This window comes from Pituophis catenifer, unplaced genomic scaffold, assembly GCF_029215685.1.
Source record: "Pituophis catenifer annectens isolate HBS135680 unplaced genomic scaffold, rPitCat1.0.hap2 SCAF_2, whole genome shotgun sequence".
In the NCBI taxonomy this organism is placed as follows: Eukaryota; Metazoa; Chordata; class Lepidosauria; order Squamata; family Colubridae; genus Pituophis; species Pituophis catenifer.
Window position 1 is genome coordinate 64,746,941 of NW_027256882.1, and position 72,089 is coordinate 64,819,029.

The 72,089-nt window shown below is 40.9% G+C and overlaps 1 protein-coding gene across 1 annotated transcript; it reads right to left on the bottom strand.

Annotated features, from left to right (window-relative positions):
• Positions 1 to 27,838: 27,838 nt before the first annotated feature.
• On the bottom strand, positions 27,839 to 42,472 carry OXTR (oxytocin receptor). Its single transcript, XM_070933584.1, has 3 exons — positions 42,338 to 42,472; positions 40,702 to 41,927; positions 27,839 to 28,190 (listed from the first exon to the last, which is right to left on the bottom strand). Exons 2-3 carry the CDS (start codon positions 41,600 to 41,602, stop codon positions 27,943 to 27,945), a joined length of 1,149 nt encoding a protein of 382 aa, XP_070789685.1. The 5' UTR covers positions 41,603 to 41,927; positions 42,338 to 42,472; the 3' UTR covers positions 27,839 to 27,942.
• Positions 42,473 to 72,089: the final 29,617 nt, after the last annotated feature.

Here is a 72,089-nt window from a genome sequence, read left to right on the forward strand (position 1 = left end):
TTGAGAGGCAGTGAGTGGCTCAAGGTCATCCAGCTGGATTTCATGGCTAAGGAAGGATTAGAACTCATAGTCTCCAGGTTTCTAGCCTGTTGCCTTAACCACTAGACTAAAGAGGCTCTTTTTGGATTCAGTTGGGCTTGTTGGGGGTTTGAAGATCTTGGTGTTTTCTTCTGCAGGAGAAAATGACTTCTGAGAAATTTGCTCTTCCACATTCATCGAACTTCAGTGACTTACTAGAATAACAAGGTCAGAAAGGACCTTGGAGGTCTTCTAGTCTGACCCCCTGCTCAAGGAGGAGACCCTATACCATTTCAGACAAGTGGTTGTCCGATCTCTTCTTAAAAACCTCCAGTGATGGAGCACGTGCAACTTCTGAAGACAAGTCATTTCACTGGTTAATTGTTCACACTGTCATGAAGTTTCTCCTGAATTCCAGATTGCTTCTCTCCTTGATTGGTTCCATCCATTGTTTCTTGCCTGCCCTCTGGTGCTTTGGAAAATAAGTTCACCCCACTTCTTCTTTGTGGCAACCCCTCAAATACTGAAACACTGCTATCAGGTCACCCCTAGTTCTTCTTTTCTCTAGACCAGCCAAACCCCTCCTCAAGGGGGCAACCCTATACCATTTCAGAGAAGTGTTTGTCCAACCTCTTCTTTAAAACCTCCAGTGATGGAGCGTGTGCAACTTCTGAAGGCAAATCGTTTCACTGATTAATTGTTCTGTCAGGAAATTTCTCCTTATTTCTAGGTTTACCACCTTCCCTCAAAAACTGAATTCTGCTAAGATCTCCCTCTCAACAGCATGCTTTTTAAGTTTTATCACCAGATGTATTAATCGTTAGAGAATCACAAGAAGCATCCATAAGGCTGGTTTCTTTCAGGATTGCCTTTTGCCATAATTGCCCAGCTTTGAAGTTGCTTTTAAATGCATTTGCATCACAAGGAAACAAAATTAATTCCAATTTGCAATGGATTTTGTTCCTAAAGACTCTATTTTATCTCCCCCACTCCTTGTTTTGCTTTTGTGGCTTTAATGCCCATGTATTCAGGTTTACAACATCAGAAATCAAAACAAAGGATGCCACTGAATGTCCTCCAAAGTTGTAAATTGAAATGTTTGAACTTGCTAATGCATTTGGTGTGGTTATACAGTATTCCAACTTAACTGAATTGCATCTATACACAAATATATCATAAAATGTGTTAAGAAATGTGTTAGGATGTAAAATCACAAGAACATCTATAAAACCAGCCCGGCAATTGGAATGTCTTAAAGGGAATCTGACTTAGTGGGACAAAAAAGTCAACATGGCAGCTACAGTGATAACCACACAATAAAATCCCTGTCCCTTTTTTATGTGCATTACACATATAATGCATGTAACAAAGAGCATGGTTTTGACTGTGCTGTATAATTCATCAGCTAGGAAGATTGAAATCACAATGGGAAGGATGCAAAGTTTTAATGAAGAAGATTGAGCATTTGATCACATCAATGGGATCCGCAATATTGAATTTCACTGCATTTATCACCAGAACCAACCTAATAGCCACAAAGATGTAAAAAAGAAAAAAAAAACTCCAAAGAAGGCAAAAATGAAATGGCCTCTGAACTGGGGGAAAGCATTCCCTACTTAAGATGGCATCTCCCCAGGTCATAGGCAAATGCTGGTAAGGAGTTTCTTTGGATCGTGTTGTATGGACAAAACATTCAGAAGTTCATTAAGCCTTGACAAATCTGGATCAGACATTCTGATCCAATTCAGGTACCTATTGGTTTGCATTACTGCTGTTTAGATTCCTTTAGGCAAATATTTTCTGGCTTAATGGGAAACTCCAAATATGTATTTTAACCTATAAACAGAGAAGAGTGATTTTGAATATGATTTATTTATTTCCTTCCTTCCTTCCTTCCTTCCTTCCTTCCTTCCTTCCTTCCTTCCTTCCTTCCTTCCTTCCTTCCTTCCTTCTTTTGAAATGTGATCTTCATGAAGACTGGAAGCACTGTGATTTCATGGATGTTGACTTCTTTGCCTACTTTCCCAGCAAATGATGGAAGCTTGAACTTTATCTCAGACTTTATCATGGCTCAGCTTATTTACATTTCCTTGGGGTTTAGCTGGGAGCTAATTTGGCACAGTACTATGATTTTTTTTAAAAAAATGATTTATATGCCGCCCTTCTCCGGAGACTCAGGGCGGCTTACAATGCGTTATGCAATAGCCTTCATACTTTTGTATATTTATACAAAGTCAGCTTATTGCCCCCACAAACTGGGTCCTCAAACTGATTAAATGTACTATTGCCCTGCAGCAGAACATAGCCACCGGATGGCTTTTTCCTCCTATAGAGCTCCTTCTGCCATCTCCAAGCAAATAACTTCTTCCATCTCCAAAGTTCTCTGCCTCTCCAACTCTTGTTCTGGCTTCTTTATGTCCATAACCACTGTGCTTTTCTCCCCACCTTAGGTTCAACTTTTTTTTTTAATTTGATTTATATGCCGCCCTTCTCCAGAGACTCAGGGCAGCTTACAGTGTGTTAAGCAATAGCCTTCATACTTTTGTATATTTATACAAAGTCAGCTTATTGCCCCCACAAACTGGGTCCTCAATTTACCTACCTTAGAAAGGATGGAAGGCTGAGTCAACCTTGAGCCTGGCGAGATTCGATCTTACTTTAATTGCAGACAGCTGGTGTTAAATTACAGTGCTTCTGTCTGTTGAGCTATCCAGGCTCCTTTCTTCATTGCATAGAGAGAACACTTTCTGCTCATCTCCATTTCTCCATGGCTTAGGGCAGGGGTGTCAAACTGGTGCCCTGTGGGCCGGATGTGTCACGTGCAGGCCATACCCACCCCAGCTCCGCAAAGAGGAGGAAAAATTGCGATACGTCATGTGACGGCAATGTGAGGCTGTGAGTTTGACACCCATGGCTTAGGGAAATGCCACTAACTTTTGGAGTGTTATATTGATAGCTGGGCCATGCTATCCAACTCCCCTATAACCAGTAAGGCTTAAATTGAGATTACGGTGGAGCAATTAGACTGCCTTATTCTCATACAAACATACCACCAGATTCCTAAACTCAAGGCCTTCTAAGAGGGCTTTATCTACATTTGTTGTTGGGGAATGCAGTTGTTGCCAATGAACCTACAATCAAGAGCATGAAGGATGGCCATGTCACTGTGATTCCATGTCAATTTTTCCCCAAAACTCTCACTCTTCTTTGATAGCAACCATTCTGGTACAGATAGCTCTGGACAGTAATTGAGCCTGGCAAGTATAGTCATAAATAATGATGGTCATAAAGCAGGTCACCATGTGAACAGACCTGTTTTTATGACATTTTGGTGATGGTTGTTAAGTAAACCCAATAGCTATTCGCTATGAGCCAGTTTTTGCCAGAAACTGGGAGTAAACATCAGTTTCTGGTAAAACCATTGTAAATTGTGATTATAGAACCATGGGGTGCTGCAAAAAAACCCCCCTAAATGTGGGTCAGTTGCAAAGCACCCAAAATATGACCCCGGGGTGGGCTGATGTCAGAACTTCAAAACCCGGTCCTTTTTCAGGGGTCTGTTGTAACATGAAAGAATTCTAAACAACTGGTCATAAATTGAGGATTATCTGTACAGAAAGAAACCGCCTTGAATCACAAAAAGTATAGGTAGGATTAAGAGGTGGGGTGTCTTCTCCTTCCCATTCAAGATAATTGATGGAGAGAAAGTCGTGCATCTTGAGACTTCAAAGTGAATGAACTAACCCTTAAATAAACATCTATAAGCAGCAATCCCCGTGGGTGTTTTTATAAAAAGGGAATATATTTCTTTGTACTCTATTTATAGTCATAACTTGATAAATAATGGTGCATCCCATGCATAAAATAGCAGGAAATGGCAAGTAATCGTCCTGAAATAACTGCATGGGAAGTTTGAAGTAATACAACAATTCAAAACTTTATTTTTGGCTATAATTTTCTGTCATATGAGCCCTTATAGTACGTCTTCTGCCAATGGTTTGATAGGGTGGCTTGTGTTATTTCCAATCTTGTATATTGTAGGGCTGTGCATTGAAAATTATTTGGAAGAACACAGCACTTTTCTGCCATTCATTCAAGCGGCCCCTCATTTTTCTGGCTCCTGTGTGTAACTGAAAAAAATATATGGTGTGACTGCTTTAAAGAATCAGGTTTTTTTAAATACTTACCTTTTAAAGAAAAAGCAGAGACATCTTTTTTCCCCCGACCCACAGTTGAGTTGTTTTGATGAGTAGTTGCCCTTGTGCCAAATCAATTTTGACTCTTGTTTTGTTTTTAGATGCACTTCCTGGTTGCAGGATATGTCCAAATGGGTTCACCAATTTTTAAAACTGAGCCAGTTTTCTCAATATGTGACCATGGAAATTACTTTGAGGAGGCTCAGGGGTTACATTCGCCAACATTGTCCTTGCCATGCTGCAAATCAACGTTCAGTCTTGGGTGCGTGCTTTCACTTATTTATTTATTTTACTGTATTTATATTCTACTTTCCTCTAAATGTAGTGCCAGAAGAGCTAACAATAACATGAGAATAAAATGACATTATAATTAAAACCATCAAACTTAGAAATGGGTTGAAAAAAGGACATCCATTAGAAATAAATAACTCTTTATTGGGTCAAATGCCAGGACTGCTCATCCTTTCTCTTTCCTTAAACTATATTCTTATTTCTGGTTGGTCCGATTTACCACTTTTTATTGAATTTGTCATCCTTTTGGGAATTGCTGCACATTGGCCTAGGCCAGGAGCAGATGATGAACACATTCAATTAAATAAATACTATGAGGCTATGGTAGGAAGGATAGAAGCAATGGTGGGATTCTGCCGGCTCTGACCAGTTTGGACTTACCAGTAGCTCTGATGGGCCCACCCACCCCTGCACTATACTTACCTTTATTTCCTTTTTTTTTGAAGCTAAACTGATCGGCGCGGCAGCACAGATTGCCGTGCCTCAGCTGTTTTAGTCACCGGAGCTGCAGTAGAAGGTGCTGTTTTCAAATGTACTACATGTGCATGGATCGCCCGTTTGCGCAAAGCACGTGCGAAGCGAACTGGTTGTTACACCGGTTGAATTCCACCACTGGATAGAAGTTCCTTTTCCATGAGAAAACAGTTATGTGATTGATGGCCACCTCTGATGAACAGTGTGGCAAGTTTCTATCTTTGCATGCTGTCACTTTAGAAAGATGGAAGATATGTTTCCATCCCTTTACCATCTAGGAAGCTGAGAAGAGAGGAAATATGGAAATGTGTTCTATATCTACCTCGTCCTCATTGCTGGTTAACCAAGCCTGGAGACTAAAACATATGTAGAATGGTTGCAGGAACTGGATATGGCTAATCCAGAGGTGAGCAACTATGGCTCTTTTATGACTTGTGGATTTAAATTCCCGGAATTCCTGAGTTAACATGGCTGGCTCAGGAATTCTGGGAGTTGAAGTCCACAAGTCATAAAAGGGCCATAGTTGCCCACCTCTGGGCTAGTCTAAAGAAAAGAAGGACTAGGGGTGACATGATAACAATGTTCCAGTATTTGAGAGGCTGCCCCAAAGAAGGGGGTGGGTTCAACTTATTTTCCATAGAACCAGAAGGCAAGACAAGAAACAATGGATGGAAACTAATCAAGGAGAGAAGCAATCTAGAATTAAGGAGAAACTTCCTAACAGTTAGAACAATTCATTAGCGGAATGACTTGCCTCCAGAGGTTGTAGGTGCTCCAACACTGGAGGCTGTTAAGAAGAGATTGGACAACCATTTGTCTGAAATGGTATACAGTTTTCTGCTTGAGCAGGAGGTTGGACTAGAAGACCTCCTAGTTCCCTTCCAACTCCGTTATTCTTCTAAAACAAACAATATTGCGTTATGAAGGAATATACCACACCTTTCTGATAATGATTCTTCTATGAATCTATTGTTTCCCCAATTCACTACTCTCTGTTAGATGGCATACATAGGGGATTGGACTAGAAGATCTGCAAAACCTCTTCCAACTCCATTCTGAACTAACTGGAATAAATTCCGTCTCCTTCCTGGCGTTTTAAAAATAAAATGAGGACCCATGCTCATCTTATAATGTTGTAAGCCAGCTGCACCTGCTTGTCTTACTTCCCTTTTATTTTTTACGCTGCAATCAACTTAGCAGGTGCTCACCATCATTCAGCAATTCCTTTTTTCCTTTAGGAAATGCTGGGGATTTTTAAGATCTTGAATACAAAGCTCTGGATTTCTACCTAGGAGCTTTATGCAATGCCTTGTAAAGGGAATCACTGGAGATAAGTGTTTGCGTGTTTCTAAGTATCTTAATACCTGGAGAGGTCTACTTGAGAACATACTGTTTTTCAAAAGCCTATATGGCTTTATAGACAAAAGCTGCTTTTTCAATTGTTCCTAGAAACGCACCACAAGAAGCTCTTGTAGTCAAAATGTTGCAATAAGCGAATTTCTTCATTAAATTTACAAGCCATCCAAGGCTCCATCATAAATCTGGATACAGCATGAAACAGTAAGGTGGAGTAATACAAAACTTTACAAGAACAAGTGTCTGGAAAAATAAGTTGACCAACTTTTTTACAATGAGAAGGAGGACACAAATAAATTGAAGAAAAAAAAAGAAGTGAGTCTAATGCGTGCGTGTGTGCCGTGTCGTGTTTCAGTAAGAAGTAAACAAAGCCACTTGCGCGCAGCACACTCTCTCAAAACAATTCTCCTATGCGGAGCACATGCATCTCATAATCGCGTCTCGCTGCACTGTACTGACCCTTGACATATCGTCATGTCAAATACAAATATGTCATATCACATGCGACGGATCGGATCGGCATTGATCGAATACGGAGATTTACAGATTAGTCTTCAAATATCAAAAAGGAGGACATGTAGGAGGACATGTAGGAGGACTTTTTGAGAGAGGACAGAACTTACAAAAGAAGGACTATCCTCCCTAAAGGAGGATGATTGGTCACCTTAGGAAAAATGAACCAGGAAGTACCAAATCAATTATCTCACAAGACATTTACATGCCCCTTTAAACATGCCCCTTTAAATCTACATGCCCCTTTAAATCTGGAGGGGGAACCAGATTTTAAGAGCTCATTTGAATAGGAACTAAGTGCGGAACCATATAACTCTGGGGAAGGGATATTACTCCAGAGCACGGGTGTCAAACTGGCAGCCTGTGGGCCGAATGCACTGTGTGCAGGCCACGCCCACCCCAGCTCCACAAAGAAGGAAAATGTCACGAAACGTCACGTGACGGCAACGTGACGCAGCGAGTTTGACACCCATGCTCCAGAGGGTGGGTGCCGCAATAGATGCAACTCACTTCCTGGGTCCCATCAAATGACACTATGCCACTATGTAACTATGGATCTGAAGCAGGGGTGAAATCCAGCAGGTTCTGACAGGTTCTGGAGAACTGGTAACGGAAATTTTGAGTAGTTCAGGGAACTGTCAAATACCACCTCTGGCTGGCCCCAGAGTAGGGTAAGAATGGGGATACTGAAGTATCCTTTCTCTGGAGTAGGGTGGGAATGGAGATTTTGCAGTATCCTTCCCCTGCCACATCCACCAAGCCAAGCCACGCCCACCAAGCCACACCCACAGAACCGGTAGTAAAAAAAATTGGATTTCACCACTGATCTGAAGCATGCAAGTTCTGCTGGATTGTATAAAATAGGAAAAACCTGGGGATAAATGGTCCATCAATAACCAGGGCCTGTACTATGAAGAACTATAATTTACTCCAGTTTATAGGCTGTTTGTGGTAAATGGAGTCTCATGAATATGTTAAATATCATAGACAATGAGATGAATCTCCCTCCTCCAATGCCATAAACCAGGACTGTCAAATTCAAGTCGTCATGGTGGCGTCACGTGACATACTGGCACTCCCCCCCCCTTTGCTAAACTAGGCGTGGGCATGGCCATCATGTGACGCATCCGGTCCACAGGCCAGGAGTTTGACAGCCCTACCATAAACTAATAGCTTTGGCATCAAGCATATGAATTCCCAGAACAACATCGTAAAAAATGATCATTGGGATTGACTGTCAACCATGCAGGAGGTCATGTTCCAATTCAATGGCCTTTTTCCAATATCAGATATGAATTGCAATAAAGATTCTGAAAACACCATAGGATTTCACCATCTCCTTTTCCCGCTGTCCAGGTTGCTAGTTCTCCTTAAGTGTCATGTGAATTTAACTCATTATAAAGGCTTCAGCCTCTGCTGGCCATTGTCTGGTCTTCTTATACTTAGCCATTGGATGTAGGTTTGCAATTTTAAATCCCCCACAAGGGATAATACATCTGGGATATTGCAAATAATGAAGATGTGGAGGAGGTTCATAGGTAATGCTGCTTCCATACAATCCTTGTCCCCTTCAAAAACACTCATTTTTAAGAGTGTTTTTTGTTTAATTTTCCCCCCCCATCCCATTCAAAACAGAAACATAGTGGCAAGTGTTAAGAGGATATGTATGCAAATAAAAAAACTTGCTACTTCTACTAGTCAAAGCTGAAGTGTTCTTGAGCTGCTGTATTTCCATATATTACAATTTCAATGGCTCTCAGTGCATTATTTGACAATGTGCTGTTTTGTTAAGATACGCAATGACAAGCAATTTTGGTAATTTTTATTCTTTTACTTCCCCTCACTTTACTACATAATAAACATCCAAGAATAAGAAAGTTTGTGATAAATAAGCCAGGAAATGCTCATTGCTTAGTCGGGGAATAGTAACTTTATAGGGTTTTTTTTTAAGAAGAATGTTTGTTGAAGGAATGTAGTTGGCTGTCTGTTAGGGCGTGTCAAATTTTTCAACTTTCCATTTCCAAACATTAGGGGTGCTCAAAAGTTGTGACATGCCTTGGGGATTGTAAAGATATTTTGGTTCCTTAAATATAATTTAGATGTGCTTGGCAAGTAACTACATAAATATCCTAACTTTTTCACATTTTGTTTGTTTCAGTCTGTATAGATAGAAATTAAGGAGTATACCCTACAGGTCTGCAAAATTAATAATTCCTAGAGCAGCAATAATAAAAAAAAAAATACAAAGTTCATTTTACTCAGTCATTCTGTATTTAATATTGACTAATATCAGCACTGATGATGTGACCTAGTTTGGATAATGAAACATCTGCAAGGAAACAATCAAGACCAGAGGACACCAAGGACTCCTCATTTAATGTCAACCCTGAGCTACAAATATTCTCCTTTATTGGTACCTTATAGCCTATGATTGTTGCCTTCCTTTGTTTACCCTATATTTCTCTTGTCTCAATAAAACTCTTTATTATATCCAAAGATTGAGCTTAATTGGTTTTATAAGGGTATCTCATTAGAATCTTCTCCACACCTCTCCACTCCAAGATTGCACTGTTACTATTTGCACTTCAAGATTAACAAAGGGTTGAACCCATTCATGGATGTCATGGAGATTAATGTATATTAGCTTTCATGGCAGTATAAAAGTCCAGTACTAGGAGGCTAGAGGGTCTCCTTGTGTTGGTCAATGTGAGAACAGACTGCTGGATTAGGTGGCTCAAGGGTCTCATCCAGCAGGGTACTGCTTATGTTCTTATGACATAAAACTTCAGTCTTGCATTTTTAGGCTTTGAAAACATCTTTGGACCTGCTGAAAATAACTCCTGGATAGAAAGGGTAAGAAATGTCCAGCTGGACAGATTGTGTCAAAAGGTTTAGGTTGGAGGTAGCAGCGTATCATAGCAATAGCACTTAGACTTATATATCGCTTCACAGTGCTTTTACAGCCCTCTCTAAGCAGTTTACAGAGTCAGCCTATTGCCCCCAACAATCTGGGTCCTCATTTTACTGACCTCGGAAGGATGAAAGGCTGAGTCAACCTGGAGCCTGGTGAGATCTGAACTGCCAAATTGCAGGCAGCGGGCAGGCAGCAGAAGTAGCCTGCAGTACTGCATTCTAACCACTGCACCACTACGGCATCATAATTATACTTTTATTGAGAAACTTTGGAAAAAGGAGTCTACTGGGATAGTTTTAAAAGTCCCCTTTTTGTTTTCTTCTTGTATAACACTTACTGGAATAAGTTTGCATCTCAGAATGACCTTACTAGGCAATTTCAGGTAGATGTTGAGTAACACAGGGATAAATCAAAGCCTTAGGGATACTAAATGTTGAAGCACCATAGGGATCATGGAGGAATCACAAGCCTTGGCTTCCTGTAATGGTGGTAATTAGTGGAACTAGTCTAAGACCATTTCACCTAATTTGGAGATTTGTTCCAGGAGGATACAGTGTTTAGTGATAGCAAAAGCCAATTATAGTCCAGGAGAATCAATAGGGGTTATGCTCTCCCTGTCTCTTTCCAGGCAACAGTGTGGCCCATATAGTTTTAGTGGCAGAACCAGGTCTAAGCCTGATTTAAATGGATATAGAAAAATCTGTTTCATACAAGTCTGGATCTGATCAGCCATTCCATGCTTGAGAACCTTGAGCATGAAAGGAATACAGTATTGGTCTTCCCCATATGTCTGGGACTAGGAATTGTGGGATTTGAATCCAATATACATGAAGGCCACAGAATAGAGACTATAGGTTTAGGATTTAATCAGTAGTGGGCTGCAACTGGTTTAACAACCGGTTCTGTGAGCATGCGCCTAATGCACTTGCGCGCAGCATTCAAAATACAGCAACTTGAAGCTCAGCTGTTTACCTTCTAAGGCAACCCCGGTAAGTAGAACAGTGGAGGCACGGAAATCAGCTATGCCACATGAATCAGCTGAGCCAGAAAGAAGGAAATATAGGACAGGATAGGGCTTGGGCATGGGTGCGTGGGAGGGGACAGCTGATTGTTGGAACTACCGGTTCACCCGAACCTGTCTGAACCCGCAGCAGCCCGCCACCCAATTTAATTCATTACTACATTGTTCTACATGTTTTCAAAAAAAAAGCTTTTCCAGAGGAAAGCACATATGAATTCTTGAGTTTTGTCCATCCTACTTGGTTTTTGAAATTTATTAAAATACATTCATTGAGCCAACAGATAACCTGTGGCCCATGTCCATCTTGGCCTTCTTCTAGCCTACTGTTCCTTATAGGAAAATTGAGAAGTGGCTTTTAGTGGCTATCATCTAGCAATGGGGATACATTGAGTCAGATAGGAACTGGAATATGGTGGACACTTCTTAAAGTCAAACTTCTTTCTTATTTGATTGATTGTTTTACACTGCTCATCTCACCTAAGTGACTAGGCACTGTGGGCAATTTACAGAGTACCTCTGAAACAAGAAAGCAAGGTAGAAAATGAAACAAAGTGAAATAACCTGAAACTAAGATTAAATGTAGGAATCGATTTCCTGGGCTTCTATTCAATATTCATAAGCTATGGACAGGTAAAGCAAGTGATAAGAATTTAAACGACAAATCATCAGATTGAAAAAGAGCTGGAACATACAAATGTAGGAAGCTTGAGTATATGTAGCAAACATAAAGAAGCAAAATGCTACACATAACATAACGCCACTTCTGAGGAAGTAAAATAGTAGGAAAAATGGACTTTGCTCGTTGTTTGGGGCAAAATTCATTATTTCCTGACATTCAAACAAAACACATATCGATCAATTATTATTATTATTATTATTATTATTATTATTATTATTATTATTATTATTATTATTATTATTATTATTACTATTTTGCATTGAGGCCAAAACTTGTTAAATCAAAGCTGATTAAATTAAGGGTTTGCTGGCTTTAAGGGAACAGAATGCTTGGCTAAACATGTTTTCGATCCAATCAGGCTCTTCTTAAATTCTTAATTTGGCCAAGTTAGGTATCAGATTAGATTCTATCCTTTTGCTTTGCTTCTAATTTCTTTCAGTCCAGGCTAGTTTTCACCCAGAGAGGTAGCTTCTGGGAAAGCATGATTACAGTAACTAAACAGGGAAGATTTGTATGGAATTTTGTCTAAGGGAATTGGCAGGCAAGGGTCCAAGCAATGAGCAAAGCATCATTATGACATGTAAAATTTGTGTAATGTTTCCTTTCCTGGCTGAAGAGTTCCCAAACTACATCTGCTGCAAGTCCAAACTTTTTGAAGAGAAAATAACTGGACTCCAAGAGAGAGTTTTTATACTGAAATGCATCAGTCTTTGTCCTTTCTAACGCACATTTTTGCAATGTTTTCTCTAATTTTGCTTCATTTCTGTAGTTTGTTTTCTCTCTCTTTTTTCTTTTGGTGCGTGCATTTTAACTTTCTAAATAAAATAAAAGATTAATTGTAAAGGAATGTATCAGGAAAGAGGAAAGGTTGCTAGATAGGACAGCTAAAGCTCTCCAGGAAGGACAGAGAATATCAAAGCACTGGAGGGAAAAAGTTTGCTGCTGCAGACATGTGCAAAGAACTGTTATCCAAAAAACCTTTGGGGGTCAGAAGTTCAAGAAGTACTTCATGCTAGTGGAACTCACTCTCTAGTGGATGATTGACAGCCAACTGAAGAAAACCTCGCCAAAGATTATTGTAGAAGACATTTGGTACACCTGGATTGAAGAAATGTGCTATGGAGTGGATGATTCCTCATTAACGGTCAGTGAAGTCACAGCAGTAAGTTGCTTACATCCGCCCCGCCTGGCAGGAGCCATTCCCAGCTGGCCACATTCCTTTGTGAGCTGCCCACATACCATGCTCTGCTCAGCAGAAACCATTTCTGGTTGTTCTTATGCTACATCACAAGGCCACTTGCACTCCCCCTTCCGGTAGCAGCCACTCCCAGCCACACAATGCTGCACCTCATGGGTCACCCACAAAACATCCAATGCCTGGCAGCAACTACCCCTCACTATCCTTTCATTGTGCTTGCAGATTACTTGCCACTCTCCCTGTCTGGCAGCATCCACACTGCACCTTACCGGCCTGCCACATGCTTATAACTGGCCTGTGATTTCCTTGACAACCCACAGTCCTCATTTACAGCAATGGAGAAGGGGATTGCTAGGATTGCTGACATTAAGAGATTCAGTCCTCTGACATTACACTTTACAACCATATTGCTTAGCCACAGAAATTCTAGTCTCAATTACCACTGTTAATTGAGGACTCCTTGAGTATAGGGCAGGGGTCTGCAACCTTAAATACTCAAAGAGCCATTTGGACCCTTTTCCCACAAAAAAGAAAACACCGGGAGCCACAAAACCCTTCCAGTGCATGACTATTTCTTGAGCGGCCACAAAACTAGTATATGTAGTTGAATTAAACATTCTGTTTTCTTCTGAAACTTTTTTTTCCTTGGGTTTATCCATGGTTGGGCTACCAGGGGTTGAAAAGCTCAATAAATCGTGTGCCAGCTGATGTCGCACATTGGTGTTGTGACTCATAGTTTTGGAAATCTAGTTATTGAACTTCGATATTGTTAAATTTTAAATGTCATATATCATATATTTTTAGACTGTTATTTCTGTAACTGTTTGTTTTATCTTTTTCTTTTCTTTTCTTTTCTTTTCTTTTCTTTTTTCTTTCTTTCTTTTTTTTTTTTTTGAAAAGGCCTTCGGGCTATTCAATAAAAGAAAGACAAAGACACATTGGTGTTGTGACTCGTATTTTGAGTGATAGGGAGCCGCAGCAGAGGGGTGAAAGAGCCACATGCATCTCCAGAGTCCCAGGTTGCTGACTCCTGGTATAGAGTAATGCTGGAGAATTTACCAGCACGTTTCAAATCCACTTACAATTATCCTTTTCTCTTGATCCACATGGGGACAAATGACATGGCCAATAGAGACCAATAGAATCTTTAGAGACTATAAGGCCTTGGTGAAAGATAGTAAAGGAAATGGAAAGTACAGTATTTTTTCATCAAGACTGTCAGCTGAGAAAATTTTGGACAACGATAGTGGCCTATGCTATCTTCATGAATGACTTCTGGATATATTTTACAAAAGCTGGAAAGGAAATGTTGGGCAAATATGTCTATGGAGATTCTCAGTCATCCAGGTCATGGTTGTCCCAAAAGTGCTTTTTCAAAAGGTAACTGAACCAGAAAGAGGAGGATGAACAAAAGCCCAGAACCAAATATTCAGACAGACTGGATCAAGAAACCAGGACACAAAAGAAGAAACTGGATACTAAAATGGGGACTCAGACAATTGCAGAACATCACAACATAAATGCCAGCAGATGGTATCCAAAATCTCTGATGTTTCTGTACTAGTGGCAGAATATGGGAAAGAAACAAGGGGATTCAGGAAAATAACTTTGATGTGATAGGCCTCACTGAAATTTCATAGGATGATATTCCTGACTGGCATCAGCATTAGAGGGCTACATTTCATATAAAGGAAATAGACCAAAGGGGTATTTATTTATTTATTGTGTGGCATCCAAAGAGGCCTTTTTGCATTATTTGAAAAGGAAAAAAATGTACTGGCAAGGAATCGGAACATTGGAATCTTGCCCAAATTATCTGTGTAACAATAAAAAGAGTATAATAAGTGAAAATGATACCATCATGGAAATTTAGCATAGACCACCTGGGCAGGTGAAAGATATTGATAATGTTTCATTCACTGATAAAGCATAAGATGACTAAAATTTCAAGCAAGCATGCAATTGTGATAACAGAGAATGAGAGCTGATGAATTCTTGTTCTATCTTGCTGATCACTTCAATTGTCAGAAAATGGAAGAAAGAACAATCCTAGATGCAATTTTCATCAGGATGGAGGAACTGTTTGATGAAGTGAAAGTAACTGACACACTCAGGGAAAATGAATGTGTTATCCTAGAATTTGTGAGATCCAGAGAAGGAAGAACTGAGAAGACTCAAATTGGCATATTGGACTTCAGAAAAGTGGGTTTTGATCAGGGGTGAAATGCTACCGGTTCGCTTCGGTTCGGGAGAATCCGTAGTGATAAAAACTACTGGCTCGGATGAATCGGTAGTAAAAAAAAAAGCTACCAGTTCCTCTGAACTGGTATTTCCGACGATCAGCTGTGGCGCTGGGTTTAGCTTTGCTTGAAAGCAGAAAATCCTGCTTTCTAGCAAAGCTAAATCCCGCGCCACAGCTGATCCCCCCTTCACTTCTACTTACCTTCCCAAGCCTCCTTTTGGCACACACTGTACATGCATACGTGCACAGCACGCACCAAAAGGAGGCTTGGGAAAGTAAGTAGAACAGCGGGGAGGGATCAACTGTGCAGCAAGGTTTAGCTTTGCTAGAAAGCAGGAAATCCTGCTTTCTAGCGAAACTAAATCGCATGCCACAGCTGATCCCTCCTCCTCATTTCTACTTACCTTCCCGAGCCTCCTTTTGGTGCATAATGTATATGCGTGCACATGCAGCGTGTGTTTGGTGCACATCACACATGCGCAGCCAGCAAACTGGTAGCAAACCGGTTCAGATTTCACCACTGGTTTTGATGAATTCCAAAGGTCAGATCCAGTGGCTTAAAATGTTGAAGGAGAAAAGTACCCAGAAAGAATGGAAATGTGACACTGAAAGTGAAATTGCAAACAATCTCCACAAGAAGGGGGGAAGAGGGGAGGAAAGACCAGGATAGATACATAGGCAGCTCTTTAAAATACTGAAAGGAAAAAGGGGTAGGAAATGGAAGGATGGGAACATAACCAAAGAAGACTATAAGATTGCATTTAAGAATAGTAGAACCTGTGACAGAAAAGCGAAAGGCTTCTGACAAAAAGAGCAGAGGACCTAGTGACTTCTAACCTGAGTGGACTAGACCTTCTCTACAGTCAATTCCATCTGTATCATCCCTTGATTCTGTTTAAAGAATATATGTGATAATCCATATCTCTCATTTATTAGCCTACATTGGAATGCCACAGTGGAGTTCTTTGTATTGCTAGCAATGATGCTGAACCGCAAATTTTCCAATATGACATCAGAAGCTTCCTTCTCCAATAAGCATGATCCAGATTGCAACCTCTTCAGCATCTCAGCTCACCTAAGAGGGATTTGCCCAAGCAAATCGTATCTAATGGACAAAATATAAAGAATGCAAGAATGCACTGAATAAACCATGGTGGCGGCATACTGAGTGCTAATTACTGCATGATCATTCTGTTTCCATCAACTGGCAAAAGGAAATATATACCCTAGCATCACACTAATTAAATGCCTAAACTATCTCTAGGTTAATTAAAAAGAATCCTGAAAATGAGCACATAAGACACTTGGGAGTATTTTCAAATAGGCAGGAAAATTAAGCCTGCTTGGCATGCTTGTGGACGCACAGGTTGCTGATACCTTCCTTCCAACCTGTTGCGGTGTAGAATCAGCCAATAAAAATGTTAAAAGGCTTCAAGCTAAATAAATGCAAATTAAATCCAAGTCACTGCATTCCAGGTTACGTGACTCATTCGCCAAGAATCCAGTACTGTTAAGCCTGTGCTGCAGATGCAGACTGTAAACAAAGGCACATATCTCAATAGCTAGATTTACACTTCTTTTTAAGCTATAATATAGTTATATAACAGGGGTGGGTTCTACTTACCTTTACTATCAGTTTGCAATGGGATCACGTGTGTGTGCTCGCTTCGCTTGTGCACACGCACACTCTTCTGATTAAGCGCAGAAGCATTTTGATGATGTCAGGGAGGCGGAACTTCCCACCGGTTTTACTACCAGTTCTATAGTTACTACCGGTGCGAACCAAGGGCAACCCACCACTGTTATATACTGTAAGACACACCTTTTTTCCCCCTAAACGGGGATGAAAATTTAGGTGCGTCTTATACACCGAGCCCTGTTCACACAGTGGCCCCCATCCTTTGGCCTCTGCCTCGCAGCAGTTACCTCCTTGCAAGCAAACAGCAAGAAAAAACACTCCTTTCAGCTTCAGCACAGGCTAATTAGCACAAGTTGATTGGAGCGGCCTCCCGACTCTCAGCTGATTTGCTCTCAGCTGTGTTGCCCAGGGCTGTGCTGCTTACTGCAAAGAGGTAAATTGCTGGAGCAGATTTTTTTTCCTCTTGTGCTAAGCAAGCTATGCTGAAAACGAAAATGAAAGTAAAGCAGGCTGTTTGCTGTACGGAGGCAAAATTGCTCAGAGGCAGAGGCAGAAGGAGATTTCTTTTTCTTTTTCCTCACCAAAAAAGGTAGGTGCAAACAATGGGAAATTTAGGGCAAAAGAGGAGAGTTCAAGATTTTAAAACACAAAAGAAAAAAAGGAGAAAGAAAAAGGCAAAAAGAAAAATGGGAAGGGAGAAAAAGAAAAAGAAATGAAAGAGAAAGATATTATACATATTTATTTATTTATTTATTTATTTATTTATTAAATTTATATACCGCCCTATTCCTAAGGGACTCAGGGCGGTGAACAGCGAACGATAAAAATACATGTAATACAAACGTTAATAATAATAATAAAAAAAACCAATTAAAATATACTAAACATTCTGGTCCTAGATAATTCAAGATATCCCAGTTTAAAATAAAATCAAAAAGTAATATAAAGGGAAAGTTAGGCCAGGCCGGCCTGCTGAAACAGGAATGTTTTGAGGGCACAGCGGAAAGTGCGCAGATCCGGAATCTTCTGTATCTCTGGGGGGAGCTCGTTCCAGATGGTGGGTGCCCTCACAGAAAAGGCTCTCCCCCTGGGGGCCGCCAGTTGACATTGTTTGGCTGACGGCACCCTGAGAAGCCCCTCTCTATGGGAGCGTACTGGGCGGTGAGAGGCTATTGGTGGCAGAAGGCGGTCTCGTAAGTACCCTGGTCCTAAGCCATGGAGCGCTCTAAAGGTGGTAACTAAGACCTTGAAGCGCACCCGGAAGACCACAGGGAGCCAGTGCAGCTCGCGCAGGAGGGGAGCCACATGGGAGCGCCATGCTGCTCCCATAACTACCCGCGCGGCCGCATTCTGGACCAGCTGGAGCCTCCAGGTGCTCCTCAAGGGGAGCCCCATGTAGAGAGCATTACAGTAGTCCAGGCGTGAAGTGACGAGGGCATGAGTGACCGTTTTTAACAAGTCCCGATCCAGAAAGGGACGCAACTGGCGAATCAGGCGAACCTGATTTAGAATTGAAATATGAATAGTAGTAAGAAATAAATGGGAAATCATGATTGTAAAAATGAAATGAAATATATTGGAATATATTTGTCTTTGTATTTTTGAAATCTAGACAATGATAAGTTTTTATTTTTTTATTTTTTTTAGAAATATGAATAAGTATAAACTGTAAGAATTGAAATATCTTTAATAGTATATGATGGTGAAAGTAAAAAAGGATTAAGTTGGAGCTTGGATAACAGCTAGAACATTTTTAAATTTAATTAGGGAAATTGTAACAATTGAAATATTTTTAATTATATTTATTTATTTGTTTATTTGTTTAAATTTCTATACCGCCCTTCTCCAATATAGGACTCAGGGCGGTGAACAGCCAAAGTAAAAACAAGACATACATACAAAACATACAAAATCTAAAAACTGATTAAAATAATTAAATATTTTGGCCGTAATTAAAACAATTCCAATTTAAAATCAGTTTAAAATTTGACTCAAGCCAGCTCAGCTAGTTGAAATAAATGGGTTTTCAGGGCCTGACGAAAAATCCGGAGGTCTGTTATTGTACATAACTCTGGGGGGAGGTTGTTCCAGAGGGTGGGCGCCACCACAGAGAAGGCTCTCCCCCTGGGGGTCGCCAGCCGACATTGTCTGGCGGACGGCACCCTGAGGAGGCCCACTCTGTGTGAGCGTACTGGCCGATGGGAGGCTATTGGTGGCAGAAGGCGGTCTCGTAAGTACCCCGGCCCTAAGCCATGGAGTGCTTTAAAGGTGGTCACCAACACCTTGAAGCGCACCCGGAAGACCACCGGGAGCCAGTGCAGCTCGCGCAGGAGAGGTGTCACTTGGGAGTGGCTCGTCGCCCCCATAATCCCCCGCGCGGCCGCGTTCTGGACCAGCTGGAGCCTCTGGGTGCACCCCAGGGGGAGCCCCATGTAGAGAGCGTTGCAGTAGTCCAGGCGGGAAGTGACGAGTGCCTGAGTGACTGTGCGTAGGGAGTCCCGATCTAGAAAGGGGCGCAACTGGCGTATCAGGCGAACCTGATAGAAAGCCCCCCTGGCCACGGCCGTCAAATGATCTTCTAAAGACAGCCGTGCGTCCAGGAGGACGCCCAAGTTACGAGCCCTCTCCGTGGGGGCAAGTGATTCACCCCCAATAGCCAGCGATGGCATCAGCTGGCTATATCGGGACACCGGAAGCCACAGCCACTCGGTCTTGGAGGGGTGGAGTCGGAGCCTGTTTCTCCCCATCCAGGCCCGCACGGCCTCCAGGCACTGGGACATCACTTCAAGGGCATCATTGGGGTGGCCTGGGGTGGAGATGTACAGCTGGGTGTCATCAGCGTACTGATGGAACTCCACCCCGAAGCCACGGATGATCTCACCCAGCGGCTTTACATAAATGTTGAACAGAAGGGGCGAGAGGACCGACCCTTGTGGCACCCCACAAGCAAGGTGCCTTGGGGTCGACTGCTGCCCCCCTGTCAACACAGATTGTGACCGGTCAGAGAGATAGGAGGAGAACCACCGCAGAACGGTGCCTCCCACCCCCAACCCCGCCAACCGGTGCAACATGATACCATGGTCGATGGTATCAAAAGCCACTGAGAGGTCTAACAGGACCAGGATAGAGGAGCAACCCCTATCCCGGGCCCTCCAGAGATCATCCACCAATGCGACCAATGCCGTTTCCGTGCTGTGCCCAGGCCGGAAGCCGGACTGGAGCGGGTCTAGATAGACAGCTTCATCCAGGTACCGGGGAAGCTGTTGTGCCACCACACTCTCAACAACCTTCGCAACGAAGCGAAGGTTGGAGACTGGACGATAGTTAGCCAAAACAGCCGGATCCAGAGAGGGCTTCTTGAGGAGGGGCCTCACAACCGCTTCTTTCAAAGCGGCCGGCAGGACCCCCTCACTCAAAGAAGCGTTAACAATCTTCTGGAGCCAGCCTCGTGTCACCTCCCGGGAAGCCAGTACCAACCAGGAGGGACACGGGTCCAATAAACATGTGGTCACGTTCAGCCGTCCCAGGACCCTGTCCATGTCCTCGGGAGCCACAGGATCGAACTCCCCCCAGATAACACTCTCAAGACCTGCCTCAGTCATCCCGTCCGGACATACCCAGTCAGAGGCCAGCCCTTCCCAAATCTGAGCGATACTGTGATGAAAGTAGAAATGATTAAGTTGTGATTTGGAGGATTATATGGGCAAAACTATTTGGGTTATTGGGAGAGCTTAAGATTGATAATGAGTATCATAAGGGGAAAGCTCTATTTAACTAGGGAATTGTAATAATTGAAATACTATTAATTGTATATTGTGTTGAAAGCAGAAATGGTTAAGTTGTGGTTTGGAGGAATATATGGGGGAAATTATTTGGTTTATTATTATTGGTAAATATAATTAATTGATTTGTAAGAAATTGGATTGCATGGAAATAATTGGAATATTCATGTTCATATTGATTAATATACAAAAAAAGATAGTTATATAGCTAATTGATTTATATTAAAATGTTGAATTTGTATTAAACAATTGTAATATTACATAATTAACCAATGTGAGGATGGATATAAAAATAGATGACAATGGAAAGGCGTATAATATAGAATAGAAGGGAAAAATTTAATTTAATTAAGATTAGAGATGAGGATGAAGGGTAATATTGGTTTTTTTAAAAAATAGATGAGGAATAAATATGGCAAAAAGGAAATTATAGAAATTGTAAATTTAATTGAAATGACTAAACACTGTTTACATTTGTGAACCGGCCAAATACTCTGTTCAAAGAAAAAACATTGTATGTTTGTATGTGTGTTTGTCTAAAAAAAAAAAACTTTTTATAAAAAAAACAAAACAAAAAAGGCAGGTGCGTTTTATACTCCGAAAAATACAGTAATCAATTTCCGGTTCTCTACACATGGGAGAAAGAGCAGACACACGTAATACAATGCAAAGTGGCCACAGGACTGGAGAACAGACCACAGCCACCTCCCGAAACAGGAATCTTTTACCATCACAGTAACAGATGTCCAACAGTGGGTCAAGAACACGAAGAGCAGGACAGCATCTGGCTCTAACATTATCCATACCCATTGACTAAGAAACTAACAACAGTGCATGAATGCCTAGCAGCACAAATGAATCAGCTGCTAACAGCAGGCTCCCACCCAGATCGGCTAACACAAGGAAGGATAGTATTAATCATGAAGACCTCTACAAGGGAACAGCACTATCCAATACTCGCCCTCCCCACAACACCGAAAGCCCTATTAGGCATCCTAGCTGCCAAGCTGCAGGACCATGTGGGTCAGTAAAGAGCAGATTGTGGACACATATCATACCTAGGGATAAAAAGGGATTTTTAAAAAATATATTGGCTATGTAGTAATATAGTATAGTATATTACCATATATACTATTAATATAGTAATATAGTTAAGGGAGAAACATGGTGGCTCAGTGGCTAAGATGCTGAGCTTGTCGATCAAAAGGTCGGCAGTTCAGCAGTTCAAATCCCTAGTGCCGCGTAATGGGGTGAGCTCCCATTACTTGTCCCAGCTTCTGCCAACCTAGCAGTTCGAAAGCACATAAAAAATGCAAGTAGAAAAATAGGGACCACCTTTGGTGGGAAGGTAACAGCATTCCGTGTGCCTTTGGCATTTAATCATGTCGGCCACATGACCCCGGAAACGTCTTTGGAGAGCACTGGCTTTGAAACAGAGATGAGCACCGCCCCCTAGAGTCAGGAACGACTAGCACATATGTGCGAGGGGAACCTTTACCTTTACCTATAGTTAATGTGGTTCATGGAGAGTACCCATCTACTGTATGTGGTCACTAGAAATCAAAAATGACTTGATAGCCTTGGTGGCGCAACGGACTAAACTACTGTTAAAAGTAGCACTTAGCTGCCAGCTGCCTGCAATTACTGCGAGTTCAATTCTCACTAGGCTCAAGTTTGACTCAGCCTTCCATCCTTCCGAGGTAGATAAAATGAGGACCCGGTTTGTGGAGGCAATAAGCTGACTTTGTATAAAAAAGAACACTGCTTGGGGGGGGGCAAAAAGCCCTACTAAGCAGGTATATACAAAAGTATGAAGGCTATTGCTTAATGCATTGTAAGCCACCCTGAGTCTCCGGAGAAGGGCGGCATATAAATCGAAATAATAATAATAATAATAATAATAATAATAATAATAATAATAATAATAATAATAATAATAATTCAATAGTTCCTGGATTAGGAGTTCCTGCGTTCTGACACTCAAGACTATTGCGACACATGGGTCTATCCTTGAAGAATATTTAGAAGCTACAGCTGGCACAGAATGCAGATACAAAGACAGTTCTTGGGGCCACGAAGGTGGTCCATGTTACACTGCTGTTCTGCAAGCTGCACTGGTTGCCAGTTTGCTTCCAGGTCCAATTCAAGAGGTTGGTTCTTACCTTTAAAGCCCTTCTTGTTAGGGTCCAGGTTATCTGAGGAACTGTCTCACCTAATGTGATTGGCCTGCCTCGGTGGCAAAAAGGGAATGTTTTGAACACCATTGGTTGAGGAATTCCAGTTGGCAGAGTCCAGAAGAAGAGCTTTTTCTGCTGTGTCTCTCACCCTCTGAAACATCACGCCCCCTCCCAAGTGAGATCGACACTGTTTTGACCTTCCAAATTGGCCTGAAGACCTGGCTCTGCCAAAGGCCTGGAACCCCCCGTGTGTGTGTGAGAGAGAGAGAGAGAGTGTGTGTGTTTGTGTAATTCTGGAGGTAGTTAATGGACTAAGAACCCACCTCCTCCTATTGAGCATTTTGCTTCCTCTTTGCTACCTTGGTTAATTTTTAACTCAGTTTTAGTGTTCATATGTATTATTTTAATGTTTTAATAATTCGTCGTGTTTTTATTGATTGTAAGCTGCCTAGAGTTGCTTTTCGGCAAGATGGGCAGTATATAACTTTAATAAATGAATAAATGTAAATTTGGTTTTGACAAAGTCAGACGTATGAACACAGACCTTCTGATTTCTAAACTATTGAAACAGTTATTATAGTTAAAGTTTTACCGTATTTTTCAGAGTATAAGACGCAGCTTAGTTTTTGGGGAGGAAAATGAGGGGGGGGAATCTGCCTACCAAAGTATTCATCTGGCTAGCATCCTTAGTCTGGTCAGCTTCAGCACATTAGTTTGCTGGTTTTTTATCCCCTGCTTGGGGATAAAAAACAGCTTCTAAGGCACAGCTGAGAGAAAGCAGCAATGAGAAAAGCAGGCAAAGCACGGGGAGATCACTTCACTTGGCTAGCACCTAATTAGGGCTGAAAAAAAGCTTAGGAAAAGCTACATTCGGAATATAAAATGCACCCAAATTTTCAGCCTCTTTTAGGGAGGAAAAAGATGCATCTTATACTCCGAAAAATACAGTATATTGAATTATGGTTTACGAAAATGTGTGAACTTAGTTTACCTTCTAGGGCAGGCTTAGATTCTTACTATTCTGATCTTTCGAGGTGGCCATTCAATGTATTTTTTCTGCCCCATGGTGTGTACCAGCTGTTGTGGTTCCTTTCCTATTGGAAAGACATTGAGTAGTCTTTCATATTATAGATAATAGATAAAGGCTCCATAATCTTATTGCTTTTACTCAATAATGATAGAAATTATTCTTATTTAAATAATCAAATAAGTAGACATCAAATCTCCACTTTGGGAGTGCTTTGGATAAAAATTCAACTAAAATAGTTATTTATAGATCTATTTATAAATAAATGTCGCCCAGACAAAACTATTCATTTGGTTGTAACTTGTGCCTAAGTTACCAGGACAGGAAATACACCTACTATCTTTGTGTTAATAAAACATTGCCCAGAAAACTTTAAACTTACATGTAATAATATTTTTTTTCTTCCACCACATTTCTTCATTGGTCTCCTTCCCATTCTCCCTCTTTCCAACACCTCCCTTCTTTGTTCAGTTCTACAGAAGAATTATTGAGCCTGTCATCTGCATCTCTATAACTGTCTGGTTTGGCTCTGCAACCGGATAATTAGAACTGCAGAAAAAACAATTGCTACCAACCTGGCCTCCATTGAGGACCTGTATACTGCAAGAGTCAAAAAGAGGGCTGTGAAAATATCTACAGACCCCTCACATCCTGGACATAAATTGTTTCAACTTCTACCCTCAAAACGATGCTATAGGGCACGCACACCAGAACAAATAGACACAAGGACAGCTTTTTCCCGAATGCCATCACTCTGCTAAACAACTAATTCCCATACTGTCAAACTATTTACTAAGATTGTATTACTATTACTATTATTCTCATCCTTCCTATTACCTATCTTCTCCCACTAATGATTATAACCATGTTGCTTGTATCTTTACGATTTATATTGTTTTATTTGTTTCCTAGTATGATCTGATTACTTATTAGTAACCTATGACTATCACTAAGTGTTGTATCTTATGATTCTTGATGAATGTATTTTTTTTTTATGTACACTGAGAGCATATGCACCAAAGACAAATTTCTTGTCTGTCCAATCACACTTGGCCAATAAAGAATTCTGTTCTATTCTATTCTATTGTGGCCAGATTTATTCACACCAGGCAGAGAATCTGGAAAGATATTTGATCAAATGACACAAGAAAGGACTCCATAAACGCAAAGCGAGTGCTTCTGTAGAAACCCACAGCACAAAGTATTCTCGGTGGTATGATACTTTTACATTTATTTAGAGTTTATATATATATATATATATAGTTACTTTTCTTGTATAATACAGTTTATCTTTCTTTTCTTTTGGGTCCCATTTGTATCTTTTAATTGTGATTTTTTTTGTCTCTTTAAAAAAGAAGATAACTACTTATTCAAATGTATCTTTTAAAATATTTTTTTCCAGAAAAATACCAGATTGAATTAAACAAGCAAGGAACATACAGTCACCTAGTATTAAATCAAAGTTATCTTACAGTAAAATCAGTGAAGATGGCAAATATTTTTTTAGACAAGAGATTGGCTCCTGAGAACTTTGAGCAAAAGGAAGCTTGCAGAAAGTAAGGTCACCACCTCCTCTTCTCACTGTCTCCTTCTTCAGGACATAATAACTTCTCTGAAGGGTGGGATTCTTGAACAACATGAATGGGATGAAATTCCCTCTGCCTGAAGTAGGACAACATCCCTTCCCAACAGAAATCCACTCACACACAGTATCCCCTTCAGCCTAGCGAAATAGATGCTGGACCCAAAGATAAGGCTGAGATATGACTGAGCCCAATCATCCATTTGGGTGCATTTGTATTGGAGGGTGGATTTGAACCAGGTCTCCTGATTCCTATTTCAAAACCTCAGTTAGGATGCCACATGGAGCTTCTGATGGAAAACATCATTCTGTTCGCTTCTGCTCCTATTTCTCAGGGTCCATCCACAGTTTTCAGTTGGCCAACTTTTTTACCTCATTAAAATCAAATGACTAAATTCTGAATGGCATAATATTTTCCAGGGGGTTTTGTGGATATATAAGAAAAATGAGAACTATTTTTACTACTATTAGTCATAGTAAATGGAGTTACTTGTGTTAAATATGTAGATTTTTCTGAATAATCCAAAAAAAAAAAAAATTGCAAAGGTCTCACTGATACAACTGGTCCAATTCATCAACTTAAGGAAATCAGTTGTTACAAGGGCTTAGACATCCTGGAACATGTGAGCTTTAGCTTCTAGCATACCACAATATGCCATCAGTTCCAGCCATCACAGCATCCTTACTGTCACCTGATTGTGAACATTTGGTCCCCTGGCTTGCAATTACAATGTTAAGCAAGCCACAGTTATGTGATCATAATTTCAAATCTTTCCTGCTGGCTTCCCACAAAGTCAATGGGGAAGCTGGCAGGAAGTTGGAAGTCACAATTACATGAGGTCCTTGCTTAATGATCTGTATAGTCATCACTTAACAATTGCCACCAGGACTGTCAGAACTGCTATTGATAGGTGGCACAGTCACATGACCCTGCAGACTGTATTGCTTAGCGATAGCAATTCTAGTCCTAACTGATGTTGTTAAATAAGGACTATCTGTGTTGTACACTTATTGTAGAGCTGTCACCATTACAATTTTTTAGAATTCTCCCTTATACTATCCTTTGAGCTCATTTTACAATAAAAAAGGCAAAATCTGTGGAATGCAACTAAAACAGCCCCAGGTTCATCCCCAGAAAATATTTAGCCAATAATATATGCAGTAGAATCAAAAGCAGAACTATATCAGATAGCAAATGGAAAACTTCTAAAATAACAATTTCAACTTGCAGGTTTTGATGGATGCTCGGTAGTCTCTAAATATTGTCCAAATATTTTATGATTGCATTAAAAATTGAGTAACATCTCACTTCAACAATTTGTAAAAATTGTAATATCCAAAGTTCATCTATATAATCACTGCTGAAAGGAGATACATCTAGAGCCTCTCTGCTTAAATATTTTCAGAGATAATTGAAGTAATTCAGTCTTCAACATATCCAGAGACAATTTATTCCACTGCCATAACATTAGGAAATTTTCCTTGATGCTTAGCCAAAAATGGCATTCCCACCCATTCTTGGTAGTTCTGACTTTTTGAACCACAGAATATAAATCTGCTCCATCTTCTCTGTGATACTTGTTCAAATCTGACAGTTTTCTATGCTATCTACTCTTACTTTTCTTTTTGTCCAGGCTAAGCATTTGATACTTTCTGTAGTAACAGTCAATGACTGACATGCAATGTGTTTAATAGCAGAAACACATGGATCATTGAGCTCTTGCAGGAATATTGTTTATCACATAAAAAAAAAACTCACTGCTTTCTGAAAGTGAAAGGGATTTTGGGTCATGCTATAGAATGTATAAGCTATTGACAAGGGCAGTGATGGGTGTCATTATTGTCTACTGCAAGTTAAAAGTGTGCCTTAAAACTGCCTTCCAACATTCCCCTTCTGGTTAGATTCTGCAAAAGGCACCCAGTAATGATGGGTTAGCTGGTATCCTTCTTACAAAGCACTATCTGCATCCTCTATAAATTTTGCTGTGTTAGATTTGTCAACAGTTAATGAGCGATACACAATGTTATGCTGACAGTCTTTGAAGGGTTAACATTTCACAGTGGAATGTTGCTGAAAAAAAATGAATGATGCCACTAGAAAAAAAATCATGGAATATCTATAAAAGTCAACTTCAGGACTTATCGTTTCCTCTTCAAATGTAGTTTCTGGTATCACGTTGGGCTCCTGGAATTTTTCTCCATCACCAGTCATCACATAACTGCAAGTTCAGGTAATGATGGGGTGTTTAAAGATTTGAATTGCTTGTTGTGGATTGAATAGTCAGTCCAAGAAGTAACAATGTTTTTCTACTCCATATGTCGTTTGACTTTAGAAGACTCCACCATATTCATTTGTCTTATACTCTACTGCCTTTACAATAGGAGACAATATTTTCTTCTTGTTCCTGTTATTTATAAGCGTAATCTGTTGCTCAGTTTGTAGGTTTGATTAATCTGTGGAATCCATCGACATTGTGATCAAACCTTGTATGTTTTGCATGGAAACTATTATTTGGCTCAAATATACAAAATATAGTGTTTTTCAAATATTACAAATTTCTTCCTGGGCCAGACAGGAATAGAATTTCCAAGTTCTTGAAGGGTCAAATTATTTATCTTGAATCAGACTATAGCCAGCTTTCTATTACCTTACATATCAATAAACAAATACCCTATATGTACAATACACTCATTTTTACACATACAGTATATTTATGCCCAGACTTACATGCACCCATATCACTTTGCCCCATTTTCTTAAGTAGATAGACACCAAAGCCATTTGTAGCCAAACATTTTAGTATAGTCTATAGAGATGCTGGATCTCTCTAGCTCATGCTGTGGATGGCTGGGTAAAACTCCTTTGACTGGAGCTTTTGAGACTCAGAACAAAAGTGGATGAATTGCTTTTCTTGCTTACGCTCAGGTCACATCCTTGCCGAGCTTTTAAGTACCGTGAAGAACAACAAAGGAACCGGTGCAAAAGATCGTGGAAAAGATGGCCTGTGAAAAGCATGTAGATCCAGGGATTACAACAGCTGTTCAGACTTGCTAGGAGCGTGGTGATTATGAACGTCCAATCTACAAGAAAAAAATGTATTAGAAAGAGTTAAATACTACTGTAAAGTTTCAGGATCAACAGGATTGTCAAAAAAGAGAAATAGCCCAACAATCAGTAACCAAAATGGACACTCCACCTACGCCTGCTTGGGTGATGCCATAACACCATGTTACAATACTTTGTTAAAATGGAGATATAAGGTAAGATATTTCATCAGACTTTTGTTGGATGAATGCATGCCACAATTGACATACAGAGTGGCACTTCTGCTATACAGTGGTAGCAAAATTTAATAACTTTTAAGTACGAAAATTTTGCTATTCAAAATAATGGTTAATTTCCACACACAGAGAGACACACAAATGAGGCTGCTGTGAAAACATTTTGGCTCAAGCACCAAGTATTTTAAGCTGTGTTTTATTGAGAGCTTGTGGCAGTTCAAAGTGAAGAAAATTAGCATGGATTTGGGAGCTCAGATAATTTAGAGAATTAAAAAAAAGGATCTGTTCAAAGATTGACCACTATTTTACTCTTCTCTCCATTTTCACTACATCTTCCAAATTAGTCAGTTTTATATATACAGTGTTCCTGCTGCTCAGAGTAAATTAGCAGGTGTGCTTGTCACTTTCTGGCATGGATTTCTAGATGTTCTGCTCATCAAAATTACTTTTTTTTTTTTTGCTTTAACATTTATAATATATAAACAACTTTCAATTAAATCTGAATTATCCTGAATTGGGCCAGTTAGATATAAATCTATACTTTAAGGATGGGAATTACTAGCATCCCTTACTATGAGATCCTAAGAATTGTCATCCCAGCACACCTGGGAAAGTTTGTTGTAGAGCAGAGGTGTCAAACTCAAGGCTGGAGCTGGCCCACGGTGTGCTTAAATCTGGCCTGCGGGGCGGTCTGGAAATAGCAAAGGACTGGCCTGCAGTGTCTCTGGCAGCTAAAATGGGGCTCAGGGGACCCCACAACCCCCACACCCCATTTTGGCTGGCAGTGTGCTCTAGGAGACCACCCAGGCTGAGAACAAGCACCCCCCCAGACCCCATTTTGGCCGACAGCGTGCTGCAGGAGGTGTCTGTTCCATCTCCGCCCACTCCAGCTGGCCCGCAGAGAACTACAATGCTGATCCAGCCCTTGAAGAAATCCAGCTTGACACCCCTGTTGTAGAGTCTAAAACTAAAACCTAATAAATTTACTCCAGGCTATTACAAATACCTTCCATATTAGTATATAAAAATATGTAGAGAATTAGCATGGCTACCTTGTGCTGCAAAGGTTTTTATATATATATAGTATCAGGGGTTTAGGATTTAGGAATAAATGTGAAACATCATCAAAAAGCAATTACAGGGTAAATGCTTGCCACTATTTCAAGCTTAAGGAAAAAAACCTTCTTGGAATCATTGTTATCTGTACTGCAGGTGAAAAAACTGAAGAGAGAAAATATTTTTCCACATTTTAAATTCATCAGCTACTTTTGCCAATTCGGCAATGAAGTCTTATTTTCCAGCTCATCAATATTCAAAAAGCTTAATTTTCAAAATTTGTATTAGCGCAAAAGTTTCTATCTTTCAAATACAAAACTTCATAGACACCTTCCTTCTATTCAGTTCCTGCTTCAGATAATCTATTAGGTTGAGCACTCAGCCTTTCTTAATTGCTTCAGAGTCAATTGGAAACAGATCTAGCCAATCCATCTCATCCAGATAGACTAGATATGCATACTGGTGTACTAAGACTTGAGTTGATAAGTTGGCCTGTCAGAAATAATCATTATATATTGGTATTATGATAGATAAGATACATTATTATGATTTATTATTACTTTGTTGTTTTATATGTTTATATTTATGCACTGGAGACAAATTCCTTGTGTGTTTAATCACACTTAGCCAAATAAAGTATCCTACCCTACCCTACCCTACCCTACCCTACCCTACCCTACCCTACCCTACCCTACCCTACCAAATATCATTTTCAGGTCCCAGCACCTTAAAAATATGGCACTGAAATTGGCAATAGAATGGCCCATTCAGGGTGGGGTTGTAAGAATGGGAATTAAAAGTGCTTTGTTCCTGTTACTTTTATTTCTACTCTTAAATCTTTCTCTCAAAGATCAAGTAAAAAATTTAGTGAAGGCTCTTCCAGTATAACCAAATAGTCTTTCATAGTTCTTCAAAAGGTTAGAAAGTTGAGTTGCAGCCCTGTTCCTCAAGGTTGACCAGCGTTTTCTAACATCTGATTATCTTTATATAGTCACATCTCACCGTCCTCCTTAAGTATGTCAGCCAAAGGAATATGCTAATTTAGAACTTCCTCTATGAAGTGTAAAAAATGGCTCACTGCAAACAATGTTTTAATTACAGCTGTGTAACCAGCAAAATGCCTATCCCGTTAAATTGGCTATTTGTATATTTGTCCAGACACCAACTGTTGATAAACAATCTCAAAGTTCATGCTCTGTCTTCGTGTGATTTTTCTTTTAAAAAAATAGAATAAAGAGTATATGCCTTTATTACTAAAGAACTAAGGAGAAATTTCCTGACAATGATAACAATAAATCAGTAGAACGGCTTCAGAGGTTGTGATTGCTCCAACACTGGAGGTTTTCAAGAAGAGATTGGTCAGCCATTTGTCCAGAATGGTATAAGGTCTCCTATCTGACAGAGAGTTGGACTAGAAGACCTCCAAGATCCCTTCCTTATTCTATCTTACTGTTGCAAGGATTGAGAAACATTTCTCTCGGGCAGACTAAACAAAGCTATGCATGATTGTGTTCTTTAAGGATTGTTCTGGAATTCAGTCAACAGATATAGTGAGAAGCAACTAATAATATTACTGTGATCAATAAGAGGATAGGAATCTAACGTTCATTGTCTTATAACCCCCTAGAAATAGATACACACAGCTTGTGGCTTTTCCTAGAACTGGCAATAATAATTAACTTTTTTAATATAAATGAGTTATGTAACTTAGAAAAATAGCACAATATCCTGACAAATACAATGTTATTGGGCTGAGGCAGATTCATATCCGGCTATTTCCGTTTATTTACAAAGATTGTATAGCAAAAGCAGCAAGTCACATTTACTGTTTGCCTTTTTAACAAACAAACAAAACATGGTTGCAAGCAAGTCTTTACATAATCGGATTTCAATAAGAAATAATAATCATGCTAGGGATACAGACTAATTTATTTCCAGCATGAATCAAGGAAAAAGAAACCTTGAAATCTCTCATTCATCATGGGAATACCTCCCCTAAACATGCTTACTATGAAATATTTCATTTTTCTCATTAGCTTTTCTTAAGGCTGAGTCATTAAGGTGACCTTTGCATCAGCTAATCACAGAATAAGAAATTCCTCTAAAATCTACTGCTTGCTGTGAAACATGGCATTGTTAGTTTAAAAAAGAGGGAAACCGGAGGGAAAAAGGAATCTAATTGATTAGTTTATTGATTCATAATCACACATTGAAATTCTAATGTTCAAATAATCTATTTAGGCTCTTGGGTAACATATCTAGGTTCCACTTCTGAATGCTAATTGGAACATTTTAGGTCTGTTTTCAGTATTCTGAACTCGTGAAAAATAAGAGGGCAAGTCTATTTCTCAGCCATTCCACTGGGGTTTGCATAGAAGTGGTTTAACATAATTACATCACATAAATTGCACTCTTCATTGTTTAGGCTGAAGCAAATTAACCCATTCTTTCCTCTGGAAGTTAGAACAAAGCAATTATTTGAAATCAGCTTTTCAATATCTGTTCCTTTCCAGACCATAGGTTACAGAATTCATAAAAAGAACAGCTGGCAATAAATATGGGAGTGGTCTCAATTCACTAGGAAAGTCCCAACTAGGGACAACTGCTCAAAATGTTTATCTGTTCAACCCTTACATGAGATTCATCCAACAGAGTGTAGACAGATTGAAGAAAAATCTATTGCTATGGGCTTTATTGTTTGGCTGGGTATCATCCTGTTATACTTCCTCAGGAATCAAAGGAAACTGGGATTAGGCCTACTCAATGAACTTGTTTTTTTTTAAGACACCTACAGAAATTTCACCAACTATTAATAAAATTTACATGGAAAGTGACCAAGAAGTCTACAGCGGAAGGAGTTAAAAAATTCTACAGGAAAAAAAATTAATTAATATTTGCTCTACAGAGCAAGGTGGGAGTGGCGTGGCTTGGTGGGCAGGGCTTGGTGGGCGTGATAGGGGAAAGTTACTGCAAAATCCCCATTTTCTCCTGATCAGCTGGGACTTGGGAGGCAGACAATAGATGGGGGCAGGGCCAGTCAGAGGTGGTATTTACCGGTTTTCCAAACTACTCAAAATTTTCACTACCGGTTCTCCAGAACTGGTCAGAATGTGCTGACTCTGATCTGGTGCCAAACACGCCTTAGACACAATTAGATATGGTGTTCACAAACTTCATTATGAAGCTGACTGGACAACTATTAATCAAGAAATCATAAAATGACATTACTCATCATTAAAAGTTAAAACTGGAAGTTTTTAAAAAGAGATTGGATAACCATTTGTCTGAAATAGTATAGGGTTTCATGCCTAAGCAGGGGGTTGGACTAGAAGACCTCCAAGGTCCCTTCCAACTTATTCTATTCTATTCTATTCTATTCTATTCTATTCTATTCTATTCTATTCTATTCTATTCTATTCTATTCTATTCTTCTATTTTATTCTATTCTATTCTCAACTCCCATGTTTATTTCTCCATCGTATGATCAGTGATTTGTTACTTAGAGTTCTACTTTAAAAAAAGTTTAGCTACAATATTAAAATTATCTTCATATTCTCTAATAATAATAACAGAACAGAATAACAGAACAGCTGTATAGCAGCAACCAAAAGCAGTGACAAACCTGAAGTCACCCACATCATTTTCAGCCTGTCATAAAATGAGATCTGAGATGATATGTGTGCTGTGATAATGTGTTTGACTTTCTAAAGTGCTGTCTTATGTTAATTATTAAGGGTTTTTTTCCATTGGTGGAAAAAAAGACATTGATATGACAAAACCAGTAGTTCTGACAGTAGGAATCATCTTAAAACTATCCAACTTAGCCATAGACGGGTTCCCCATCCTACTAAGGCACAATATGTTTCGTTTGGTTTGGTTTTGTCTGAATGTATGGATTATTCAATAAACAATTATTCATTAAGATGCCAATTCGTAAAAACATGTAAATGAAATTGGATCCAGAATTCCCCTTTTGTGAACGGAAAGCTCTTTTCCACTTTCAAAAATGTCCCCTGGAAGAATGGATCAGGACAGTGTTTGCCAATGTTTCCTCTTCATGATCTTCCCTATCACAACTCACATTGTTGGCTAATAAACATAGATAGATAGATAGATAGATAGATAGATAGGTAGATAGATAGATAGATAGATAGATAGATAGATAGATAGATAGATGGATGGATGGATGGATGGATGGATGGATGGATGGATGGATGGACGAATAGATATGATGTGATGTCCCGCTGCCTGGAGGCCGTGGATGGGGAAAAATAGGCTCAAGCTCAACCCTTCCAAGACTGAGTGGCTATGGCTTCCGGCGTCCCAGTATAGTCAGCTGGTGTCATCGCTGACTATTGGGGGTGAATCTCTGCCCCCCACAGGATGCAATCTGGGCATCCTCCTGGACTCACAGCTGTCTTTAGAAGAGCACATGATGGCCGTAGCCAGGGGGGCTTTTTATCAGGTTCGCCTGATCCACCAGTTGCATTCCTTTCTGGACCGGGATGCCTTGCGCACAGTCACTCATGCCCTCGTCACCTCCCATCTGGACTACTGTAATGCTCTCTACATGGGGCTCCCCTTGAAGAGCACTCAGAGGCTCCACCTGGTCCAGAATGTGGCCGCACGGGTGGTTATGGGCGCACCTTGTTGCGTCCATGTAACACCTCTCCTGCGTGAGCTGCACTGGCTCCCAGTGTTCTTCCGAGTGCAATTCAAGGTGTTGGTTACCACCTTTAAAGCGCTCCATGGCATAGGACCAGGATATCTACGGGACCGCCTCCTGCCACCAACAGCCTCCCACCGACCAGTTCGCTCCCACAGAGAGGGACTCCTCAGGGTGCCGTCAGCCAAGTTATGCCGGCTGGCGACACCCAGGAGGAGAGCCTTCTCTGTCGGAGCCCCTTCCCTTTGGAAAGAATTGCCCCCAGATATTCGTAACATCTCTGATCTCCGGGTCTTTTGCTGTGCCCTCAAGACCCTACTGTTCCGACAGGCGGGACTGTCTAATTGAATGATTTTAAATTGGGTTTTAACTTTGGGTTTTAAAATTCGGCCAAAACTATTTAATGATTTTAATTAATTTTAACTATGATATTGTATATTTATGTTTTTAATTTTGGCAGTACACCGCCCCAAGTCCTTCGGGAGGAGGGCAGTATATAAATAAAATTATTATTTTTATTATTATTATTATTATTATTATTATTATTATTATTATTATTATTATTATTTACATATACATATACATATACATATACATATACATATACATATACATATACATACACATACATATATACAGATAGATAGATAGATAGATAGATAGATAGATAGATAGATAGATAGATAGATAGATAGATAGAGTATAGCTCCACTATAAAAATTTAGGATGCAATTATAGATACATGTAGTCTTCAAGTTATGACTATTCATTCAGTGACTGTTTTAAGTGCTGAATGAAGTAGTACTTATACTGCTCCTTGAACTTATGGCTACTGCAATGTCCCTACACGATCAAAATTTGGGCACTTGGCAGCCCACCCGCATTTGCGACTGCAATGGGTGCTTCAATTCCTGCCAACCACTTATCTCTCCCCCATCTCTGCCCTTTCAGCCATCCGGCACAGGAGTACTCCTTAGTGGCAGCAGCTGCACTGGGCTCAAGTAGAGGCCTGAGGCCTTCAGCAGCCTTAGTCAATTGCCACCTCTTCCAAGCCTCAGTAGCTGCCTGCGAAAAATAAACATTTTGCTCATTAGTAAACTTTTCATCATGCTGTGTTTTTGCATTCTGAACATCTGGCCCAGCCGTGCCTCTGTTAATTGTTAGCTTGGACACTTTACATGTATCTTTCCAGCTGATTGCATGACTGCACGCTTTCACAAGCCTACTAGTGAAAGTTTTAGAGGAACCTTAAGATAGGATCTCACTGCTATGCATCTTACTCTGTAGCCGGTGTAGTCAGTGGCTAAGACTGCATGGATAGTCAGCAGGGAACATTTCACTGTAGTGTACCATCAAAACAAAGCCCAAATTTAAATCAGAAAACAAAAAATCCAGGCTACAACTTTTGCCTTATGGAGGACAGAATAGATAAAAACCGTGCACGATGTCAAGCAGCTTTTAACTAGTCAATTTCAGATGTGACCGGTGCTCATATAAAAGGGAGTAAGCCCATCATAAGAATGTAGGGCTATCTTCTGAATAAGTATGCACTGTGCATTTGACGCAAGAATTATTAGCGAAAATTAACAGCCATGGATATTCCTCTATTCCTGCATTATCGTTCTCTTTAAAAATATGAAATATAAAGCAAATATTGTGATCTGAGTAGAAGAAACAGGGCACAGAAATATAGCAAACAATGAAGTATTGTAATAAGAAATGAGTACAAAATAAGACTCCTCCAGAGACAATTTACATTAGGAATGCTAAATTAATAATTATCTAGGTCGTACAAATATAACCTTGCATTCTTTCTGATAAACCATTTTCATATTCTGAAATGCTTTTGAGGTTTTTTCTCTCTCCTTAATACAGCAAAAAATCACTTTCAACATTACTGGATTTGAAGGCCCATCACAAATCGTCCACTACTCTTTTGCTCACTATCTTTTAGAGCAGTAGCAAAGAACTGCTACACAAGATTCAACAGGAAACTTTAATAGGAATTAAGTTTGGTCTAGTGGTTAAAGCAGGCTACAATGTAGTATTCAAGACCCACCCTAGCTATTATAGCCAGCTGGGTGACTTTGGGCCAGTCATTCTTTCTCAGCCCAACCACCTCAGGCTTATTGTTCTTGGGAAAATAGGAAGATAGAGTGTTGAATATGTTTGCCGCCTTGAATTATTGATAAAAATAATAAAGGTGTATACAAGCAAACAAACAATCTACTCTCCTTGGTTTGATAATCCATGAAATAATCTGGGAATTCTAGAACATATTGACTCAACACAACTGGAGGACATTGAGTTGGAGAAGATTATGGTCAAGTCTAGAACAAGGTCAGTATTTGAACTGCATTCTTACTTGCTTAACCCTTATTTAAACTATAAGCACCCCTTCTTTAAGAGGAACATTGTTTATTTCACTCTACAATGGAAAACATGTTCACCAGATCATTCTGAAAATGAGGCATTTGCAACATTTAATAGGATCAAACTCTTCACTTGACCTATTGTCAATTATGATGCCTTTGCATTTTATTGGCTACGACTTTTCTGAAATAGATGTTAGTTCCTAATTCCTTAAGGATGACGAAAGTAAGGGTCTCTATCCATCTCTACTGCCAATTCAAAGACAATCCTAATCCCTCTAGCCCTCTGAGAGCTTGGAATATTTGGCAGGCAAAGTGTTACAAAGAAATATTCTTATTGGAAACTCTTTTATGGTCTTTGGCAAATAAAGGCCCATATCAGAAGTAAGATAATCTCCTCTGCCCTGAAAGCAAGGAACATTGTCCGTACAATGTATAATGAAATTTTGGGAAGCTCCTCATATGCTTTATCAGGCCAATTCCCAGATGGATTTTTCTTCACTTTTCATTTTGCGGTTATCTCTGCTGTGAGACATTTTGCCACCACGGCTCCTCTCCTCCCTTGTTCCGCTTTTGCTATCTCCCATCTTCTACATGTTTCATTTTGTCTCACTGCTTGTGAACAAAGTGAAATTACTGTGGTCAGATTGATGGGCAAGAGAGCATGCAAAACTTTGCAAACTTCACAATATTTTTTTCTTAAAAGTTTTCCTGGTCTGCTAAAGCACAAGGGGGACCCACTTTCACACAGTCTAGCAGCTGTGGTGGAAATAAAAATCTTCAAGCTTTCAACAATGACTGGAGTGAAAGAAATATACCCATTTGGAAATATTTCTCTGACTGACAAAGGACAAAAGATCTCGCAGAAATAAGGGCTGACCAGATTGCAGATTTTTAACATTTTGATCTCACCTTTATTATATTTATAAATATCTCAAGGTGGCGAACATACCTAATGCTTTTTCCTCCTCCTATTTTCTCCACAACCACCCTTTGAGGTGAGTTGGGCTGGGAGTTGTTAGTATTTGCTTGATTAATAATCCTTACATGAAATGAACAGTGCATGCTTACTCCTAAGAGGTGGGTTTCAGCAGGTTCTGACCAGTTCTGGAGAACCAGTAGCAGAAATTTTGAGTAGTTTGAAGAACCGGTAGTAAACATTTTGACTGGCCCTGCCCCCATCTATTCTCTGCCTCCCAAGTCTCAGTTGATCAGGAAGAAATAGGGATTTTGCAGTAACCTTCCCCTGGAGTGGGGTGGGAATGGAGATTTTACAGTATCCTTCCCCTGCCATGCCCACCAAGCCACGTCCACCAAGCCATGCCACGCCCACCAAGCCACACCCACAGAACCGGTAGTAAAAAATTTTGAAACCCACCACTGTCCCACATTTTTAAGATAAGTTTGCTCCCTGTTAAATGAGTTCTGGCTGCATCTGAAGTTGGCTAGTTTAAAGTTGCCTTGACATCAAATACAGCTTTTATTCATTCCCTTCCCCACATCGCAAGAGTTGTAGCCTAGATTTTTTTTTTCTGATTTAAATTTGTGCCCAAGGTCACCCAGTTAGATTTCGCACCTAAGGCAGGACTAGAAGTCAGAGTTTCCTGGTTTCTCACCTGGTGTCTTAACCACTAGCCCAAACTGATTATAGTAATAAGCTACCACAAGGCTGTCATACTTACATCAAAGTTAGTATCTTAGTGGCTGGGCTTAAACCAGCCTAGTAGAAGAGCGCTAACTGATTAAAGGAAAGATATTATTGTCAGTTGCTCTACCCAGCAAACTTAGTTTGCAGTTGCTTGGACAGAGCAATACATCCAGTTCCTGGATTCTTTTATGACTGGTGGAATGATTTACAGTCCTGGATATATTTTTTTTTTTATTTGTGGAGAATAAAACAATGCTTAGAGAATATTTTATTCTTGGACTTTTCATTGAGATAGTAATATGATGACTTTCCTTATGCACTGACCTGATATGTATAACAGGACAAAGAACAGAAGTTAGGCTGAGAAAAAGCCCCTGATTAAAGAGGGTTGCAGTCAGAACAGGAAGACAAATCTATGTTCTCTGCATCTTTACTACAACACCAGGACTATCTTTCCTCCTCCCAGCTGGGGAAGGATAATTGAAATGGAAAAATAGGAAGAGGAAAATGGCTAAGCAAGCTCGTCCTTTATGTTTCTACTGAAAAAAATGTGTTATCTCAAAATTATCTTTTGTGGGAAAAGAAGGAGCAAGGTATTTGAAGTTGGACAGAGATGAGTGAACCCCACGCATTGGAATTATAGTAGCTGGGCATTCAGAGTATGAATGTAACTTTGATGTTACTAAAGTTAAACAAAAAATAATGGAGCTAGAAGGAACTTAATGGCTCCTCTCTAACACGAAGGTAATCAATAATCCAGAGTCATCCAACTTTTGACTTTTAATAGGTCTAACCAAATTTAATTACTTTGCCAAGTCTCAGTTATTCCATTTCATTTTTTTTTTCAGTTACTATGACTAAACATTTGTTTTGCAAATATTTCTTTTCTGAACGGGTAGGAGTGGAACTTGCATTTAAAGTTCTAGCCATATAAGATCTATGGGGTCTTGCTCTCTGAGCTTGGTTGTTTTCTTGCATAGAGACTCCCTACTAGCACTGATGTTACCTGGTTTCACTGATGATGTTACCTGGTTTGGTAATGAAACATCTGCAAGAAAACCATCAAACTCAGAAAGCACCAAGGACTCCACAGTTCAACCCTGAGCTACAAGTATCCTCTTCTATTGGTACCATATATGACTCTTTTGCTGCAATTAGTATTGGATTTTCCACATTGTAACATCTCAAATGAGAGGTAGAGTTTGTTCAACAAAATACACATTCAAATCCCAGACCACAATGGGATCTATCCAACCCTTCTCACACTTCAGTTATACGTTTTTGGAGTGATGGGGGCAGTGGCAGCCTGAGTATTTTCACACACACACACAAAAAAAGTGTGCATTCATTTGTAAGCCAGCTGATAGACTTCAGCATCTTCTCTGTAGACTAGACATTGGTGGTGGATAAATGTATATGGAAAGTTGATTTCAACCCATTTAGATATTAGAGAGTATGCTGAAAAGTATGTCTTGCCACATAGCTCTTATTTTGCACCACACATTGTTGATACCAGAGTGATAGCAGCCAAAGCCTTTAGTAATGCATCCATTAGTTTGTTATTTCTCAGAGGAAAAAGTGAAGATTTCCAGTTCTGGGACAAATAAAAGAGTAGAGAACTTTGGGATATCTCAAGTACCCAGTGATGACAATCCACTTCATCAAAGTAACAGGAAAAAAAAAAAGGGGGGGGAGGCAGAACAAATCAGAAAGTAACATCATATCCAATATCATATTTCAAGTCCTTTTTCCTAAGAAGTTATTCTACAATTAATTTTAGGCAAATGGGAAGCATTTTTAGATGATTAAACTTTTTATAAATGATTCTATTAGTCTAATTTAGTCTTTAGCCCTTCTCAATATAAGCCATTCCTAACATAAATAGTGCATTTGGTTAGTGCCTCTCCGCATTAAGCTCCCAACTCCCCAGTCAATGATAGCCTGCACAACTCATTCACAAAATTCCTCTGCTTCCTTCATTTCTGAACTAGCATATAGAAATCAGCCAATTTATGGAGTAAAGTCAAAATGACAGTGTTGAGCTCCTTCAGTGAAAAAGATTACAGAGGCATTTCCATCCTACTTCCATCCTAAAAGCAATTTCCCATTTGCTCACAGTAATTGATATAAACATTATCTTTCATATGCTCTCACTGAGATTAACAGAAAATTATTTGATGTGGTTTAGTATGAAAAAATACCTGACATTTCTATGCCAACTATTCCTATCCCTCCAGATTTACAGCTTCTTAATAAAAGCATTCAAGTTCTCTATGTCATCATAGGACAATTATGGGCAGAGATATTTGGTAATTTATCCAAGGTCACACAAATAGTATCTAAGATTTCAAATCACTTTTTAGATTTTACCTGTCTATTGAACTGATCTGTTTTCATTTGAATAATGTTTCATTTTCTTAATCAGCACATCTACTTAGGCTTTGTTGAATGCCACATTACCGATCAGCTCTATGGATAATACTTCAGTTATAGATACATTTTAAAGAAAGTACAGTGAGGCAAATTACTGCAGAGGCAGGTATATAAAAAAGGAGAACAAAACCATACCTTCTTTTGGAGGATTTTCATCCCATGCGAGCCACATCTGCACAATAAAATAAGGAGTCCAGCACATGATGAAGGCTAAGACAATAATAAAGGTCATTTTGACTGTCCGTATCTTGGCTTTGGAAATGAGCTTGATACTGCTCACCCTGGAGAGTGTGCCTCCATGAGAATTACTAGAGGTTAGACTCACACTTGTTTCATGGACGGTTTTCAGCTTCACATTTTGCCAAATTTTGAAGCTGATCAAGCCATAGCAGATACATAGCACAATCACTGGGATGATGTAGACAGTCAAGGTCATCCAGGTGACGTAGGCTTTAGGACCCCAAGGCTGAATGAATGTCGCCCAGCAATCCATCCCCCCGTGGGCCACGTTCTTCATAGAAAATATCTGGAGCTGCGGGATGCTGAAGAGGAGGCACACCACCCATGTGAGGAGCACAGACAACCGGTCAGACCTCCGATGTAAGGACCTCAAGGGCTGGCAGATGGCCAAACACCGATCCAGCGACATCAGCAACAGCATGTAGGTGGAAGCAAACATCCCCACCACTTGCAGGTATTTGATCAACCTGCAGAGATAATCTGGCCCTTTGAACCTGAAGGTGATGTCCCAGATGAGCTGAGGCAAGACCTGGAAGAGGGCCACCACTAGGTCAGCAATGCTCAGATGCTTCATGAAGAAGTACATGCGGGAATGTTTGTGGCGGGTTGTGTAGATCGCCAGCAGCACGCATAAGTTTCCCGTCAGGGCGAGGAAAAAGATGAGGCACAGCACTGCCACCTCCACCTTGGCAATGTCCTCGTTCCGTTTTATGACTGAAGTTTGGTTGGCTTGTGAAGTCTGGTTTTCGAAGGTAGCATTGCCCAAAGAACAATTTGAACAATACCAAGAATCCATGGTAGATGCTTCCCACCCAGAGTCTTTTGCAAGGCTGAACTGAGAAGAGAGAAGACGCCTTCTCTATAATACAGTGTGTCTTTTAGAGCCTCCCCTTTCTTGGGACCAGGCCTTTCAGTGCTTATTTCCTTTTCCTGAAGGCCCCTTTACTCCCATTTGGCCCTTTGCCTCTTTATTTATTTATTTTTTTCAAAGTCCCGTTTATTTCCCTTTCACTTTGGATCCTTCACCTGGATCTGTACATGCAGTTGATGTATAGTTATGAGTTCTTTTCCACCCGCAGGATAAATCCTGCTCTCTTTCCAAATTACTTCATTTGTTCCTCCTATAGCAAAAAAAAAAAAAAAGTGGGGAGAAAAAAATAAATAAGGAATTATACCAACATGGAGAGCCACATAGTCACATTCTGAATCTCTGACAACCTCAGCTTTCTACTCTCTCACAAGGCATTCATTCAAATTCAGGAGTGTAATTTCAATGGCTTGTTCCCGTTTACTTCAAAACAACAGTCAAGACTTGCTTATTAGTTCTCCAAGTCTTTTTTTTCTTTCTTTCAGCTGCAGTATTTATCCCAGTTCCTCCTTGTATACGGATGGCTTTCTGCATCAGTCTAAATATAGATGTAGAAAGCCAGACTACAATTAAATGAAAACTCGAGGGATGACACAATTAACAAACACACAAGCATGCTTTGCTTAAAAGTGCCTTTCAGAGTTACAAAGAAATTCTTCTTACCTTTAGCTCACTTTTTTCTTTTCTTTTAGCAACTCCTGAACCAGAGAGTTGTCTCTCTCCCCTTTTCCTCCACCTCTCTAGAAAGAAATATTAGAAGCTAGTCCTATCCAGCTGGGAAGGTCCAAGAACGAACATCAGGTGAGTTCCTTTTGCCCTTGTGACACATTTAGCAGCTCTACAAGTTTGCTCTCAAACGAATGCAGGAGGACAGAGAGGAGGAGCGGGAGAAGAAGGAGGAGGAGCAGCCAAGCTTGCTGTCAGCTCTTCACGGTCATTCATGGATAAAATATACTGATTCTGTATTGTTGTAATGCAGGGTTTCTTTTGGCCCTTAGGTGTCGCCCTAGGCCATTTCTTCAGTCCCATTCTCAGGAAACTATTAAAGATCAGAAGTGGGCTGAGATCTCACTCAGCAGAGACTGATTCTCCTGTCGCTTGGTTGTGCATGGTTATGCATAGATGTGCCTGAAGATGTGCAATATATATAGATATAGAGAGACCAGGAACCAAAGGACAGTAACAGTGTTCTTTTCTTCCTTCTGCTTCTCACTCTTCTTCCCTTTCTGGGATTTCATTTCTTGTTATTGTATAATTTAGGAAGCATCACGTGACGTCCCTTCCCACCATACATTTTCAATGTGACAAAAGGCTTTTAAGCCTGAGGGGAATGTTAAAGATATCAATGCAGCAAGGTGAGAATTTTAACAGGCAGAGCGAGGTAGCTGGTTTGAATGTCAGCCAAAGGTTTCTTTTTTTAAAATTCTATGGGTATTGGGTTTGCATTCTCATGTTTTTATATTTTGAGGATTTGTTACCCTACTAAAGCAGGGTGACTCTTATGCACCTGAACTAGAAAATGGGGTTTGGGTGTTATTTGCTAATCTGGTAGCAAACTATTTTGGAGTTGAAGAATAGATTTCCTATTGTAGGAAGTTAGCACCCGCTCCTCCCCTAGAAGAATGAAATATTCTAGGAAATATTAAAAAGGGCAAAATATTATATTTCCCTGAATGAGAAATGGAGAAACATGTTTTTTAGGCAGAAAGCAGACTCACTCTTAATAGCCCCCACCCTCCTCAATAGTCCACAGCAGATGTCAGCACTTAAGACATAAAAAGATAGCTAGGTCTATTCATAAGCAAATGCCCTTACCCATGATCCAACAAAGATAGGATTAGACCTCTACTCAACTAGCAACAGAACTCACCACATGGCACCTGGGAAGATTACATCACCCAGCAAGATTCAACCAAGCTTGGGACTCAAAAGACAACCTACAAAGTTACCCCTGCATGGCCCCATGGAAGTCTGGCAACCAATCAGAATACAAGCTCAAATTCAAAGCCCAACAGAGGATATAAATCTCTCTCTCTCACACTCACTCACTCACTCGTGCTTTTTTTGCCATGGACCTCAAACCATGTGTCCTGTCCACCATTAAAAATCATCTTTCCAATCAGCCACCATGTTTCCAGTGTCTTTCTCCCCACTTGGAACTGAACCCAGAGGGACATTTCTTCCAATGCTATCAAGGTGGGCGAGGGAATGGTTAAACTGTCTTCTGTTTTGTTTTTAACTGCATTCATTTCAGGCAAGCCTCTTATATAAATCTAAGTTTTATTGTTTGATTGACTAATTTGTTTTCATTGTGCCTTCCTCTGGAATTCAGTGATGTAGGGCAAGTTATAAACATTTTAAATCACTAAATAAGGAAGCAGCTGTGCTGAATGAAGATCGGAGGTAAATGTCTCAACTGAGTCATTGTAGATCTATTTTCTCAGAGAAACAAAGGCTCACACCTCATTTTCAAGTTTTTTTTTAAAACTGACCTGAAAATAGTTTTTTTCAGATACTTTGTTTATTTGCTATGCTGGCTGTATGAAGTATGTGGAAAGGATTTCCCTTGGTGAACGGTACATTTTTAGAGTGGCAATTTTCTGCATTTGAAAGAAATCCTAAACTTGTGTTATCGATCATCAATCCCATATTTCAATAAATCTGGATGGCAACAAAGAGTTTTGCAGCAGCACCAATATAGCAACTTACTCATTTTATATTCATACTTATATTTGTTAGAATTTCTATTTTGCTTGTCCACAAGGCAGCTTACACGAGATCCCTCCAGTGCACCAGTTCCAGCCGTTCTTAAAGCAGAAGGCTCTTTAAATAGTCATTCATGTTGTAGGTACATCACAAATGGACTACTGCACTGTAATGAGGCTGCCCTTGAAGGTACAACTGGTCCAGAATGCAGTAGCACAGTGGTTCTCAAACTTTTCTTCAGGATGGACCCCCTTTCAATATCTTTTGTCACCAAGGACTATGGCCATGGACCCCCAAGACAAACTGTATTTTTCGGACTATAAAACGCACTTCCACCCCCCAAAGTGGGAGGAAATGTCTGTGCATCTTATAGAGCGAATATTGCAGCAGGGGGAGAAGAGTTGGTGTGGTGCTGATCAGCTGTTCTAGATGGCGATCAGCGGTGAATGGGCTGCAACGAATGGGCCACAGTGGCTGTGGTAAATGGACAGCAGCGGATGGGTCATAGCGAAGGGGCGGGGGTGAACAGATGGGCGAACGGGTGGCAGCGAACAGGCAGCGGCGATCCCCACCACCTAGAACAGCTGATTGGCAGTATTCCAGGAGGCAAATCCAATCTCCAATCAGCTGCTCAGCAGTGAAGGCTCCAGCATTTCCCAGCGGCAGCAGCAGCTCAACTCAGTTGACCAGTGGTGGGTGCAACGGAGTGGAGCCCTGACGAGCCACGTGCTGGGGCTGCGATAACGTGCTGAAGCTGATCAAGCTGTTTTCTATTTGCTGCAAGGATGCTAGCCAAATGAATACCAGATGGATGCTGAGAAGCAGAAGCAGATTTTTTTTTCTTGTTTTCCTCCTCTAAAGCTAATGTGCGTCTTATAGTCCAGAGCGTCTTATAGTCTGAAAAATACGGTAATTTGAGATTTAAATCATAACACTTCTGCAAGCCTTTGCAGGACCCCTATAATGACATTGTGCCCCCCCCAGGGGTCCATAGCCCACAAGTTGAAAGCCACTGCAGTAGCACATGCATGTCACCACTGTTTCATGAGTTCCACTGGTTGCTTCTAGGTATAATTCAAGATTATTGGTCAATATTTATTTGTTTCTGGTAGTTTCTACCTGCCCTATAAGTTCAGACAGAGTAGGCGTGCTCCAGGCCCCTTCAATTAAACAATGTTACTTATTAGGACCAAGGAAATAGGTACTTCTCTGTGTCCCATCCTGAAATTGTTCTCAAAATTGGGATTAAGATGGCTGCTAAATCCCATAGGTTTTACTTTTTTGGAGTATCGGTACTTTTTTTGTATGTATGGTTCTACGGGCATACATTTTTTTCTCATTCCCTTGCAACCTACCTTTAAAATGTAACCTACCCAGAGTCATTTGGGAGTTAAGCAGCCTTTAAATCCACATAAATAAATATTTATTTTATTCCCACAACACTGTGTATCAGAGAGGGCTAAGAGAGAGCGTCTGGGTCAAAATCGTTCAGGGAGTTTCTGTGGCTGAGGATAGACTTGAAGCTGGACCTAGTCCAAAGCTTTTAACCACCATATGGATTTTGTGCTTTGTAAAATGGCCTAAAATTGTTTGCTAAGGAACAATATTTATTAGCACTTATTATGTAATTGTATTATTGAATTTAATCTTTTCCTAGTAACAAGCCTCACAAACACAACACACACATATACCCCAGGGGTGGGTTCTAATTTTTTTTACTACTGGTTCTGTGGGCATGGCTTATTTTGTGGGCGTGGCTTGGTGGGGGTAATGGTGGGGGCGTGGCTTGGTGGGGGTCGTGGCCAACTTTTTTTTTTTTTTTACTTTTAAAAACATTTTTTCTACAACCTTAAGACGTTACAGAAAAAAATGCTTTTAAAAGCCTCTGATGATCAGGCAACTCAGTTGGGATCGCCAGAGGCTTTTAAAGGCATTTTTTTTCCCTACAACCTCTTTGGCCGAAGAGGCTGCAGAAAAAATGCTTTCAGAAGCCTCTGACGATCCCAGCTGAGCCACGCGATCATCAGAGCTTTTTTTTTTTTACGTTTAAAAGCATTTTTTTCGGCCCAAGAGGTTGTAGAAAAAATGCTTTTAAAAATAAAGGAAAAAAAAGCCTCTGATGAGGTGGGTGGGGTAAGCAAGTGGTTACTGGGCTGGGGACCAGTTTGGGGGCATGGCCAGCCAATGTTATTACCGGTTCTCCGATCTACTATAAATTTTTACTACCGATTCTAGTGAACCGGTGGGAACCGGGAGCAACCCACCACTGATATACCCCTGACATTTGCTTCTCTACTTTCTGTGTAATGTATTGATTTCCATCCTTTTTCAATTCGCTGAATATTATTACTTTTCACTGCAACAAATTTCAACTTACTTCATGACTTATTATTGCTGAGAGACATAAAAACTCACAAACTGCAATACACTGAAAAGCTAATCAGCTGTAATGTCAAATATCTTAGAGCTTTTAACTTTAAGCCTTGAGGCATTTAAAAAACAGTGCTGGGATCGAATCTGTGCCTGATGGGTCTTGGGTACATATGGAGCGCTCTATGTTTTTCTGAGTCATAACTATTAATTTAAAAGTTTACCATTGTGTCCAATTTACTTCAATCCTCACCATTTCTTTAATATGCCAAATGTACCAAATACAGGCATCTGGTGTATTACACTAAATGATTCCAAATTGTTCTATTTCTTTCTCTCTCTCCCCCCCCACCCCATCCCCAATTGTTTAATACTTTCCCCAGGACCAAAGTTTGATTAGTTTGCATTTCCTGCCTTTTGCTACATTTTTTTCTTGCTGAGGTAATTTTATGGTCCAGCATTCCAAGAGTTTTTTTAAAAAATAGGAAAGATACTGGATCTCTTTGAAATGAATAGATTAGATCAATGTTTCTCAAATTTGGCAACTTTAAGGTAGGTGGACTTCAACTCACACACAGATGGGTGGGCACAGAGATGCAAGCACACAGAGACACATACTTCTTATTGGACAATTCTTAGACTGTTCAGTGACCCCAAATTGCCATTATTTGCTAAGAACTGAAAAACCACAATACAAGAAATTAATCAAAAGTCCAGAAAATGCTCTGGAGAATAACTCAGTTTCTAACCAATTGTTAAAAGCCAGTAGGAAGGTGTTAAGTCTGCTTAAGCTGGCCTGACTTAAACTTTTCCTCTTTTTAAATGGGAATTTTAAATTTGGTTTTAAATTATTGGGGTTTTAAAATGGTTCAGCCAAATTTATTTAATTTGTTTTATCTCCATTTTAAATTTTGTATTTATATGTTTTATTTTATGGCTGTTCACCGCCCTGAGTCCTTCGGGAGTAGGGCGGTATACAAATTTAATAAAATGAAAAAAAAATGGCTTGGTGGGCATGGCAGGGGAAGGATACTGTAAAATCTCCATTCCCAACCGACTCCAGGGAAAGATTACTGCAAAATCCCCATTTCCTTCCAATCAGCTGGGACTTGGGAGGCAGAGAATAGATGGGGGCAGGGCCAGTCAGAATTTTTACTACCGGTTCTCCGAACTACTCAAAATTTCTGCTACCAGTTCTCCAGAACTGGTCAGAACCTGCTGAAACCCACCTCTGCCTTAAAGACTTGGTTGTGTGCCTGGACTTGAGACTCCAAATGTGTTAAGGACCTCATTTACTGGCTGCCTTAACATCCATAGTAACCATTTTATTTAGTGCCATATATATTTATTCTGTACTGTTTAATTGTTTTTATGTTTTTTGATATACACCACCCAGTGTCACTTGTAGAGGTGGGCAACTATTGAACTCTAAATAAATAAACAAACAAACAAATATTTAAAAAAAAAATCTTCTGTAAGAAGTAATTATTCACTCCCTCCCAGAGAGTGAAATATTTTTGAGGAATATAAGAAGAGGCTGAATATTATATATTTCTCCAAAGGAGAAATGGAGAAACATGCTCTTAAAGACAGAAAGCAGCCCCATCTTCCTGCATAGTAAAACAGCCCTCAGCAGATGCCTGAAGTCTTTAGAAATGGGTATTTTGTTTCCATTAACAAAGACTGTGCCAATCTATTCACAAACAAAACACCTTCAGCTCCAGGTGATGGGATTAAGAATTTGCATTCCCCCACCCAAATTCTAAGGACAGGACAGGACCTTTTAATAGGATAATAGGATTAACCACCACCACAGGCACACAACACACATACATATAGACACGCAAAAACAATAACCTGCTGTTTACCTCTTCTGGAAGGACATAGCTACTGTTAAGTGCTAGGCTTTGTCTATCCCTATTATGTTTTCCCTTAAATGGATCTTCTTTCTGTTATAGTTATAAATCTTGCTTCAGTAATCATTGGTAGGTGAGGCTAGATTCCTGGTCTCAGAAAGTGTAATAACATTCAGAAACAATGTTTCTTTCAATAGCACTTTAGGCTCATAAGTGGCTTATTTAAAGCCAGATAAATGGTGTACTTTTGACCCTTTTGCTTTCCCATTTAATAAACAGCGATGCATGATTTATTTATTTTTTCTGTGAGCAAAGATCATTTTTTTCCCTTCAAGGTAGTCTTCTGAATCATTATAACAAAACTGACAGAAACCAAGGTAGGATTCATTTTTCTGAATTTAAATAAATAATAAGTAAGAACTTGGCCTTCGCATTCATCATCTTGCCCTGTCTATTCCTGTTTAAACATGTAGCAAAAGCAGTTTTCTCAGACTTCTTTGGAAATTATCTGAAATGTTAGAGAAGGGAGGAAATCTCATATCCAATGTAAAGTCATATCTGTGCAGGGTACTTACTAGGAGATAAGAGGGAAATGTTTAAAGCATTTGCCTTTTTAATTGCTATACGTGGCTACCTTAAAACATCTTCATCCATATAGACAACTTATATGAATCCAGTCCACTTCTACCACCATTTGGCCATAGTGCCTAAACTCCCCCTTACGCGGGAGAAAACCCGAATAACCAAAGACCTACATACAAATACCCGCGAAAACCTCAGAAAACAAACAAATTATATATATATATATATATATATATATATATATATATATATATATATATATATATATATATATATATATATATATATATGTCTTTGGTTATTCGGGTTTTTTCCCGCGTAAAATTGGAGGTTTCTTGGCAACGTTTCGACGAAGTCTCATTCGTCATCTTCAGGCTGGTGTCTTCGGCTTCGTGCTTCTAGGAGCAATGTGTGTGATCGCAGCTGTTTCTTCCTTTTAACTGCCAGTGGGGGTGTGAACTGATTGGGTGGGAGCTTGGCTGTGTTCTGATTGGGTGGAGGTGTGTTCTGATTGGTTGGGGGTTTGGCTGTGCTCTGATTGGATGGGGGGTTGGCTGTGCTCTGATTGGATGGGTGTGTGTTCTGTTTAGGTGGGGGCTTGGTTGTGCTCGGGTTAGTCTGAGTAGCAGGGGGATTTGAGCTGGTGAGCTGTGTTGCTGTTGTTTGGCTTCATGTTCGTGGCCGTGCTTCCTCTTCATATATATATGAGATGCAGTGGCTCAGTGGCTGAGCATGTCGATCAAAAGGTCAGCAGTTCAGCGGTTCGAATCCCTAATGCTGCATAACAGGGTGAGCTCCCATTACTTGTCCCAGCTTCTGCCAACCTAGCAGTTCGAAAGCAAGTAAAAAATGCAAGTAGAAAATTAGGGACCACCTTTGGTGGGAAGGTAACAGCGTTCTGTGTGCCTTTGGCATTTAGTCATGCCAGCCACATGACCGTGGAGACATCTTCAGACAGCGCTGGCTCTTTGGCTTTGAAATGGAGATGAGCACCGCTGGCTGCAAATGCACACTGCATGTCAAACTCATACTGCATGCGCATGCGCACTGCATGCCAAATGTGTGCTCTGTGTGTGCGCGCACATGGCAGTATGTGCCAAAAGGAAGCTTGGGAAGGTAAGTACAACAGCGGGGGGGGCATCAGCTGTGCAGTTTAGCTTTGCTAGAAACTAGGATTTCCTGCTTTCTAGCAAAGCTAAACCCCGCTGCACAGCTGATCATTGGAAATATCGGTTCAGAGGAGCCGGTAGCTTTTTTAACAACTGGTTCACTTGAACCGGTAGCTTTTTAAACTGCCAGTTTAACCAAACCGGTAGCTTTTCTGAACTTTCTACAACAAGCTTGATCCTTTCAGTAATCATACCTTCCTAGTGATAAAAATATTCAAAGGTGCAACTAACTCTTAGAGAAACCACATCCTAAAGTCTTAGTTACGCCTTCCCTGTTCTTATTGATATTAAAAAGAAATGCATTTAGTTTAAAGTTTTGCTACACTGATCTTGTAAAATATTTTGCAACTTAACATAATGCTGAATGATAAAACAGCATGGTTATTTTAGTCGCCTGGCACGTAGAAAGTTAGTATGTTGGGAAAAGAAATAAAGGGTTTTTTTTCCAATTAAAAAAGGGGCAAGAGGTTAAATGTTTAAGGACTCATTTGAAGGGTGAGCCACTCCAATTTCAGTTCAGATGAGTGGGCATAGCAATAATAGAGCTGGTAAGATCCCTGTAGGTTTGTGTCACGTGTTTACTCTGAGCACACTGTGTGCAGATTGGACTCCTGTAATAAAATTCCCTGGAGCCTTTCTTACCAAAAAAATAAATAAATCCATAAGTATTTTGCAACTCTCTGCTGATTCAGGACAAATGTATCTAGCAACCTTTTCCCATTGTTGAGCTGAACTGCTCTCTGCCTATGCTTAAATCAATGGAAAAGTATACCAGCATGACATTATTTCTCCCACTGCCAATCTCTTTCCTGCTTCTAAAAGTTGATATATATCTTGAGGCTTTGGCTGAATAGGCTAACAATAAAGATGGGGGTGGGGGGCAACCTCTACACTAGTAAAATGAAATTGAGCCTAAGCTTGCCTTATGCAAGGGCTGGAACCAGCAGAATGCAACTTCATGGAACATAACAAGAGGGAGTGGGAGGAGGAGATAGCCAGAGTATGTTTGTATCATACTGGGATGCAAGGTGAGGATGAAAGGACTAAAATGTTCTTGCTGCTTTTCTTCATATCTTGAAATATCTACTTCTAATTGACGAGGCAAATCTATACCTTCTTTTTGCCTCACTACCAGTTGGTTGGGAATGATGCCATGGCTCAGCAGTTCATTAGGGTGAACCTGGTTAATGCCCAGGTTTGAGAACCGAAGGCCACGTGATAGGGTGAGCTCCCATCCCCATCCCTGCTGCTGCCCATCTAGCAGTTCGAAAGCATGCAAATCTGAGTAGATAAATAGGTACCACTTCAATGGGAAGGTAACAGCTCCTCCGTGATGTCATGCTGGCCACATGACCAGGGAAATGTCTTTAGACAGCACTGGCTCGATGGCCTTGAAACGGAGATGAGCACTGCCCCCCTAAAGTCGACTGCAGCTAGCAGAGTAAAAATCTGCAGGAACTCCTTTACCTTACCTGTACCATTTGGTTGGGGGGGGGGGGAACCCATTCTGGTAATTCCATCACACTATTCATCATCATCATCATCATCATCCTATTGTTTTTCCCATAGGTGCAGTTTTCACTTTTTAGGTCAACAAGCACCATTACTGTCAACTCTGAAGCAAACCTAACTGAAGCCATCTTGTGCTGCCTCACAGTTGCCACACAGCCTGAGAGGGGAAGGGGAGGGGGCAGGGGTGAAATCCATCAGGTTCTGACAGGTTCTGGAGAACCGGTAGCGGAAATTTTGAGTAGTTCAGAGAACCGGCAAATACCACCTCTGTCTGGCCCCAGAGTAGGGTGGGAATGGAGATTTTGCAATATCCTTCCCCTGGAGTGGGATGGGAATAGAGATTTTGCAGTATCCTTCCCCTGCCACGCCAATCAAGCCACGACCACCAAGCCACACCACAACCACCAAGCCATGCCCACAGAACCGGTAGTAAATAAAATTAGATTTCACCACTGGGGGGAGGGAGTAGATAGCCCAGTGTACAGTCAAAATAAAAAGTTTTCCTGTGGGAACCAAAGTCATCGTAATAGGTGACTGGTGAAGGAGGAGAGGAGCCTGCCAGCTGTATTCATTGGACTATGTGGCTGATGACACTGAGGAGTGGGGAAATTTTATTCTTTTAATTAAGTGAAAACTACGGGAACTTTCAGAGTTGGTTTTCACCGGCTGTGCCAATATGATATATCCAATAAACATTTACTTTGAGGAATCTACCTGCCTCGGAGTTCTGCTTTCAGTGGATGCATTACTCAGAACGCTGACAATCACACTATGGCGGAACTTTTCTGGGCATCCAGAATTTGGATCCCAGGGTACCCCATCCCTTTCAGTCCCTGAGTCTTTATTAAGAGGTCCTCTTAATAAAGAGGACCTCAGGGATGCTTAGGGACCCCATCCCTAAGCATCCTTGAGTCTTTATTAAGAGGTCCTCACATACTGTATAACAGTATGATATGCTGGTTTAACAGCTGCGGGCAGGAAGGAAGAGAGTGATCAATTCGGCAACCATCGACTGCCTTCTAACACCACTGGATGACATCGCCAAGTCTCGCTGTTTCAGCAGAGTAAGAAAGACACTTAGGGATGATTCACATCCTGGCCAGTGTCTCTTTTCACTTTCACCATTGGGCAGAAGACATTGAAGTATAGCCAGCCGGACAAACAGGTTTAAAATCAGCTTCTACCCAGGGGCTGACAGACTCCTAAACACAATCACAATCACTCTGTGTACATATGGAAACGTATGACTGGTTTTTTCTTTCCCCAATTACTTGTATAAATTGGACTTATTGTCTTGTATTTTCTGTTATGGATTGCACCAGTAGAGGTTAAACCAATTTGGTTGTATACATGATGTACAATGACAATAAAGACTATTATTATTATTATTATTATTATTATTATTATTATTATTATTATTATTATTATTAAATCTTTAGTGAGATTCACACCCTTTGAGGCTGGTTAATAGCTCAGCAGCTCGAGTCCTAACCAAGGACCTAGGAACTGTTAAGGTATCGTCGGAGGATGTAAGCTGTTCCAAGTAAGGTGGTTTTTTGTAGAGTCAAAATGTTCAAGTCCAGCAAATTTAGAATTTCTAAATAGCGGGGTAGCCCTTTGGGTATTGCTCCAAGGGCTCCAATTACAATCGGGACAACACATAATTTCTTTTTCCACAGTCGCTCAACTTCAATTTGCAAGTCCCGGTACTTTGTGATTTTTTTCTTGCTGCTTATCTTCAATCCGTGCATCACCAGGTATTGCAATGTCAATGAACCATACTTTTTTCTTTTCAACTATTGTTATGTCAGGTGTGTTGTGGACCAAGTGCCTGTCAGTCTGAATCCTAAAGTCCCACAAGATCTTGAGTTTCTCATTCTCTAAAACTTTCTCAACCTGATGTTCCCAGTGGTTTTTGCTGTATTCAAATCCAAACTTCTGGCACAATTTCCAGTGAATGATCTTAGCAACACGGTCATGGTTGTTGTTGTTGTTGTTGTTGTTGTTGTTGTTGTTGTTGTTGTTATTATTATTATTATTATTATTATTATTATTATTATTATTATTATTATTATGTCAGTTCTTACTTACACTGCAAATCGTGAGCACCACTGGATTCTAGTGTTGCACCACAGTCCTAGTTAACACCAAGGAGATTGCTCATGACCTTGCCTGATTAGCTGCTGCTAGGGACTTGGTATGGCTCTCTTCCCTCCTCAGCTGCATTCCCCTGCAGCACATATTCCAAACAGGAGGCCAGTTGCAGCAGCTCCAGAAGCTGCTTCCAGCTCTCTGGCTCTAGGATTAGCAACACTCTATTTTACTGCACCAACTTTTCTGTGATTATGAGTGACCTGCTTCTCATTAAAATGTCATTCGTGGAAGAAGAACGTTCAGCTTGAAGACAAAAGGCTGCCTTTTCTCCTCCTCTCTCTTAAGATGACTTAGTTTGAGAGACCTGGAGTTACCACCCTGCCAGTTTTAGATCATGCTCCCCCCTACACCCCCACAAGACGAAACACCGGAGTCCAGGCTCAGTTATACATGCAGGTCACAGTTTGGCTGTTGGCAGGAAATCTGCAGCAAATGTGTGCTCTGCCTTCCAAATAGAAAACGTCTGCCTTTTGCTTCTCCATGTAATCATGTAACGTGCATGAGCATTTCAGCCTTGCAATTAAGTCCATATATCCGGGCATAAATATTCACACTCACACTCACACTCACACTCACACTCACACTCACACACACATACACATACAGAAACACACTCTTCTTGCTTTCATTGAAGACTTACAATATTTAAAAAAGAGACATATAAATTTTACAGAGCTCGTCTGAAGTAGTGGTTAAGAGTCTAGAAACTGGGAGACCATGAGTTCTAGTCCTGAGGACCTATATGTATCTATTTACCTATAGTCAGTCAATCAGTCAGTCAGTCAGTCTGTCTGTCTATCTGCATGTCTGTCTGTCTCTCTCTCTCTCTGTGTGTGTGTCTCTCTGACTCTCTCTCTCTCTGTGTCTCTTCTCTGTGTCTCTGTCTCTCTTTCTGACTTTCTGACTCTCTGTCTCTGTCTCTCTCTGTCTCTATATCTCTATCTATCTATCTATCTATCTATCTATCTATCTATCTATCTTCTATTTATCTCATAATCTAATCTAGCTATCTATCGATTTAGCTATCTATCATCTAGCTAGCTTTTATAAAGTATTCAAAGCTATAGTCTACCAATGTTCTAGAATTCTTTATCAGCCAAGTGTGATTGGATAGACAAGGAATTTATCTCCGGCACATAAGTGCTCCCCCCACCCTCTCTCTCTCTCTCTCTCTCTCTCTCACACACACACACACACACACACACACACACACACACACACACAATCTCACCCATGCAAGAGTCTCTCTCTCTCTCTCTCTCTCTCTCTCTCTCTCTCTCTCTCTCTCTCTCTCTCTCTCTCTCTTTCTCCCCCCCCCCTCTCTCACACACACACTATTGTTGGTGATAATATGTTATGCTACCAAAATTGTTGTAGCACGGGAATAACGAGAGGCACAAGCAGGCTAGTAACAACAGCTCTTTAATACAGGGTGAGACTTCAGCAAAAACTCACAGGCAACAGCCCTCTTTATATACTTTTCAGAGGCAACCAAGAACCAATCAGGATTCACTATGCATTTGAATTTCCCGCACAAAATAGATACATACACAATACCCCTCCCTTCCCAGAAGGCACTTATTCTATCTATTTACATATTTACATACAAAATCATGCAGGTGACCAGGGCGTGTCTTAATCCTGGTTGACCTGCGCAGTTCAGTTGCGGGCGAGGCATCGAGCTGGTCAGAGGGACCTCCTGTCTCTCCCGGCTCCGCCAATGGAACCTCCTGGATTTCTCCGGAGGTGTGGCGATCTCCGGCTGGGACTGGCGGCTCGCTGGGGCGGCGCTGGAACTCAGGGTTGCCAGATAAGTATTCCGGCTTACTCGGGCTTGAGAAAGCTGTTTCGGAAAGACTTGGGTAGTTAGGACATGGTGTTTCGTTTGGTAAACGTTTCCGCAATTGATCTATATGTCTCCTCCAGATCTTGCCATGCCCAATATCTACTGTGTAAGACTTTGGACCTGTGATTCCCACGATGGTTCCTTCTACCCATAATGGGCCATTGGTGTAACTTCTAGTAAAGACTAGTGAGCCTACTTCAAAGTGTCTGAGTCCTCCCCCTTCCCCGGTAAAACTATCAGAGGAGTAGTTAGGATGCAGTCTGTCTAGAACGCATCGTAGCTTCCGGCCCATTAGAAGTTCGGCCGGGCTGCGGCCCGAAGTGGGGCACGGAGTAGCATGCTGTACTGCTAGGAACTCGTCTATCCTAGCCTGCCAGTCCCCTGCATTGAGTCGGGATAAGGCTTCTTTGGCCGTTCTTAAAAATCGTTCAGCAAGGCCATTAGAAGCCGGATGAAAAGGAGCGGACAGTGCATGTCTAATGCCTAATTCGGCTAGGTAGCCTTCGAATTGAGTTGCCGTGAATTGGGGCCCCTTGTCAGACACCAGAGTGTCCGGCAACCCGTGTGTTGCAAATAGTTTTCTGAGTACTTTGACTATGGCCTCAGAAGTGGTTGATGGCATTAGGGCGATTTCGAGCCATTTGGAATATGCATCGACAATAATTAGAAAGTTCTGGCCATGGAACGGGCCAGCGAAATCTATGTGAATCCTCCCCCACGGTCCCTTTGGTTTTTCCCACTCCCGAACGGGCGCTATGGGAAGATCTGGGCGGGACTCCTGGCAGAGCCTACACTTCCCCACCCACTCAGTGACATCTTGGTCGAGATGTGGCCACCAAACATAGCTCCGAGCTAAGCCTTTCATGCGAACAACCCCAGGGTGTCCTTCATGCAGCATTTCTAGAACCCTGTGCCTTAAACGCGAAGGAATGACCACCCTGTCACCCCACAACAAACAATCCCCCAAAATTGACAGTTCATTTTTCTTGTTGAAATACAATTGGAAGTCACCACCGTCCACCTTGGTAGGCCAACCCCTCATTACCCAGCCCATTACTGTGCGCAAAACAGAGTCTCTGGCAGAAACCCTTGCCACCTCGCTCGAAGAAATGGGGCCCGGGGAAACAATGTCAAGCAGTAAAACCGGGGCTTCCGGGGTTGGGTTGTCCAATAGTTCCGGTAAAGGACATCGGCTGAGGGCATCAGCATGTCCTAAGGTTTTGCCCGGCCGGTGGAGCAGTTTATATGAGTATGCAGCCAAGAACATGGACCATCTGGTCATCCGGGGGAAGAGGGCCGCCGGGGTCGGTTTATCTCCAGCCAAAAGTCCCAAAAGAGGCTGGTGGTCTGTAATGAGTTCAAAAGTGCGGCCAAACAAATATTCGTGAAATTTTTTGATCCCCCGCTACAGCCGCTAGTGCCTCCCTATCTAGCTGGCTATAGTTCCTTTCAGCACTAGATAGGGTGCGAGAGTAATAGGTGATGGGCGCCTCTAACCCATTCGGTAATCTATGGCCTAAAATTGTGCCAATGCCAAAGGGGGAAGCGTCACAGACTAACACCAGAGGTAGTTCAGCATTTTTACTGAATGAGGAAGCTGTCCTCGGACAAAAGTCTCTTTACTGCATTGAAAGCGGTCGCTTCTCACTTGCCCCAAACCCATGGAACGTTTTTTCCAAGGAGCCTGTGCAGAGGCTCCGCAATGGTGGCTTTCTGTTTCAAAAACATCGTATAGAAATTGAGTAGGCCCAGGAAGGCCTGCAGCTCAGCTTTTGACTTGGGGGTGGGCACGCCTTGGATGGCCCTCACTTTGCTTTCTGTGGGGTGAATGCCTGAGCCGTTGATTCTGTAGCCTAAGAATTCCACTGATGGCACAGCTATCCTGCATTTGTTTCGTTTGAGTCCCGCTTCTCTGAATCTGGTTAGGACTTGTCTAACCCTTTGGCCCAACTGTACTTCGTCCTGGCCACTAATCAAAACGTCATCGAAATACGGGACGACACCTGGGAGGCCCTGTAGGAGGCGCTCCATGGTACTTTGGAAAAGTCCTGGGGCGATGCTGACCCCAAACTGAAGCCTGGTGCATTTAAAGGCACCTCTGTGTGTTACTATTGTCTGTGATTCTGCCGTAGCGTCATCTACTGGCAGTTGCTGGTATGCCTGCACAAGGTCTAGCTTCGCGAATAGCTTGCCAGAGCCCAGGGAGTGTAGTAGATGGTGGACTATAGGAACCGGATAGGCGCTCTGCTGCAACGCCTTGTTAATCGAACACTTATAGTTGGCACAAATTCTAATTGAGCCGTCCGCTTTAACTGGGGTAACTATCAGAGTTTCCCACTTAGTGTGATCTACGGGAACTAGCACCCCTTGCTTTATGAGCTTGTCGAGCTCCGCATCGATTTTGGGTTTTAAGGCAAAGGGAACTCGCCTTGCCTTCAGTCTAATTGGCGCTACGTTGGGGTCTAAATTGAAGGAAATAGGGGTCCCCATGTACTTGCCTAGAGTCTCTTCGAAAACGTCCCGAAACTCGTGAAGCAGTGTTTCTTTCAGTGATGATCCGTTGATGTTGTGGACGGCTCGGAACCATTTCATGCCCAGAAGACTCGGAAGGGGCTTGCTGGCGATGGTCAGGGGCAGCTCTTTCTGGAACTCACCGTAGGTGACCCAGAACATGCCCACGCCTTCCACGGGAACTCAGTTTCCCTGGTAGTCGAGTAGGTGGATTTTCTGTCGGGATAGCTGGCTTTTCTGAAGCTTGGGCAGGAGTGCCTTGAGTGTTGACGAGGACATGATCGATAACGTAGATCCGGTGTCGATCTCCATTTCACACGATTTGCCATCGATTTCTATTTTCGAGTAGACTTTCTCGTCGTCAGGTGTGCTGGCTTGGCCGATTGTCATGCTGTAGGTTTCCCACTTTTGAGGTTCATGCCGTTTTCTCGCGCCGTCATCTTTGATTGGCTGTTTTGAACGAGCCGATTCTGATTGGTTGCGGTAGTCATGTGGTTTTCGACTACGCGGAAGTTGAGCTCTGCAAACTCGTGCTAGGTGGCCTTTTCTATCGCAACGCCTGCAGATGGCTTCTTTGTATTTACACGATTGTCTCTCGTGATCCCCGCCGCAGCTGGGGCAGCTCTCGTGGCGGTGGCTTTGTTCGCTTGATCTCTTGTCTGTATGGAAGACGTCCTCATCCGACTCTTCCTGTGTGCTGGTTCGCACCTCTTCTCTGTGGACCGGGGCTGTTTTCGGCCTGTCCTTGCTTGAACTGGGACGCTGCAGCGCTTCCGACGCTTTCGTTGATGCCTCATGTGCTCGGGCTTCGTCTAGCGCACCAGCTAGCGTTAGGTCTGGCTTGGCTAGAAGACGCCTTTGTAACCGGGTATCACGAACCCCACATATCAGTTGTTCAAGCAATGCATCGTCTAAGTCTCTGTAGTCACAATGCGTGACGGCTTTTCGAAGCGCAGCAACATAAGCACTGACCAGCTCTCCCTCTTTTTGAACTCTCTGCCGGAGTTCGTAGCGCTGAACAAATTTGGACGGAACTGGAGCATAGTGAGCCTTCAGGTTGGCTTGAAGGACGTCCCAGGGGACCGTCTGGACTGGGGTTGGCTCGCAGAGGGATTCGGCCATCTCGAATACATCTGGCCCGCAGTGGCTTAGGAACAGAGCCCGTTTTCTGTTCACAGAGAGCCCTTGCATTTCGCTCGCTTCCAAGGAGCACTCGAACCTTGTCAAATACGATCCCTACTTCTCTCGGGTCGGGTCGAAGGGTTTTGGCGGAACGTAGGCAGACATGCCGCATCTCCGTGGTCGCCAGTCACCCTGGCTGAAACTCCAAGCTCTTTTTGATTTGCCTCTTGTGGCCTCAATCCCACCTTCGTTGTAGCGTGGGAATAACGAGAGACACAAGCAGGCTAGTAACAACAGTTCTTTAATACAGGGTGAGACTTCAGCAAAAACTCACAGGCAACAGCCCTCTTTATATACTTTTCAGAGGCAACCAAGAACCAATCAGGATTCACTATGCATTTGAATTTCCCGCACAAAATAGATACATACACAACAAAAATGGTCTATTGGATTTTCATCCTTCTGTTCTTTCAACTATTTTATAATGAATAAGGTAAATATTTTATGAAGAAAATAAAAATATTATGATTAGGATATCACATCTCTTTAAATATATTTTATACAGAATATCTCACTCTGCTGTATCTCAGTCCTGCATATGTGCCTCTTGTGATTATCAGTTCAACAGCAATAGCACTTAGACTTGTATATCGCTTCACAGTGCTTTACAGCCCTCTCTAAGTGGTTTATGAGCCGTGGTGGCACAGTGGTTAGAGTGCAGTACTACAGGCTACTTCTGCTGCCTGCCGGCTGCCTGCAACTTGGCAGTTCAAATCTCACCAGGCTCAGGGTTGACTCAGTCTTCCATCTTTCTGAGGTGGGTAAAATGAGGACCCAGATTGTTGGGAGAAATATGCTGACTCTGTAAACTGCTTAGAGAGGGCTGTAAAACACTGTATAAGTCTAAGTACTATTGCTATTGCTACAGAGTCAGCATAATGCCACCAACAATCAGTGAAACAATTTCACTGACCTCAGAAGGATGGAAGGCTGAGTCAACCTTGAGCCTGGTGAGATTCGAAATGCCAAATTGCAGGCAGCTGGCAGGCAAAAGAAGTAGCCTGCAATACAGCATTCTAACCACTGTACCACCACAGCTCATACTGATGAAACTAATCCATTTTAATTTCTTTTGTTTGGTTATCATGTTTGGGAGCCCTGTGGTAAGATGGGCAGCCAATAAATTTATTTTTTTAAAAAACTTATTTTTTTATCCATGGGGAATTTAATCTTGTGTTAAGCATAGATCACCTCTACATTCTTGTTGCAAAGTGAACCAAATATTACCATAGTTTTGAAAGAAAAACAATTTAAAGAATTTTGCAGTTAAAATATTCTACCAGAGCCTCAACAGTCTTCCTAATGCAGCAGTTCTAAGTCCAAAGTCACACTGCCAGTATATTGCGGAAAACATAAAATATTAGGTTGCTCAAGAGTTACTGTTACCTTTTCTTGTAGACCTATTTAACTTTCCTGCAAGACCAATAAAGATTGGCTTGAATTAATTAATGAAATTTAATTACACAGAGACAAATATTTAAATGCTATTTGCTGGACCAAAGTTTTATGTTACCTACTTGCAAATTAAATCTATAAGGCTAATTGCCAAAACAGTGGGACAAATTATAAAATAAATGCAAATGCAATTATGAAAATATATTATATAAAATCAGACTAAATCACAGCTGACTAACTAGACTTTGATTAAACTAATATAAATATACAAAAAGGAAATGAAATCCAGGGAAATATAAGGAAACATAAAGAAAAACAGATGATGAAAGTAATCTAGAAGAGGGGAGGAGAGGGGAGGTGGGGAGGGGAGGGGAGGGGAGGGGAGGGGAGAGAAGAGAAGAGGAGAGGAGAGGAGAGGAGAGGAGAGGAGAAGAGAAGAGAAGAGAAGAGAAGAGAAGAGAAGAGAAGAGAAGAGAAGAGAAGAGAAGAGAAGAGAAGAGAAGAGAAGAGAAAAGAAAAGTAATGCAAAAAGAAACTGATGGAATCCGTTAGCTTTTTCATCCCATGCAAGTTTCAAATTAAACATAGATTTCTTAATCAGCCAAAAGCTCATCTAAATGAATATTCCGCTTTAAATCCTAGCCAGTCAGATGAAACCAGGAAGGTAACAACAAGAACATAAAGACAACATTTGATATTTAAACTTACACGTTAACTTGACCATAAAGGTATAGAGGTATCATGGCTAATACCAAGAGACAGAACCAAACTCTAATACCTGTCTTGTATAAATCATGAAGACCTTAAAATTAAAAAGATCTTTTTGACAGGAGCCAGCCACCCAGAGTTGATTTGAAGAGGGGCATCTATATAAATAATTTAAATAAAATAAAGCAAAAATTGGGGGTGTATTGTCATTCGTTCAAAATAATTCCTGTTAAAATCAAGGAAGTAAATTGAAGTAACTCATTATTATCTTTTCATGCTGATTTAAATTAGACCAAATTCTGACCAGCTTAACTTTTAGATTTTACTAGATTAAAATGTAAAGCAATTTTAGTCCTCCATCAGGAGGATAAAAACTGAAATTGTGTTATCACAATTGCATTGAATGCCCTTTCCTCTTACATGAATTTCTGCAGGATTGTGTGCTGCCAAAGCTCTTATCTCTTTGCCTCCTGAGATACGATTTGCTGATGCAGAGAATGAATTCCTGCAATGAAGGAACCCCCAGTGTGGAGTTTGCTTCTTACAGAGAGGCCTCTTCTGTCTGCTAAATAAAAGGTTGCTTCAAAGAGATCTCACTCAGAATCATTGTTTGGATAAGATTTGATTTATTCAGGAAAAGAATCGCAATGAAGTTCAGGCAAGGATAAGAAATTATGACACAAAATTAAGCTTGTTTGTTTGCATTGGGGAGCCTTGCTTTTTATTCAACCTCACATTTAGCATTGAGGCTAGGAAAAAAATCTCTTCTAGTTTCTGTACAATTTATTCTCAACAAGCCTGCTTCTTACGAACCAGGGGGACTTCTAAAATGTGACTTCCTTTTTAACCTGGGTGATCCAGTTAAGAAAGAAATATTTTTAATTTATTAAAATAATTGTTTATGAGCTTTTATTGTTTTTAATTCCAATTACAAACTTCTTAGAGCCTTCATTATATCATGAGAAAACAATAAAGAGCACAACAACAGGTTCAGTGCTCATAGGAGTTTTACACCAAACTATTGAGTTACCGGTCCAGTAATCAAAGCACTTGCCTTGCCTTCCCGTCTGCTGTTTGACTTGGCAAAAAGTCTTCCGTAGCTGATGTTTTGTTGGATCTTCAATCTGCTTTTCTTGACCTAGTATCTTTCTTTTCTTGGTAGACCTCCAAAACCCCTTCTCAGCTTCTCTTCACAGGTGGAACTTTCACTTTTTTGCCCGGATTACCAGTCACAGTTTTGATATTTCTGGTACCTTCTTTTCTTCAACTTTTCCTCATGAATAAGTCATACAGTTAGCAGGGCTCCCTGCTTTGTTAAGTTCAAATGTTCTTGTTCTCTTTTTTCTGCCCTTTACTTTTACTGCACTTACTGTATAGTTAGCGTGTTAAATATGATTTTGAGCTAGTTCACTCTCTTTTCCTCCATACAAACTACGGTAGCTTCCTTTCCTTCATTCAGTCCTGACCTTTAGCATTTAACCACAACCTAGTGACAATAGTTTTATAGAAAAATCTTCCCACCGCTTCCCAACATCTGTACTTACAGTGATCTACCTACCCATTTTAGAAGGTCCTGTTTCCTGTATTCTGAAATCAACCTTTCAACCAAGTTTAGTTTCTCTTAAGTATTATGCCCACCTTCCTCTCACTTGGGCCTATTTAGGTCCTGCATGCTCCCTTCCATGCGGCCATTTCACCAAGACAGGAAAGTAAAATAGACTTTCCATGCATATTGAGGACAAATAATGCAACACGCTTGTACCTTTCTCGAGGATCGTTGTTTTTCCATCACACAGTTGGAACAAGAATTTTACCTTGGCCTCTTGCTACATTATGACTTCCATACCATGACAGCATCTGGTGCTTCCCTTGGTAGTCACAGTCTGTTTTCAGCCCTACCAGGAAATGAAAGAAAATGGGGAAGGGGGAGGAGAGAGGAGGGGACGGAAGGAAAGACACAACTTTTAAACTTGCCCTTCAACTGATGGCAACTCTCCAAGGCATCTATCACCACCCAACTGCTTGAGGGCCTTTAAACAGAGTTGATTTAAGGCGTAGACCTTATTTATATATTCCTGAGCTCTGGAAAGACTCAATTCTCCCAAGGCCTTAGGAGTGGAAAATCTGCTTCTGATGTTTCCTCTTTTTTCTTGCTGAACCTCGGTAGCTTTCTTTTCTTCTCTTTTTCCTTTGAAGGGATTGCAGGCTGCCGATTTACCTAATCAAAAATAAAGGCCTTTTATATTGCCACTACCTGACAGACCACTTAACTAAGCACGTCAGGACTGTTTGCATACTTATTTGTGGCTTGTGGCTACTACAGTATTAGGAGGATTCTCATTTCACTTTTAGTTAAACATTTTTAATTGAGAGTTTCAAAGCCAAGTTCTTATAAATCCTTTCAAGAATATTGATTGTGCCATCAACTGTGCATCAGCACAATTGATCCATCTGTTTATTAATAGTGGGCAGTGATGAAAGTTGCCATGTTATGTTTGTCTGTTTCTCAAACCAAGAGTCTTACTGTTTAAATGACATTGGTAGAAAGATCGGATGTACTTTGTACTCCCAAGAGTCACCTTATAGCTTCCAACACGTCTGAAAATGCTACCAGGGAAGGTTACCTTCAATATCAATTTAACCAAAGTATGATAAACCCAGTGAGGGGTGAGAAAATAGAATCATGGACTCTTCTAGTCTAACTCCCTGGTCAAGGCAGGAGATCTCATATCATCCTGGTCAAATGGTTACCTATCTTGAAAACCTACAGCGATAGAGCACCCACAGAAAATCTCTCATTATTCTAGGTTGCATCTCACTTTTACAAGTTTCTACCCATTACTTCTTGTCCTGCCCTCTGGTGCTTTGGAGAATAAGTCAATCCCCTCCTCTTCTCTATGACTGCCCCTCAAGTACTGGAAGACAGTTATTATGCCCCCCCCCCTCCAATCCTTCTCTTCAATAGGCTAGATATGCCTAGTTCCCTCAACTGTTCCTCTGTTCATATGATAAACAAATAAACTGTTGATGAACTCAGCAGTCCATCAACTGTTCATATGATTTAGTCTACAGACTCCTTATCATCTCTGTTGTTCTTCTCTGCATGCTTTTTAGAGTCTAAGCATCTTTTTTGTATTGTGATGTCCAGAACTGTATGGAATATTCCAAGTATTGCCTCATTAGTGTGGTATTATCATTTCTCATGATCTTTATGCTACCTGTCTGTTGATAAATAAATGACTAATAGAACAATAGTGGACAATACCAGTAGGTCAGGGTTGAATTGTTGGCTTCTTGCTCTTCTTGGAGTTTGCTTTTTTCATTGCAAAGCTATAGATAGAAGATTCACCAAAAAGATCCATCAACATCATGAACATCACAAAGCATTCCACATATGTGGTAGTCAGAAGACTTGATAAGACTTGCTATCTGTTCTTTTCCATTCTGACTTTATACACATTTGTTCCTATGGCTCTGTCTTTATGGAGCCAGAGTTGCCTCAGACTGCAAGATGGGTGGCATATAAATTCAAACAAGCAAGCAAGCAAGCAAACAAACAAACAAATACATAGTAAATTAGCTCCTTTGCCACTGCTTCAACATTCCTGCTCTTAGCTATTGCCAGTTCTTGTTGTCCTACTAGGCTTTTTTTTAATGTACTGGTACTTTTTTATGTAATACTTTGCCTTGCTACGATTCTTTTCTGTGGTTCATTTGGCTTTTCTTACAGGCTAGTTTCAAGGGTGGGCTTCAAAAATTTTAGCAAGGGGTTTTCTGCCCAGTTGCTGGGTGCGTGGGGCCATGGTGGGCGTAGCCTAGTTGGTCTCCTGCACCAATGGCACGGGGTCATTTTTGCCCTCCCCAGGCTCCGGAGGTTTTCCTCAAGCCTCTGGGAGGGCGAAAATGGCCTCCCCAGGTTCTGGAGGCCCTCTGGAGGCCAGAAACAGGCCCATTTCCAGCCTTCCTGAACTTCCAGTGGGCCCATTTTTCACCCTCCCCAAGCCTCCATGCACGCCCTGCACTTACCTGCATCCAAAACAGGCTGCATGGGGACTCCTGGGAGGGGAGGGGCCAGCCAGGAGTGGGATTTGGGGGTTCTCTGAACTGCACAGAATCTTAGCTAGAGGTTCTCCGGAACCCCTGGAAATCCTCAGCAGCCCACCCCTGGCTAGTTTGGTATTCAATAAGCCTTCATGGAATACTAGCTTCAATGCATCTTCTTCACTGTCTTTCAGATATTCTTTCAATGTCCTTTTTATTTCTTCAACTGTCTGATGTACTTGCAACGTTCCACCTATTTTTCCTTGGTAAGTAGAGTCTATCAACATCGCTGCATGGATAAAAAACATGATTCATTGCCATTATTTGTCTGGTCTTTCTATCTAAGTTTTCTAACTTAGTAACTTGAGCTTGAGTTTAGTCTACTATTCCATATCTAATGACAGGAATTGCCCAGGTGTTGATCACATTGATGGTATTAGTGAGTTTGAACTTTAATATCTTCTTGACTCTTCTGATGTATTCACCACTAACCTTCTTCTGCTCTTCAGTGTTCTCAGTACATTGCAGTACTCCAGTTGTGAAGTAGTCAAGATATAAATAATGGTCTGAATGGCCTCCCGGCCAAGAAAAGAGCATGACTGGAGCACAAGGTGAACATGGGGAAAGGCCCTTCTGGCTATGAAACAGAAGGGTCTTATGCTATAAATCATATTAATCTAAGTATTGTATCATGCACAGTATTATATTGTTTTCTGAGATACTGACGTTGGAGCAGAAGTTATGTTGCAAACTTCAGGAAAGTACAAGGAACAGAAATAAGGAACTTGTTAAATGTACCGATGAGCCTAATGACCTATGTTCTATATCATCCCTGTAACGAACTTATATTAAGAAACATATTAGCAGAAGTGTTCACTGAAAGTAACAGACTGTGTAAGATAGTATCCATATATGGAAATAGAGTCAGAAGCATAACGCCTCTGGCATGGCTAGAATTGCAAAATGTATAAAAGGTACACCTTGGGCGTAGCCCAGGGTTCAGAATCCGACATGTGAATGCTCCGAACCTTTGCTAGCAAATAAACCTGCATTCTCCAACTTTTGTGGTCTTGTCTCCTGCATTTGGGAAAGTGGGTTTTCCCGCTTCAGCTACAGCTGTCACCTTCCCTTCCATCAATAAATCATTCAAACCCACCACCACCACCACCAAAAGTTAAAGAATGGGGCAAACAATTCTAAGCACAGCCCTCCTTGCTTTTGACCAGCTCATAGGCAAACAAGAGCCAGCTCCAGATAAACAGAAACAATGAAGAAAGACTGAAATAGCAGTCTTTGTAGTGGACTGAAACAATTCTCCATACAAAGAGCAATCAAGGAAATAACAGTGCCCTCTTCAAGACTAGTAGCACAAGCTGCCATATATAAGCAGCCAGCCACCTACACTTCTCCATGTATTGATGACACATTGATCTTGGCAAGAAGAAAAGCAAGCTGCCAGAACATCAAAGACCGCCACCCCAAAATCAAAATAGACCAGCAGAGAAACCAATAGATAGAACAAGAGATAGATTGTGTGTCCAAGCCAGTCTCCCAAATACTATACAGGGGCAGCAGCATTTGTGTTTCTCCTGCTAGTTGCATTATTACCATCACCTCATTACCATCATTCACCACACCCACCAAGCCACACCCACAGAACCGGTAGTAAAAAAAATTGAATTCCACCACTGAAAAGAAGGACTAGGGGACAACATGATAGCAGTGTTCCAATACCTCAGGCATTGCCACAAAGAAGAGGGAGTCAAACTATTCTCCAAAGCACCTAAGGGCAGGACAAAAAAGCAATGGATGGAAACTAATCAAGGAGAGAAGCAACCTAGAACTAAGGAGAAATTTCCTGACAGTTGGAACAATTAACCAGTGGAACAACTTGTCTCCAGAAGTTGTGAATGCTAGAAGTTTTTAAGAAGAGATTGGATAGCCATTTGTCTGAAATGCTATAGGGTTTCCTGCCAGGGCAGGGGTTGGACTAGATGACCTCCAAGGTCCCTTCCAACTCTGTTACTCTATTCTGTTCTGTTATTCTTGTATAATTGTTGTCTCCAAATGATTACTTAAATCATCCACCCTATTTTGCAGATGAATCCTCACAGCAGCCCCTTCCCATCCCATCACCCAAAAGATGAAAGTATATTATTTCTCTCAACAGATGAAAGTCATGCTAGATATAGTGCTGAGATAAAGGGTGATAAAGCACAAGAGAAGCCCTTTTGGGGAGGTCAGGTAGGAAGAAGGAGGATAAGAATACGGTTTTTCAAGGAACACAGCAGGTAAGAGAGTGATATGATATCATTGGAGAGCAGAGGACTGGCATCTTCTGCATTTTGATTTTGAGGGAAGAAAGTTTTTTTCTGGGGGGTGGGTTTGGAAAAGTTAAGCTAAGTACTACATAGGACTGATTTTCAAAATATCAATTGATGAATATGTTCATGATACTAGGAAGTGGGGAGGGCTGTATTAGATTGTGGTTTGTGGCTTATCTTGATCACAGATTGGCCACCTCTGTTGTAATCCGTCACACATGTATTGCATTCAACATCTGCAATTATTACCTTTCAAAAACATCAGCCTGATTAGACAAGTCGGTTAATGGAAAATTGAATTGATTACAAGATTTCCAAAAGGTTTTCATGCAATTAGTTACTCTGGGAGTAAAGCAAAAAAAAAGTGGATAACATTGACAGAATGTTCTGCTTTTCACACACACACACACACACACACACACACACACACACACACACACACAGAGCTGGAAATATCGTATGTCTTTTTTAGAAATATCCTCTGCTCAAGTCCTCTTAATATAACTCATGACAAAAGGATGTTTCCTATTTCAAATTTCTCCTCAGGTAATTATAGCCATAAAAGAGAATACAGACTGCATAATATACTGAACAAACAGAAGGCATCCGATTTCTCTATCAGCTTCTCTACTAGTTCAGATCAGGTCTAAGATAGAATAAAAATTATTCTATTCAGTTACAATGACATTAATAATGCTTTTCGGGTCTTTATAAATTATAAACCTGGAAGATGGGGGAGAAAGGAGACGCATATCAGATTTGCGAATGATAGTAAACTAGGATGATTGGCTAACGTCTCAGAGGACAAAATTATAATTCAAAATGACCTTGACAGGCTGAAAAACATTGGACCAAATGATATTCCATACCAAAGGTTGATATTCAAAGTGAGAAGTGGAAAGCCCTGTCCCTGGGTAGGAAAAATCAAAAGGCACAGGTATAGTTTCTTGAGGGTTCAGCAATTTAAAAGTCACAGAGCTGAAAATGGCGCAACAACTAAAAAAGCCAGGGCAATGTTTAGCTGAATTAATAGAAGTGACTCTCTCCTGCCAGCACTTTTATACTGCCATAGTTATGCATCTCTAGTGGCTTATGATTCAATTTTTTTTTAAAAAAAAGGATATATTAGAGCCCATTGCTGATTGGATAGGAAATGAATCATAGCTTCCAAAGATCACTTAGAAAAACCTTCTGAAAGATGACTTAAGGAGGGCAGGAGAGAAGAGAATGAGAGAATGAAAGACAGAGAGAGACAGAGACAGATGGACAGACAGAAAGATAGGCAACAGACAGACAGACAGAGACAGAGAAAGATTCCAGAAGGCTGGTATAAGCAAGAAAGAAGCTTTTTCCAGGCTCTTCCAACCTTGTAGAATATTTTCCTCCCAAACTTCAATCTGCTTATAATAATGATTAAGTACATATTCTACAAATCTATCAGAAACTGATAGAGCCTAGATTACTACTGAACTTTCTATATTGCAGGCATAACGATGCTATCTGTGCTCCTCTTATTATCTCCAGGACAACCAAAAACATATTCTGACTATTTTCCCACAAGGTAAAATTGCAATAAAAGCTACTTTTGAACATACCATTCAGATTCCACAAGGAATCTTGTGGACTGTACATAACATAGTCCCAACCTTCCCCCCCCCCAATTTAAGGAGGGAATGCAGAAGTTGCAGAGGGCAATAAGAACATTTTGCTCATTTTGCATCTTTGACTCATCAGTCAAGTATTTGAATCCTCCAAACTTCAACACTCAGGACAGTTTTATAGAAATGAAACTTTCATCTAGGTCTTTTCGAAGTAACTTTTCACTTACCTGAGATTTATTCATCCCTTAGTTTTACAGTTTGATTGTTTTAATTCTCCAAGCGCAACATGTTCTCATATTAAGTCCAACTATTCCTGTAGAAACGATGTATAGATATTCTAAATGCCAGTTTGCTTTGGGTGTATATAAAAGAGAGAGAAAACAAGTTTTAACAAAAATAAGTAATGGGCAAATTTTTTTATGTGTCGTTTAAGGGACTTAAATCACATCATTCACTTAGCTGCCCAAAAAAAAAAAAAAAAAAAAGAATTACTAAATCATCATAAAAGGCAGCATCTGTAAGAATCTAATTGCAAAAGCAAGACACTTATTTATTATATTTATATCCTTCTAAAAATTCCTTCTAAAACTATAGAAGAATATTTGAATTTTCCTTCCAGGCACTGACCTGAAATGCTTAGCTTCAATTCAGCAACTGCATTAGGGAGAACAAGTCCTGGTTTTGCCTGACCTGTAAGACAGAATTGTAGCTACTAATTGAGTCTCAGCTGCAGTAAAACTGAAACTATAGGATTAAGCATTAAGCATTAAAAGTGGCTATCATGCATCATTACCTTCCAGTGCTGAAAGGGCTTGTACATTCCAATATTGCTATGTGCCATAATACTGAAGTACAACAGGCTGGATAGGAGGGATCAGGTTAAAAAGTATCTGCTGGAGAAGGTAATAGTTACCCACTCCAGTATTCTGCCAAGAAAACCAAAAGAGACTTGGAAGGTGAGCCCCCAGCTCAGAAAGAACCCAATCAACCATTGATGAAATTAATGTGGATGCTAGCCATTCAATCGTGTCCAATTCTCAGCAACTCTCTGGGCCAGCTCTCTACATTTTCTGATTCTGTACAGCTTCTTTCAGTTATTTTATGCTTTTTTCTAGTGTCAGCTTTGATGGGGGCTATTCACTATGTTTTCTGGTGGTCACATTTCCTTTTTTCCTAGGGAAGAACAGGGGATCAGTATAGGTTATCCTCGACTGACCACCACAATGAGAAGCAGAATTTTTGTTGCTAAACATCGCAATTGTTAAGCGAGTTGCATCTGATTTTATGATCTTATTTGCCACGGTTAAGCATATCACTGCAGTGGTTGTAAGTACAAGGACTGATCATAGATCACTTTCTTCAGGGCTATTGTAATTTTGAATGGTCACTAAATGAGTGACTAAATTGAGAACAATCTGAATGAATAATATTGGTTCTTATAATGTGGCTGGATTCAAGCTGGAAGAATATCCAGCTGCAGCTGTGCCCAAAGGCAAAAATTTAAAAGGGGGTGCAAAATGTTTACAAAAGCAGAGCACACAGAGCCATATCTGTGGTCACACGAGCATTGCCCTAGCTCAGCTCTAGCGTGCATGCGTGCGCCAGCCAGCTGGTTTTCGGGCCTTCCGGTCCCACCGGAAGTTGGCAAACGGGCTGTTTCCAGCCTCTGGAGGGCCTCCGGGTGGTAGGGAAGGCCGTTTTCACCCTCCCCAGGCTCCAAGAATCCTCTGGAGGCTGGGGAGGGTGAAAAATGGGCCTACCATGTCCACCAGTAACCTTTTTACCATCATGTGCCAAAGGAGGGGGAGCACGGGGGGGTCACATGCGCATTTGCGGAGGGTGGGGCACAGGGAGGAATTGACCCTCCCACTCCCCCTGCTTTTGGCACATGACAGCTAAAAGGTTATCCATCACTGATCTAGGCTATCCTGGATGTTCTTCACCTTTCATGGAATCGCATAATCATTTGTAGACTTCATACCTCTCAAATTTCTCAGCCATATAGCAATTGCAGAGAACTCTAGAAGTTAATGTCCCCATATTGGGAGGGGACAGGAGATGGCATCGAAGTTGAGGAAGGCTTATTAAATCATTCCAATAGCCACTTTATCACAGTAGCCAACCAAATGCAGTAGAAGAGAAGAGTAGACTGCTTAGAAAATTTCTCCAGGAAGAAGAAAAATGTATCAGAAGATACCTTTTATGTTTCACAGTGGCTTTGAGATGGATGTTTCAATTCAGGACTCCCACCTCTGCTGTACAGTAAGTGGATTTAGGCAAATATTCTTTTTCAGCCTTTACTATGTTCATATCTTTTGTCCGTCTTAGTCTACATGGTGACATGTATGGTGGCAACTACATTTAGTAGTTAAATAAGAGGAATAGAGTGACTAGAAAATGCTTCAAATATTTGAAAACATGATACAAACATTAAGTAACTATAACAATTACTACATGT

Coding starts and splice junctions, on each gene's coding strand:
- OXTR (XM_070933584.1), bottom strand. CDS start 41,602: ATGGATTCTTGGTATTGTTCAAATTGTTCTTTGGGCAATGCTACCTTC. Junction 28,191..40,701: donor TGAAAATCCTCCAAAAGAAG/GTATGGTTTTGT, acceptor TTTTTCTTGTAG/ATTGGACGTTCATAATCACC.